General features: G+C 37.8%; 4 protein-coding genes across 4 annotated transcripts; 1 reads left to right on the plus strand and 3 right to left on the minus strand.

Annotated features, from left to right (window-relative positions):
- Positions 1–9,645: 9,645 nt before the first annotated feature.
- On the minus strand, positions 9,646–16,985 carry LOC135671341 (protein ACTIVITY OF BC1 COMPLEX KINASE 3, chloroplastic-like). The gene is made up of 8 exons (XM_065179387.1): positions 16,504–16,985; positions 16,208–16,435; positions 15,781–16,116; positions 15,137–15,692; positions 14,744–14,930; positions 14,262–14,628; positions 10,701–10,847; positions 9,646–9,918 (listed from the first exon to the last, which is right to left on the minus strand). The coding sequence occupies exons 1-7, from the start codon at positions 16,843–16,845 to the stop codon at positions 10,722–10,724; spliced, it is 2,142 nt and encodes a 713-aa protein (XP_065035459.1). The 5' UTR covers positions 16,846–16,985; the 3' UTR covers positions 9,646–9,918; positions 10,701–10,721.
- An 8,083-nt stretch (positions 16,986–25,068) lies between these two features.
- LOC135671369 (developmentally-regulated G-protein 2) lies at positions 25,069–42,819 on the plus strand. The gene is made up of 12 exons (XM_065179443.1): positions 25,069–25,205; positions 26,734–26,825; positions 27,016–27,083; positions 32,388–32,464; positions 35,138–35,318; positions 36,129–36,185; positions 38,354–38,428; positions 39,516–39,635; positions 41,581–41,751; positions 41,926–42,039; positions 42,137–42,307; positions 42,482–42,819. Exons 2-12 carry the CDS (start codon positions 26,756–26,758, stop codon positions 42,575–42,577), a joined length of 1,200 nt encoding a protein of 399 aa, XP_065035515.1. The 5' UTR covers positions 25,069–25,205; positions 26,734–26,755; the 3' UTR covers positions 42,578–42,819.
- A 6,174-nt stretch (positions 42,820–48,993) lies between these two features.
- On the minus strand, positions 48,994–52,107 carry LOC103999750 (receptor-like protein kinase FERONIA). Its single transcript, XM_065179559.1, has 2 exons — positions 52,016–52,107; positions 48,994–51,930 (listed from the first exon to the last, which is right to left on the minus strand). The coding sequence occupies exon 2, from the start codon at positions 51,815–51,817 to the stop codon at positions 49,256–49,258; it is 2,562 nt and encodes an 853-aa protein (XP_065035631.1). The 5' UTR covers positions 51,818–51,930; positions 52,016–52,107; the 3' UTR covers positions 48,994–49,255.
- Positions 52,108–57,023: 4,916 nt separating this feature from the next.
- On the minus strand, positions 57,024–58,792 carry LOC135671517 (receptor-like protein kinase FERONIA). Its single transcript, XM_065179712.1, has one exon. The coding sequence runs from the start codon at positions 58,525–58,527 to the stop codon at positions 57,100–57,102; it is 1,428 nt and encodes a 475-aa protein (XP_065035784.1). The 5' UTR covers positions 58,528–58,792; the 3' UTR covers positions 57,024–57,099.
- Between the last annotated feature and the right edge of the window lie 2,156 nt (positions 58,793–60,948).

Consider the following 60,948-nt stretch of genomic DNA (forward strand, 5'->3'; position numbering starts at 1 on the left):
AACAACTTTCCTTTATTCTCTTCTTACTACTCATTTCATAGAGACTACACGACATAAGTTTGTAGACCATATATTTGTATCATTGGTACATATTTTTTAAGCTCATTGGGTAACATTTTACTGATTGCATGACCCTAACTATGTTGCCTCACAAAGAACATGAATGTCCTAAGCGCATATCACAATTTTTGTATTGTGATTGTTAGGGTTCACGTGTCTCGGATTACTCTTTTAAGATATCATCTATACATGTATTGAATATTTCATGAGTATCTTGTTGTTAGAATAAGAAACAAATTCATTACCTAGTTATCTAAAAAAAACTACACTTGTATGAATTTAACCAACAGGTGGTCCCTTAGGTGGTAGCTTAGCAATTGATACTTCACCATCTAGTACCCCATCAATAGTGAGATTTAGATTAGTTAAAGCTTCTTCAAGGAAAAAGGACAAGAGTTTATTGAAAGATACTTTGTCATTTTGAGAAGTAGGGACTCTCATGAAATTTTTTAAAATAGAAACACTTTAAAAAAATTTCTTAAAACTAGGGATTTTTTCTAAAAATTTACCCTATGTTTTTTTTTTATTATCGGGGTGACTTAATGTCTTTATCCTTGGATACCCAAGATTTCAAACCTCAAATTGACTTGTTATATATATTTTTCGATACCAACTTAGGTATATATATATATATATATATATATATATATATATATATATATATATATATATATATATATATATATATATATATATATATATATATATATATGACACAAAACATTAGTGTGGTGGTTAATATTTTTTATTTGTAAAAAAATTAATAATTTGATTGTTAAATGGGTCTGATTGGCGTTCCTATATCAAGAAAATTTTAAATTTTATATAGGGAAATACACATATAGGGTCTATATAAGAAAATTGATTTTTTTTTTCTTTTTGTATATGCACCCATCTAAATGTTAATATCCACGTGAACATATACTTTAAGTTTATATTTGTAAGGATTCTCTGAAAAATGTCATACTTATGCATAAATTTCTTTTCATGATGACATTAATCCAAGTTTAGTATGATTGTGCTTTAATCGAGCAGAAATCACAAAAGTCCTCCAAAAATCTAAGATTATTGACCAGAAAATGGCATAGGGTTTAAATTTTCCTTTCGTCAAATAAGGTGGGTGAGTAATGTGTATCTCCTACTTATTGCAACTCTTTTCTCAGGGGAATGAGAAGTGGGAATGTTTAAGACTACTACGTCTTCCTGTGTATGGCACATTGGACATAGTGACTTGGGGTCAAGCTGATAATTCCGATGCTTTTTTCTTTTCTATTCTTTTTCTCCTACAGCATATCCATATGTCCAAAAAGAATTGCAAACACAAGACCATAGTCCATAACCATAGAATCTAAAAGAAAAAAAAAAATTAACATCAAAACTTTAAATAATAAAAATAAATAACATGTTTTAGAAAGAAAATTGCACATAAGAAAGTTAATGTCCATATCATTTTTGAAAAAAATGCTTTTAGAAGACAAAATAAATTCTGAAACATAGACCTTCTGAACACCTTCCAAAAGCACATTATTTCAAAGAACACAGGTACATATTAGTTGCTTATCCCATGGAATTTAAGTATTTGTTCTTTTCTGAATAATAATTTCTATCCATCTTTATCATTTTTTATATTTTTTATTATGTTAAAAATATTAGGATCAGGAGCACTAAGAGGGGAGGGGGGTGAATTAGTGCAACGGAAAACTTTCGACGATTAAAACTGCGTTCGTACGATAAAAGCGATTTCGATAGAAAAGCCGATTCGTAAATCACTTTAACTTGTGATCAAGCGAGATGCAGTTAAAGCGAATCTACGAAGGCAGTTTGCAGTTATGATAGAAATCAGAATGTAAGCGCAAACAGAAATATGATGTTCGTACGATAAAACTGATTTACGTCTAAACGCCGATTCAGAAAATACTGAACTTTGAAACACAATCGTAAATGCACAGAAGGCAGTAAGCTATTGAGGAGGTTTGCAGTAAAGATAATATGCTCAAAGTAAATACAAACCAGAGAAGACGAGAGTTTATAGTGGTTCGGTCAATCATGACCTACATCCACTCCTCCGATTCCTCTTCCGTCGAGGCCACCAGCATCCACTAACGATCTTCCTTTACTAGGGGAAGATCAATCTCCTTCTTACACCCCTCTTCTCCTTTTACCGGGTTCAGGAGACAACCCTTACAAGCACTCACTCTCCTCTCTTAAATAGAATTCTAACACTTAAGCTAGAGGAGGGATTTCTCAACTGATTTCTACAACTTTTCTTTCCTTTTTTGCTCTCTGTGCTTGTGTGTTTTACCCAGGGATTGAAGGGATATTTATAGGCTCCAAACCAGTTTGAATTTGGAGCTCAAAACTGTCATCTCCCGGATTTCCGGGGTCTGGCGGTTGCATCGCTTGGCAGAGCTCGAAGATTGAGCCTCTGGGCGGTGCCACCTCCTGTCAGGGGCGGTTGCACCTCCTGCCAGACCTCGGAGACCGAGCTCAAGCGGTTGCACCTCTGTCAGAGGCGGTTGCACCGCCCAGTCTCGCTCGGAGACTGAGCCCAGGCGGTGCCATCGCCGGGCGGTTGCACCGCCCAGCTTTCCTACGAGACCCTCTCCTGAGCGGCGCCACCTCCTAATATGGCAGTGCCACCGCCTACACTATTTCAGCTCACTGGTTGGGCTCCAAACTTGGCCCAAACCAGTCCGAACTCGGGCCCAATTGGCCCCTACGTGGGTTATAGGATTAACACCTAATCCTAACCCTAATTAACGTGCTAACAACGAATTTAAAGACATTTCCTAAGCTATTACAAAGTCCGCAAGTCAAGACTTCTTCCGGCGAGCTTCCGGCGAACTTCCGGCGAGCTTCTAGCGAACTTCCAACGGCCTTCCGATAAACTCTCGGAAACCATTCTGCGGACTTTCGGCAAGCTCCTAGACTTCACGATTTGATCTTGGCGAGTTCCGACGAGCTTCTTTTGGTAAGCTCCTGGACTTCTCGGATTTGTTCCCGTAGAACCTCCGACGATCGTCCGGACTTCCGTCGAGCTCTCGAACTCCCAACGTGATCATAGTCTTGACTCCGGCGTAACTCCTGCTGCGTGTCTTTCTTTCATCGTAGTTAATCCTGCACACTTAAAACAAAACTTTGATCGAGACAATTAATCCTAAGCAATTAACTAAGTTGTCCGGCATGTCATTGGTCCCTCGACGCTTCGTCTGATTCTTCGGCGCATCGTCCTCTCCTACGGCCTATTGCCCAATCGGCCAGTTGACTCTGCAACTCCGATATCCTTGGCGCAATATCCGCTCTTCTTGGCCCGATGCCCAAGTCTACAGCCCGAAGCCTTCTGTCGATACGTCGACCGATCTATCGGCCCGACGTCCAATCTTCTGACATGTTCCTCCGGCACAACTTGATTTTTCCTGCTTTAATTGTCTCATCCTGATCGAAGCATCCTGCGTCACTCAAAACACAAATTAAAACATAAACACAATTATCAATTGGTTTCATCATCAAAATACGAGATTCAACAATCTCCCCCTTTTTTATGATGATAACCAATTGATGACGGAGTTAAACTTAACTCCCGGAGTTTAAACAAACTCCCCCTTTCAATATGCCATATTGATAGAACCTTGAATTCAAACTGAATTCAAGTCATTGCAATATTCATCATGAATACTTGCAACACGTCATCATGAACTTATGCATAGACTTATGCATAACATCATACTTCTCCCCCGTTGTCATCAACAAAAAAGAAAAGTACCACAATCAAGTGTTTGTTATATAGGTTCAACTCATTGCATGAAAAACATAGTATCATCATGCAATTTTGCTATCATTATAGATATGCAAGGTAGTAAGATAACAAGTTCCACAACATCAAGCTAGCAAATTTTATAATATTTTAGAACATGCAAGCTAGCAGTTTTGAGATGTTCAAGAAAGCAACTCTTGCTTCTTGAAATATACAAATTTGTCAAGTTTTACTAGATATGCAAGTTAGCATTTTTGCCTCTTTGAGATAGGCAAGATAGCACATTTGCTTCTTTTGAGATGGCAACTATTTGCTTTTCTTTAGACTACAAGCTAGCAATTTTTACGATATGCAAGTTTCACAATATACAAGCTAGCAAAAATTTTGAAAGCAAATGCAAGATAACTTTCTTGTGTAAGCTCATGATTCTTGCTTCCTATTGCAATGTGCAAGTTGCAAGTTTTGCTTCTTGAGATAGGCAATATAGCACTTTTGCAATTTTTGTTTCTTAAGATAGGCAAGCTTGTGATGTTCAAGATAACAAGCTCTTTCTTCTCTTTTGAGAAGTGTCATTTTTGCTTTCTTTGCAAAGTGCAAGCTAGCAAAATGCCAAACTAGTAAGAGATAATGTTTTACATGAGGCAAGCAAACAATTTGGCAAATTTTACATTTGCATCTTCTCTTTTGAGAAGTGCAATTTTTGCTTTCATCTTGAATTGTGCAAGCTAGTTATTTTGCCTCTTTTCATGATATCCACGTTAGAAATTCTTGCTCCCCCTTTGTCATTATCAAAAAGAAGGGAAGACCCTTATATCAATTTTCATATTATGACAAAGGTAAGTATCATTCTTATTTGTGTATCATTATATATTCAAATTAAAACATACACAATTTCAAAAACCTTATTTTTCATGCATGATACCGAAAAATAAATCAATCATCATTAATAGGCATATCATACATGATACTCAAACATTAAAATTTTTAAGCATTTATCAACATGTTGATCATGATACCAAACATTCAATATTTAAAGCATTCATGATACACATCATATGTAATACATCATGTGTATCATTATCATAAGTATTGCATACATCATTTTAACTTCATGAATATTTCATCATTGCATGCATCATACCAAAACATTTCAAGCCATGCAAGCCATAAATACAAAGAAATCATGTCATGAAGGATAAAATCATTTGAATACCAAAAGACATGATTCATATAGTAAATATCTTCTTTAAATAAAATATCAAGAACAATCATAGGAGTACAAAGAAGATATCTTGTTTTAAAAGAAAATTAAGTAATAACTCCAAGAACTCACAAGGAAAAATCATGATTCATTTAGAAAATCTCTTCTCAAGAGAATATCAAGTAAAATAGTAAAAGATCGATTAATGAGAAATTTTATTTATAATAAAATCTCATGTATCGAATGTCGAGAAATCAAAATGATGATTTATATAAAAAATATCACAAGTTATATTCAAGAGAAAAATCATCATTCATTTTCAACTCATTCAATTTATCACATCAATATTTCTTAGATATGCATGATACCAAAACATGGTTTTAAATCTTCAACATATAACATGCATAAATTCAAAAATTGAAAGGAGAAGGGAAGAATTCAAAGGTACGAAGATTTCAACCATCTCATAAACAAATGTAAGACCAAGTCATGAATCCAAAATTCCATGAATCAAAATGATCATCAAAGGTAATCTCATGTTATTCCAAGAAATCAATATCATGATTTTGATAAAACTCATTTCAAATTTAAATCATCAAAATCACTTTTATGGTTCACAAAATTCATAACATAGGTAGATTCATGATTTCATTGATAATATATTTTCTCCTTTTTTTAAGTATTTGATTTCATGTTAGCATGTTTTTTCATTTATGTTAAATGAAAACATGCATCAACATTTAGGATTGAAAAATGAATTTCGTCATAAAACCATCAAGATCAATAGATTCTCAAAAATGAATTGTTATGGTCAAGAAAATCCGAAAATGAAATTTAACACTTTCATGCATTCGGACATGGTTTTGCCATATGTTTTTCAAATACACTCATGAAAATAACATATGCTTATCATCATGTATAACTTAAAATCTCATGCATAAAATTGTCAATCATTGTATCAAAAACATTTAATATTTTCATTACATCATTATGCATTACTTCAAATCAAACATGATTTCATTCAACAATGTTAATCAAACATGATACACATTATTACTTCTTAACCATGATTTCATATTTTTAATCAAAATCATTTTGTTTGTTTATCATAAAATATATAATATTATCATTTTCGAAATTACTAGCATGATCATAATTTTTGTATTTTTATTTTTAAACATGTAATTTTTAAGAAAATTAATTCTAAATTAAAAAAGAAAATACATCATGAAAGCATCAAGTAATTTCAAAATAAATGAGGGGGATTTCGATTACCTTTTCATTGAAAGCGATTAAGGCGTAGTTTGCCACCTCGCCTTTCTTGATTTTCTCCTCGTCTTCGGAGGAGCTCGATTCATCCCACTTTGTGTTCTTCTTCTTTGGCCTCTTCCTCCGTTCAAGTTCATTGTTTATTTTAGATTTTTGTTTAATAAACTTATTAAGATTTAGTGTTTGAAGTTCAAGTTCATCATTGTCTTCATCACTTGAGTCATCGCTCAAGTGGTATTCATTTGTCCGGGATTCTAAATCCTTCCTGTTCTTTGGAAGGTTGTTTTGTTCATCATGTTCATCATGTGCATTGTGCACCATTTCATATGTCATCAACGAACCAATTAGTTCTTCAAGTGGTAAGTTGTTTAGGTTTTTAGCTTATTGTATTGCAGTTACTTTTGAATCCCACTTCTTAGAAAGAGAACACAAAATCTTGTTTACGAGTTCAAAATCCGAAAAACATTTGCCAAGAGCTCTTAAACTATTGACGACATCCGTAAAATGGGTGTATATGTCGCCTATAGTCTCGCTTGGTTGCATTCGAAAAAGCTCAAAATCATGCAATAAAATATTAACTCTCGAGTCTTTGACCCTACTAGTTCCCTCGTGCGTGATTTCAAGTGTTCATCAAATATCAAAAGTCGTTTCACACATCGAAACGCGATTAAATTCATTTTTGTCAAGTGCACAAAACAAGGCATTCATAGCCTTTGCGTTTAAAGAAAAATACTTCTTCTCCAAATCCAACCATTCGTTCATCGGTTTAGAGGGAAGTTGAAAACCGTTTTCAACGATATTCCATAAATCCAAATTCATAGAAATCAAGAAAACTCTCATTCGAGTTTTCCAATAAGTGTAGTCCAATCCGTTAAACAACGGTGGACGAATAACCGAAAAACCCTCTTTAAAGCCATGAAGAGCCATTTCTCTCGGGTGTAAATCCGAAATGAGAAATACCGGGCTCTGATACCAATTGTTAGGATTAGGAGCACTAAGAGGGGGGGGGGGGGGGTGAATTAGTGCAGCGGAAAACTTTCGACGATTAAAACTGCGTTCGTACGACAAAAGCAATTTCGATAGAAAAGCCGATTCGTAAATCACTTTAACTTGTGATCAAGCGAGATGCAGTTAAAGCGAATCTATGAAGGCAGTTTGCAGTTATGATGGAAATCAGAATGTAAGCTCAAACTGAAATATGATATTCGTACGATAAAACTGATTTACGTCTAAACGTCGATTCAGAAAATACTGAACTTTGAAACACGATCGTAAATGCGCAGAAGGCAGTAAGCTATTGAGGAGGTTTGCAGTAAAGATAATATGCTCAAAGTAAATGCAAACCAGAGAAGACGAGAGTTTATAGTGGTTCGGTCAATCGTGACCTACATCCACTCCTCTGATTCCTCTTCCGTCGAGGCCACCGGCATCCACTAACGATCTTCCTTTACTAGGTGAAGATCAATCTCCTTACACCCCTCTTCTCCTTTTACCGGGTTTAGGAGACAACCCTTACAAGCACTCACTCTCCTCTCTTAAACAGAATTCTAACACTTAAGCTAGAGGAGGGATTTCTCAACTGATTTCTACAACTTTTCTTTCCTTTTTTGCTCTCTTGTGTGTTTTACCTAGGGATTGGAGGGGTATTTATAGGCTCCAAACCAGTTTGAATTTGGAGCTCAAAACTATCATCTCCCGGAATTCCGGGGTCTGGCGGTTGCACCGCCTGGCAAAGCTCGAAGACTAAGCCTCTGGGCGGTGCCACCTCCTGTCAAGGGCGATTGCACCTCCTGCCAGAGCTTGGAGACCGAGCTCAAGCGGTTGCACCTCTGTCAGAGGCGGTTGCACCGCCCAGTCTCGCTCGGAGACTGAGCCCAAGCGGTGCCACCGCTTGCCTAAGGCGGTTGCACCGTCCAACTTTCCTGGGAGACCGTCTCCTGGGCGGTGCCACCTCCTAATATGGCGGTGCCACCTCCTAATATGGCGGTGCCACCGCCTACACTATTTCAGCTCATTGGTTGGGCTCCAAACTTGGCCCAAACCAATCCGAACTTGAGCCCAATTGGCCCCTACGTGGGTTATAGGATTACCTAATCCTAACCCTAATTGACGTGCTAACTACGAATTTAAAGACATTTCCTAAGCTATTACAAAGTCCGCAAATCAAGACTTCTTCCAGCGAACTTCCTGCGAGCTTCCGGCGGTCTTCCGATAAACTCTCGGAAACCATTCTGCGGACTTCCGGCAAGCTCCTAGACTTCACGATTTGATCTTGGCAAGTTCCGACGAGCTTCTTTTTGTAAGCTCCTAGACTTCTCGGATTTGTTCCCGCAGAACCTCCGACGACCGTCTGGACTGAGCTCTCGAACTCCCAACGTGATCATAGTCTTAACTCCGGCACAACTTCTGCTGCATTTCTTTCTTTCATCGTAGTTAATCCTACACACTTAAAACAAAACTTCGATCGAAACAATTAATCCTAAGCAATTAACTAAGTTGTCCGGCATGTCATTGGTCCCTCGATGCTTCGTCCGATTCTTCGGCGCATCGTCCTCTCCTGCGGCCTATTACCCAATCGACCAGTTGACTCTGCAACTCCGATATCCTTGGTGCAATACCCGCTCTTCTTGGCCCGATGCCCAAGTCTACGGCTCGAAGCCTTCTGTCGATACGTCGACCGATCCATCGGCCCGACGTTCAATCTTCTGACATGTTCCTCCGGCACAACTTGATTTTTCCTACTTTAATTGTCTCATCCTGATCGAAGCATCCTGCGTCACTCAAAACGCAAATTAAGACATAAACACAATTATCAATTGGTTTAATCATCAAAATACGAGATTCAACAAAAAAAATTATGTCGCTTACTCCTAAATTTTTTATATTTTTTAAACATGAAACCTATCATTTCTATAATAATGTACTAACCAATCAAGTGTCTCAACAAACACTTTATGCATTTGCTATTGTAAAGTCTAGCAATAACATGTTGCTAAAATCCCTCCATCTATATCCCTATTGTTATCATCCCAAAAATGACTTGGTGTAACATCACAAACCCTAGTCAACAAACTAACTTGAGTTTAAAATTTTAAAATTTAAAATATCTAAACTACATTTGATATTCTTATCATTGTATAAAAAATTAAAATGGTTTTATTTTCCATTAAAATATCAAAACCTTATCAAATGATGAAGACTAATTACAAGGATATATATATATATATATATATATATATATATATATATATATATATATATATATATATATATAAACAAACTTTGCCCCTAACGATGTTAATATAGCATATATGTCCCTCTAATATTAAGATTCACTTACTTTGTAGGGACATGCATGCAATTTCGTCCAAATAATATCTGAATTCATTGTCAAAGGCTTGTCGGTGGCACAAATCCATGGTCAAAGTACACGAGTGGTCATCTAAATTCAGCATAGGCACGTGGGTCCAAGGGGTTCTGACCAACAATAGTAAATAAATGTGTCGGATCTCAAAAAGTCAAATTTCATTCTAGTTTTGACGTACCCAATTTCTCTTCATGCTCACCGACACTTTTGTCCTTCCCCATGCATGCATGGAGCCCCCACGTAAATGTGACCATGTGAATCGTCTCCCTGTCACCCAACAACTTGCCTTGGTTACAAGACTTAGGTAGAACCTCACTAGATCCACAATTGTACGACTAAAAGATATTATACAGATAAAAAGAATTATACTATACAGCCGAGTATTGGAATCATATGATCTGGCTATAACTCTAAATTATACAGCAACCTATATGCATTGAAAATTGTGCATCCAAAAGGAAAGACAACATATAGTCAAATAAAAGAATTATACAACAACTTATCCTGAATTATAGAACCAGTATAGAAAGTGAAGTAAACGAACTCTATACATTCCAACAGTAATGGAAGCATTCTTCTAAATCGCATCTGGAGATGCCTAGGTGGGGAAAACAGGATTGTGGGTGACATTAAGATTACTTGCAGATCGAACAATGACAGCTGATGCATCTAACAATGGTTTTTTGTAACTTTGCAAAGGTAAGCGTTCGAGTAGTGTTATACAACATTCAGCCGAAGATGAGTTAAGTAGGAGTTGACCCCAACTGGGACCAGTCAATACAACCCAACCCAACCCAACAAGATTGCCCTAGAAATGTGGCCCAACCTGTCATGTTCTTTGGAATAGCTTTCAACTATCAGTGAAGAAGAGTATTTTTCACGAAGAGGATTGCAGTATTAATGACTAAAACATTAAGAACATAGAAGACTATGCAGGAGTATGATGATCAGAAATGGACTTTCATCCATTAACTGGAACGTATACACTAAAGAAGAGCATATAATCGAATCACATTTGCTGTGCCAAAAAAGCATGAGAGGACATGTACCACTGCTTAAGCTGGTAACTTCTATCGAGGAACAGAAGTGGTGGTAGGATATCTGAGGACTTGTTGTAGCAGTCGAGCTGCCAGGCGTTGTGTAATTCCTCCAAACACACGACCACCAAGGTTGCGAGCTTCTGGTTCTTCCAGAACCTGTGCAGTGACATGCTTAAGGACCATATGTAAATACTTGCAATGAATCTCTCAAAAGAGGAAATGGAATGCAAGTTTTTTACATGGATAGAGTTGATATGCATCAGGAGAACAAAACATTGAACAGCGATGCTGTTGTTTTCTTTTTCCTTTTTTATCTGTGGTATAATGGATTAAATAAAGAGCATGCTTTGTCTCATTCTGACAATGGACCAAACTGTGGTTCCATCTAACGATCTAAAAAGCAAACTTGTTGATGATGGTCCAACAAAATCATTTACCAGAATCTCAAACACATGAGAAATAGAACAACAAATAAAAGAGACTAACCAAAATGATGAGAGCCATCTAGCTTTATAGAATTTCAGAAGAATTATAAAAAATTTAGCAAAAAATCATCAATTAATTAACCTAAAAATTCTAAAAGTTGTGTGAAAAAATAGTAATCTTTTTTGTCTTTCTAGGTGCTAACCTTGAGGCTCTACTTTCGTATTAAATGCACATTTTTTCTTCTCAGCCCTAATAAGTTGTTTTAAAGCTATTTAAGTTTCCTAGAAGTCACATTGTAAACCTACCCTACACCCCATTGGGCCTCAACTAGCAACAAGAGTTTCAATCAACGACACGGATTCTTACACCTCCAACATCAATCCCTTGCATGTGGAGTTGGACTTTAGAACGACTGTCCCTTCGGAATTGGTGAACCAATTAGCTCTCGATGCTTGGTAATTTTTGAAAACTTCACTAATACTTTTGTCAAAAAAAAATCGTATATTTTGTTATATTATGGTTTTCATCGCTTCTTCCCTTGTTTTCTCCTTTTTTTTTTTTCTATTTATCACTATCTCTCTCTCCCCTTAAACTACAACTAAGGCACCATTCAAATTTTAAACCCTTGAAAGTTGTCTTGGGAAAAAAAAAAAGTGAGAGAACCACTTGAATCATTGTATTTCTATCTTGTGCAGTGTAACAATTAACAACCTCATTACCAAAAAGTAATTTGTCAGTAGCATTAGAATCATGACCAAGCAATGTGAAAACCAACCCAAAAATGATGATTCCCAAAACTAAAAGAGTGAGGTAGATACCCATAGGGCTAAACTAGTAGATCATCACATAATGTTGAACTAGTTATCTGATCAAATGACCTAAGTTCTAATAGCGCTCTCCAATGCCTTGAAAAACGACATATAAATAAGGAGGCTGATGAGTCAATTAGGCAACATGACCATTCTCCATAATCTATAGCTTCTAATCAAGGAATTTGACCTACTCCTTAAGCTCTACTTCAAACAAATCCTAGATCCACATATAGGACACTTGTTCATAATCATGCTTCAACAATTCCTAATGACCAAGTTTTTAACCTTAATGATGAATTCTTACAACCTACTAGAAACCCACAAATCCAAGTAATGGGTCAACGAGTTCGGTTTGGTGACAATTTGAGGGAAATGATTAGAAGTGTCAATGAGTTCGGTTTGAATAAGTTGTTTTAAAGCTATTTAAGTCTCCTAGAAGTCATATTTTGAATTTTTAAAAGGCATACAAGTTCCCTAGTATATTACTTTTTAGAATCATTGTCTTCATTAATTATACTAAGACTCCTAGATCCCTATAAATAATAGAGCTTGTCAATGGATGAGATATTTCAGATTTAAATGAAAAGATATTGCATCCAACCTCTTTCTCTCCTCTCTAATCACTAATCTAACCCCTCTCTTTCTCTGCTCTCTAATCTCTAATCACATTCCTCTCTTTCTTTACTCTTTAATCTTTAATCTCACTCCTCTTTTACTCTCTCTCTCTCTCTATTTCTCTACCTTGTTTTACATCACCAAACCTTAATATACAAGCTGTACCCTGTTCTATCGGACATGCCATTTATGAATCTCATGTTTTAGAAAGCAATGGCTGAGACTCCATCAAATTATGTAATGTCTTAATCGTTGGTTTTATGATTGAAAATACAGCAGATGATGCCTAATCATTGGTTTTATGATTGAAAATACAGCATATGATGCCTACACGAAGACCGGCATTTGGAACAATAAAAATCTAGATATTCATATATGAGAACCTTTTTAAAAGGCTAAAGAAGCCATGAAAGGACTTCAACAAAAAAGATCAGATCAAACTCAAGCAGTATAATCATAACATCCAATTGTCCAACTTACGTTAGTGGATGTCTAACTAGGATAAGGACAAAACACGAATGTCTACCATATGAACCCTCATCAAGGCAATTCATTTGTTGGCTTATCAGACAAATGGGTCATCAATAACTAAGATATTAGAAAAAAAGAAATATCAATAAAAAAGTATCCCATTTCTAAATCCAATATCCTCAGACTAGATGAAGGAACCTCAGACCAGATGCAGAAGTACATCAACAAGTACAGAACTTATTGATGGTTAGGAAAGGAAGGCTTTTGATTTTTATGGCACATGCTATAATTGTAAGATCATAGAATTAGTACTCACTTTTATTAATAGGGTTTTGGTTATGGTTTTATTGCCTCGATTAAATGCCTTTATTGGTTATGGTTGGACTACAAAGACATATTATCTAAACAGAGTTTATTGAAATCCATTGTGATTGTCATAAAGAATATTTTTAATTCCTTAAATTCAGAAAATACTTCGGATAATTCCTTTAATAGTGATCTGGAAAATACTTCATAGTTCAAGTCACTAGCTGTGACATGCCCCTATATTTGATCAGAAGCCAACTAAATTTGTACTAGCAGCATGAATCATGCCAATGCCATACCAAACAAACATGTCAATGACACAAACTCAAAAGGACAAAAAAAACGAAAGATGTTGGTGGGTAGGGTGAGGAGAAACAAACAATGACTCACATATGGACTTGAAGATGCCTATAAAACATTAAAAAAGCTTGATCAAAGCTGCACTGATGTGAAGCTCCATTGAAGTGGGAAGTTGTTGCTAAGAGTGTATCGGTATAATATGTAACTTTGGTAGGTATGATAGAGCTACTCATAATAGAGCTACTCATTTCCTAAAAGCTTACAATATACTTATCAATATAAACTTATAGACTAGATTTTTTTCGCAATCAGCTTGTACACTAGTGATTGGGTAGCATACTTAAGGAGAGTGGTTTAGATTCAGTGGATTCTAAGGATAAAAAACCTTTTGGCAATCACCACACAAAATTGAGATGCCATATTTGATCACTTTGATAACTGACCATGGTTTGAAGGTTAGATTTATAAAAAGAAAATGGAGAGGCAAATTTGCAAATATCAAAAATTTGTGGGTTGTCTCCAATCTAACATAATAGTGTACGAAGCAAAGTCCACAATTTTAACTGCAAATCTAGACCACCATGTAATTTTGATTAGTGCATACCTGATAATGGAATAATGATAGTGTAATTGGCAGTACCTGCAAAATTGGTTGCAAAAGGCTTGGATCAAAGTCATCTGACGATCTCAATAGGCTCCATATTCTTAATACTCTATCTCGAAGCTCTAGCATCCGTGCTTGTTCGCCATCACTAAGCTTAAAAGGTCCACTTGTATTGCCATTATTGATCAGGCCCTTCATGAAGTCAGGTATGGATTTATATGCATCAATCATCGTACCCAAGACAATAGCTTCAGTGACACAAACAGCCTCTTTCACAAGAAGAACTCGTAACTCTTCACCATCAGGACCCAGTAATAGCTTCAAAACAGGTTGCAAAGCTTCTTTAGTAGTAAAATCTTTATCCTTTCGTCCTTGAACAAGAAGGTTCTCAAGCCTATTCCACCTGCATGCTAGGTAGAGGTACCACACAAGTTAATCCTGACTAGGTGACAATTCCAAGTAGGTCCAATGACCAATCATAATATATTGCACCAAATTGAATCAATTCAGTTGCTTGCCTGAATCTGCCATCTTTGAACAATAGATCAATGAGAGCATCTCTAAGATATGGATTTGGATCAGTAAGAAGTCTTTTAGCAAAATATGGATATGAGGCAGCAAGCACCTTAAAGTTTGGATCAGCATAAAGGGCTAGACCTTCTAGCACTGTGAGTGACCTCAATATTAGCGCATAATACGCTGGAACTGCGAGCAAGTAAAGCACACTATAAGTTAACAAACTTGCTAGATGTCAATGTGTTGTATATCTAACGTAATTTTAAATATATGGCTAGCAGAGATATTGCAATTCTAAATCAGCATAAATGCACAAGTCTGCTCTCTGGAGTTTTTCAAACATAGATGAGCAATATCATGAGTGAAGTCCAATGCTAGGTACAAATAAAACTCACCGTTAAAGGGATATTGGTATAAAACATTTCCTAGACCATCCACAATGGTCTTAAAGTTGAGCTCACTTACGGTTGAATTGAGTGCATCATCAAAGAAATTCCTAAGAGCTGGGACAATTGGAGATACATCTACATCACATGTTAGAAAATTCAATGCATAGTAATCACGTGCCATGGCATCATAATCCCGATTAACCATGTGAACTACATGACCAATAATAGCAGATCTTGCTTCCTCTGGTGTTTCGCTCATCATACCAAAATCAATAAAAGCAAGTTTTCCCTCTGGTGTTGCTAGGAGATTACCAGGATGAGGGTCAGCATGAAAGAACCCATATTCAAGCAATTGCCTTAAGCTACATTGGACACCAACATTAACCAAGTCCAACATCTTCAAACCTTGCTTCTCGATGGCTTCTTGCTCACTAAGCTTAACCCCATTCACCCAATCCATCGTCAGCACCTTTGCACTAGTGTAATCCCAATATATATCTGGCACAAGGACTTCTTTCTTGTCAGCATATAACTTCTTAAATCTCCGTGCATTCTGGCCTTCCTGTATAAAACACTACTGTAAAACATTGAGGCATATAGAGTTTCTTATCGACTGGATACATATTGTAATGGACTCATGAGTTATGTACCTGAACATAATTAAGCTCCTGGTAAACCCTTTTGGCAAACTCATCAATTAGAGCAACGACATTGGTGGAGATGAAATCAACGTGCTTATTTATCAGAAAACCTATACCTCTCAGAAGATAAAAATCCAACCCAATTGCTTCTTCAATCCCTGGCCTTTGCACCTTAATGGCGACAACCTGGCCTGAGCACTTAAGCTGAGCCTTGTAGACCTGGCCTAGACTCGCAGCCGCAATCGGCTCTGCCGATATGGCCGAGTAAAGGGAATCGAGAGGCATACCTAGCTCCCTCTCGATGCAAGCAAATGCTTCCTCATTCGGAAACGTCGGGAGCGCATCCTGCTCCAACAAGAAGAACGAACCAGCCGAGAAATTGATTAACGATTACTATCAAGAACAAAGGGGCAATCGGTTAGACCGAGCAGGAGACCTGTAATTCGGCGAGCTCCTCCAGATATTCGGGTGGGCAGATGTCCGGTCGGGTGGACAGGCCCTGCCCAATCTTCACGAATGTCGGTCCCAATCGCGTCAGGGTTTTCGTCAGTTCCACCGCCCTCTGCCGCTTCCGCTGGTCGAGCTGCCCTCGCCGCTGGTCCACGGATAGCTTCAACGCGAAGGTGCCCAACGCCGTGATGATCTCCATCATCCTCAACAGCACCTACCACCAACATTACCAACATCAAGAAGCCGGGGGCAGAGGGAAGAAACCCTCGAATTGAGACTTACCTTGAGGGGCCGAGAGGCATATTTGGCTGCGAGGACCTGGGGGCTATAGACGGTGGCATTGGCGGCGCGTGCCAAGGCTCGCACCTCAGCTTGCATGTCAACGGTGCGATCTGTGGAAATGATGGAGAGAGGAGCGGCGGGCGCCTGCGTCTCCACCGGGAGCTCCATGGCGTAATGCCCTCTTCCTGCGCTGCCCCCGCCCTTAGTCTTGGCCGCGGGGCCGGGCCGGGCCTCGATGAGTGCTGAGCGGAGTCTCTGCCGAGAGGCCCGTTGCGGCGCCGGCAGCGGCCTGAGCCGACGTGCCGGGGACGGGGGTGAGGGGAGGGACAGGGCGACGGCCATTTCGGTGGGCAACGGCCCGAGAGCGGAGGAAGGAGGCAACACCGCGACGTGCTCGATGATATGTCCTATTGTTTTAAATGAAGAGATGAAGAGATTGCCGTCTCACCCCGCCGACTGGTCGACCGGCGAAGTGGGAGGGATGGCGTTCTCTGGGCCCCCTCCTCCTTCCGTGGCCGCTGCACGTGAAGTGCACGTGGACCTGGACTCAAGATAGAAGCGATAAGAACCACAATTATTGTAAATACTTTTGCATAATTATAAAGCAATAAAGACACCGCACGAATATTTGGGCACTTAACTTTAAATAATACTATTTTTTAAATATGGGTCAATGCATAGTTATAATATTTTTATAATATATTATAATATTTTTAATAATACTAAAAAAATATTATAATATAATGAAAAAAAATATTATGTTATAATATTTGTATACTATATTTATAATATTTTTAGTCATATTAAAAATAAAATATTATAACATATTTTTGAAAATACTATAACATAGTGTATAAACACTAAACACAAAATGTTTATAAAATTTATTAAAAACACTATATTTTAATATTTTTATATGATGTTATAATGCTTTTTTTTTATATTGCTGAAAATCCTAAGATAGTATAAAAACATTGTAATTTTATAAACATTTTGTGTATATTGAAATTTTTATAAAATTTCAAAATGTTTATAAAAACACAAAATGTTTATAATTTTTTTATAAAATTTTATAAAAACACAAAATGTTTATAAAATTTATTGAAACACTATATTTTAATATTTTTATATGATGTTATAATGCTTTTTTTATATTGCTGAAAAATCCTACGATAGTATATTGAAATTTTTAAAAATATAATATATTTCTAGAGAAAAACTAAAAAGATTTATTATTTTCATAAATTCATCCAATTTTCTTCCTTTGGTTTTTTTATGAGTTTTTTTTTAATTTTTAATCACTTAATTTCTCTTTTCCTTATAACTTTGAATCCAATTTTCATACAAAAGCAAGGAACTTGTTTGCGTTTGTCTTCCATCTGTTTGATCGATTGTAATGACTCATACGATTGAAAACCTATTGAATAGAATGAGATAAATTTGTCGAAATATGAGTATCATAATATATGATGATTCACGCAAAACTTGCGTTTAATCAAAATGACATCTTTGTTACATTCATCATCGTATGAGTGCAACTTAGAATAATTAACGAGTCTCTACAAGCTTTATCCATCAGTCATATGAAAGGAAGCTCGTAGATAATTTTCTAAAACGGATTGTCACAAAATAAAAACTAAAATCAGAGATCCTTCGAGACAAATCACCTTTAAATACTTGGTATAAGTATTAATATTATTTTTTTATTTTTAGAAATATTTGATCTATATTTAAAATTTACTTAAATAATTACTTTTTAATTCAAATCGATCACAAATCCATGTAAAAAATTACTCGTACTGTGCAATAAGTGTTTCGTATTCCGCGATGCGTTTGGTTTAGAGCCTATGAGATTTATTAAACTCTTAATCTTTTACTTTGATGTTATATTTTTAGAGCAAATTTTTTAAAACACTTCTATCTTATAGAGTGCCAAAATACTATTTTACCTCTATATCATCAACCTCTATTATGACTATCGTTGTCTTGTTTTACCATACTAACATAAGTAAACGGTGATAGGATATAAAGTTAAACGGTGATAGGATATAAAGTGAAATAAACTTTTATATATGAATAAATATTAGCGGGCTATAACACAAAGCAAAATTAAATGGAATCACAATCACATAACACCAAGATATACGTGAAAAACTCTTTCAATATGAAGGGTAAAAATCATGGGGCAAACTAGAGATAATCCACTATAAGAATAATGAATATAGAAATCTCAATATCTTGCTCAAAACCCTAACAACAATCACAAGAGAATAATTTGGATGGGATACAAGGATCACGTCACTATGCACAATATTTAAATCCTCCATAATTCTCCCCAAGTAATCATAGTAAAAATCTATTATAGATCTGAGCTAACTTGAGATGAAAACACTGTTAAATGATTGAGAACAGTCTCTCTGTGTTGTCCTTGTCTTCTTCCCTTTTTTTCTCTTCTTTTTCTGCCTAGTTCTCCTCCTTTTTCTGTCTCTTTTTATAGCCACCACATCCCCCTAATATAAATTAGGGTTAGATTAAGAGGGGGTGAGCTGTGGACTGATAAAACCCACCTTGGGCTGAATATGGGTTGTCAGCCCAACAACCTCTCCCTTCAGCAATAAGGGAGGCTGTCCCATGACTCCTCAATGTGAAGCCATACTGACCAGCTGTCAGAATATTTTCTATCTTTCTTTTGGTAAGATCTTTGTTAACTCAATGTGAAGCCATACTGACCAGCTGTCAGCATATTTTCTTTCTTTTGGTAAGATCTTTGTCAACATGTCTGCTCCGTTGTCATTTGTTTGAATTTTCTGAAGCTGCAACTGCTTCTCGTCAAATACATTTCGAATCCAATGGTATCTGACATCTATATGCTTTGACTTGGAATGAAACATTGGGTTCTTACACAAATGGATGTCACTCTGGTTGTCACAATACACCACATAATTTTTCTGTTTCAGCCCTAATTCTTGTAAGAATTCTTTCATCCATAATATTTCTTTGCAAACATATGTAGTAACAATATATTCTGCCTCTGTGGTGGAGAGAGTAATGCATCTTTACAATCTGGATTGTGATGATACAGCTCCCCCTACAAAAGTAAGAACATAACCTGATGTGGACTTCCTCGTATATATATCTCTTGCTATATCTACATCTGTGTAACCTGTCAACACAGATAATCCACCTCCAAAGCTTAAACAAATCTTAGAGCTCCCTCTGAGATATCTAAAAATCCACATCATTGTTGTCCAGTGCTCTTTGCCTAGATTTGCAAGAAATCTGCTAGTAACACTAACTGTATATGCGATGTCCGGCCTTGTACATACCATTGGATACATTAAACTTCCGATTGCTGAAGCATAAGGAACCTTTTGTAGTTTCTCCTTTTCCTCATCACTTGATGGACTCTGTTCTGAGCACAACTTGAAGTGACTTGCAAGTGGAGAACCAACTGGTTTTGCATTGCTTATACTGAATCTTTCCAATACCTTCTCGATATATTTCTCCTATGACAACCAAATCTTCTTATTTTTCCTATCATGAAAAATCTGCATAGCTAGTATTTGCTTTGCTGGCCCCATGTCCTTCATTGCAAAAGACTTACTCAGTTCTTTCTTTAACCTGTCAATTATAGACATATCTTTCCCAAGAATAAGCATGTCATCAACATAAAGTAAGAGAATAATAAAATTCTCATCAAACCATTTGATGTACACACAATAATCTGAAGTCACTTTTATATCCATTTTTTGTCATAAATGAATCAAACTTTTTGTATCACTGTCTTGGAGCTTGCTTTAGCCCATACAAACTCTTATTTAACTTATAGACAAAGTTCTATTTATCTTTAACTTTGAAGCCTTCTAGTTGCTCTATATAAATTTCATCCTCCAAATCACCATGAAGAAAAGTTATCTTTATATCTAACAACTCAACCTCCAAGTCCTGGCTAGCAGCAATACTAAAAGCAACACGAATAGAAGACATTTTAACAATAGGAGAAAATATCTCTTCAAAGTCAATACCTTTCTTTCAACTAAATCTGTTTACAACCAATCTAGCTTTGTACTTTGGTTGAAAACAATATTCTTGAGTCTTCAACCTAAAAACACACTTATTCTTCAAGACCTTCATTTCATTTGGTAGTAGTACCAAATCATAAGTGTGGTTTTTCTGAAGAGCATCCATCTCTTCCTGCATGGCAACTAACCACTTCTCTTTCTGCTCACTTTCAATTGCTTCCTGGTAACTCTCTAATTCACCTGCATCAGTAAGCATCACATACTCATATGTAGACTATCTTTTGGAAGGTTAATGTTATCTAAAAGATCTTCTCAACTGAGGTTCTACGGGAAGTTGCTCTCCAACTTCTTCTTGCTCAACATGTCCTGCAGGTAGATCAACATCATGCTCTACACCATTTTCCTGCACATCTTGTTGAATCTTGTATTTTGATAATGAAACCAATTGATATATGTTTATGTTTTAATCTGTGTTTTGAGTGACGTAGGATGCTTCGATCGAGATGAGATAATTAAAGTAGGAAAAATCATATTGGGCCGGAGGAACATGTCAGAAGATTGGACGTCGGGCCGGTGGATCAGTCGACATATCGACACAAGGCTTCGGGCCAAGAAGAGCAGACATTGCGCCAAGGATATTGAAGTTGTGGAGTCAACTGGCTGATTGGGCAATGAGCCGCAGGAGAGGACGATGCACGAAGAATCAGACGAAACGTTGAGGGACCAATAACATGCATGACAACTTGATTAATGCTTAGTATTAATTGTCTAGATCGAAGTATATTTTATATATGCAGGATTAACTGTGATAAAAGTAAGACATGAAGCAAAATGAATTCCCGAAGTCAAGATCAAGATCATGTTGGGAGTTCGAGAGTTCATCGGAAGTCCAAACGTTTGTCGGAAGTTCTGGAGGAACTAGTCGAGAAGTCTCGGAGCTTGCTAGAGAAGCTCATTGGAACTCGCCAAGAAGATCGTCATGAAGTCCAGGAGCTTGCCGGGAGTCTGTCGGAACATTGCCGAGAGATCGTTGGAAGTTCGCTAGAAGAATAGACATAGGGACTTGTTTAGCTTAGCAAATGTCTTAGGATTTCGTAGTTAGCATGTAATTGGGCTTGAATTTGGGCTAACCCAATTAGGGGCCAGTAGGCCCATATAAGAACTATGTTGGACCCAACAAGATGCCCAAATAGTGACCCAAGAAGTCTCATCATTGTGGCACAGTCTTCGAGACTATGTCAAGTGGTGGTACCGCTAGTTTAGGCGGTTGTACTACCCTTGGTAGGGTGCCAACCAGTGGTACCACCAGACCTGGGCGGTGGTACCGCCCGTGCCCGGGGAACCCGGGATGAGAAAGTTTTAGGCTCCAAGTTTGAATCAACTTGAAGCCTATAAATACCCCTCTCATCCCTGGTTAAAACATACAAGCACAGAGAGATTAAAAGAGAGAAAACGTTGTTGCAATCTTTAGAAATTCCCTCCTCCATCTCTTAAACTTAGAATTCTGTTTAGAGAGGAGTGTGAGTGCTTGTAAGGGTTATCTCCTAAACCCAGTAAAAGGAGAAGACGAGTGTAAAAGGTGATTGGCCTTCGCCTATTGAAGGAAGGCCTCTAGTGGACGCCGGTGACCTCGTCGAAGGAGGAAGCCGAAAGTGGATGTAGGTCATGTTGACTGAACCATTCTAAAACTCTGGTATGCATTTCCTTTGTGCAATTTATCTTTACTACAAACCTCTTTAATAGCTTACTGCCTTCAATACATTTGCGAACACGTGTTTTAAGTTAAGCATTTCCGAGTTCGGATTTTATCGTATGAAAGGTTTTTTTTTTTTCGAAAAATGACGTTTTTATCCGTTGTACTAATTCACCCCCCCTCTTAGTGCCGACCCTGATCCTAACACATCTACCCCATCACCCTAATATACTAGAGGAGTAATTGAGTCACAATCTGCTAATCCTTCTGCATAAGTCTTGGCCGATGTCTTCTTCTTCAAATCTTCAAAGGTTTGATCCTCAAAGAAGACTATATCTCTACTTCTGAACACCTTATGCTTTTCTAGATCCCAACGCCTGTAACCAAACTGATCATGTGAGTAACCATAAAAAATATATTCTTTAGTCTTACCATCCAGCTTGGACCTCTCATTGTCTGGAACATGTGCAAATGCACGACAACCAAACACTCTCAAATGCCTGTAGGAAACATTTTTCCCTGACCATACATACTCTATAACATTACCATTTAGGGCTGTGAATGGTGACAAGTTGATCATATTAATTGCAGTCCTTAAAGCCTCATCCCAAAACCTTTTGGGTAGCTTAGCCCGTGAAAGCATATATCTGATCTTTTCTATGATGGTGTTGTTCATCCTCTCTGTAATTTGCATTATGGTGAGGTGTACCAGGAACTATCATCTCATGTTGGATCTCATGTGACCTGCAATAATCATTAAATAATCCTATGTACTCACCACCGTTATATGATCTTATGCATTTCAATTGCCTTTCTGTCTCCCTTTCAACCCTAGCATCAAACTCTTTGAAAACATTAATCACCTGATCTTTGGTCTTCAAAGCATAGGCCCAAACTTTCCTGAAAAAATCATCTATAAAAGTGATAAAATAAAGTGCACCACTTATACCAGGAATATCAACAAATCCATAAGGAGTTTTTATCCTCAAAGGACCATATAATCTGTATAAACATGGTCTGAGGCATGCATTTTTTTAGACAAAGCAGGACTAGCAAATGAAACTCTTGTTGTTTACTAGCCAAATAATCAATACAAGGGTTCAAATGTGTACCTTTGAGGTCTGGCAATACCTCTATCTTGGAAAGAGCTTGCAACCCCTTCTCTCTCATGTGTCCCAATTGCCAATGCCACAACTCCATGCTAAAGTCTTTCTTTGTAGCATTTAACTGCTCACCATAAGCTTTAGCCTGCAACCTGTATAAGTGTGACATTTCTTTCCACTAGCTATAATAAGAGAACCCTTACCGAGCTTCCATTGCCCTTTGTGAAATCTACTATTATAGTTTTCATTATCTAGTCTTCCAATTGAAATTAAATTCAATCTCAAGTCAACCACATGCCTTATATCTTTAAGCACAAACTTGTGGTTGGTCTTTAAATAGATATCACCCATGATGTCTGCCGTGTCATAGTTGCCATCTTGACAACACTAAAATTTTCAGACCTATAGGTAGCAAAAAATTTCCTCTGTGGTGTAGCATGATAAGAAGCACCTGTGTCAATCACTCACTCAAGATCCTAACACACACAAGAAAAAATATCATCAGAAAGAAAGAGACAAAATCAAATAATCACCACTTTGACTCATTCAATAAACTTCTTGTTATTTGACTCATAGTGACAACACTATCTAGCGCAGAATTACTGAGGGAAACCACTAGTGTCTCCCAACTTTCTAGTAATGAATTGGGAAGTAACAATGCCTGCAACTCATCATCAAGAGATATTTTCATAGAGGATAACCGGTTAGTAATACTCTACATTTCATTCAAATGCTTAGCAATAGAAGCACCCTCTCTATATTTTAGGTTCACATGTTTTCTGATAAAAAAAGCTTTGTTACCAACTGTTTTTCTTTCATAGAGACCTTCCAATTTTTTCCAAAGAGAATATGCAGAACTTTTAGTAGAAACATGGTGAAAGATACTATTATCAAGCTACTATCGAATAAACCCAACTATTTTTTGATCTAACGTCTTCCACTTATCATATGTCATAGTTGTGGGTTTTGTATTATCCTCTACAAAGGTTCATACAAATCTTTGTAATACAAAAGATCTTCCATTCTTGGTTTCGATATCATCTAATTATTTCTATTTAAACTAATCATGCGAGAAATATTACTGACCTCTATGGTCAAATATAAAAATTAAATCATCACAATCCTGCTTTCATACTAGTTTATGGGGTATAAAGTGAAATAAACTTTTGTATATGAATAAATACTAGCAGACTATAACACGCAGCGGAATTAAATGGAATCACAATCAAATATAATACCAAGATATATGTGGAAAATATCTTCAATGTGAAGGGTAAAAATCACGAGATAAACTAGAGATAATATACTATAAGAATAATGAATATATAAATTTCAATCTCCTGCCAAAACCCTAGCAACAATTACAAGAGAATAATTGGGATACAAGGATCACGTCACTGTGTACAATATCTAAATCCTCCGTAATTCTCCCTGAATAATCCATAATTCTTTTCTGTGTTATTCTCGGACTGTCCAAAATTATCTCGTTATTTACTTTTCACTTAACTATAAATTACCGCGTTATCTTGGTTATTAAAGTTCTTCTGGTTTGTCTCTGATTGCCGTATGATATGGGAAACCTTACACGAACCGGAGACAAACCACCCACAGACACTTCTTACTTGTTTTCGTACTACTATTCGTTTGTTGCAGTGGATCCCACAGTTATAATCTATTGTCGTAAGGGTAGATTATGCAGGTGACACGGAATCGGGCGGAAAGCACTGCGGACTTAGGGGTACCATTGGATCCGTGAACTCCCTTTAAACCCTCCCCTTCCACGATCCCCACCCGCGAACTCGTCATTGGTGGGCGGCACTGCGGTTAATCGTTCATCCCTCGTTTCTTCGATCACCACCGCCGCTGATCTCTTCTTCTCCTAGGGTTCGTTTTCTTCCTTTTGTCATCTTCTTTCCGCCGTTGATCTTTTCTCTGTGTGCTATCTTGTAATCCCTTTCTCGATTCGAATCTAGTTTTTCTGCTAGATTTTCTCCTCAAAATTATTGTGTTTTAGTTCACCTCATAACACGGACTAAAGATATCCAGAACTCGTCGATCTTTGGATTGTGATATGTGACAACAAACAATGATTAGTGGGGAAGGCTCGTCGCATTGGCGATGCTTCCTTTGATCTTGCGGATCCATGAATAAACGGTCGGTCGAGTCGAGGGCTTCCTTTCGGCGATCGTTGAAGATTATGTTTTCTGTTATATATAGACGTTTCATGAATTTAGGAGTGTCGATTTAACACAGAGATGCTTCCTAAACGATGGTACGAGTATAATAGGAACTAGGAGCTACCTTAATGAAGTGGCGTGCAGTTTCATAGAAATCTGTTTTTCTTGATTTGGTTAACATCTAGCATATAACACTAATTGATATAGAAATATGTCACAGAACTAATAAAGACATTGCATTTAGGGCTGATAGTATTCTCTAGTACTTTAGCATATATGATGGGAACAGTAAGTACATATAATTACAGGAAGGAAGCAAGAGGTGAAGGCATGTGATGTGTTCCTGTTGCGACAAGGTGGTCTATGTTTTTATATGATTTTAGTAGTAGGGTCGGGCCAACTTCTGATGATGGTTGTAGTGAGGAATCGGATGACCAGTTTGTCTGATGTTCCATTGTTAGTTGCTGCCTTGTTATATATGATTACAATTGGATTAATATGCTCCAGATGCCAGAATTCTTTAGTTTAAGTGGGATTTGCTTTTTAATTTTGCATCCAAAGTAGTAGTTTCTCATATCATGCTGCATATTCAATTTTTTTTCAACACCTGATAGTTCTTTGTTATAGTAAATGCTTATGCTTTAACATAGCAATATCCTTGACTCCTGTTATGTCTGCATAATAATCCACAATGTTATCTGCCCTTGCTAATAAAAGCTTTTATATCAGTGTCATTATCTGCATTTGTTACAGAGGTAAGTAAAGATGAAAGTAAAATTTTTGATGCAAATGGTATTTGTTCTATTATACAAGTTGTATGCCTTTTCTCAATTTATTTGATTCTTGTAACTTTATAACTAGTCTGAACCTTTCCTTTTCTTTTGCATTTTTTGCAATTTGATTTACTTTTCTCCATCACACATGACTTACATGTGATTATTTGACATTTATTAGCACATAAATCACAAATTATGAGACTTTCATTTTCTAAATATACCGTGACTTCTGTAGTAAATATCCAATGATTCTCTCCGGTGGTCTTTTTAGAAGTGCTTTTGGATAACTTGATTTTTGTATCTGAACCAGTACTTACTTTTGGTTTCTGAAGATCAGCTTATTTGTTTACACTCATATCATTTTCTCTCTAATGATTATCTTGCTTTGCATCGCCATGCTATTGCCAAATTGTTATGTGACATTTGGTGATGTATCTGTGGCATTTCCTTTTTTGGCAGGTTTGTTTTATATCTAATAAACATGGGTATCCTTGAGAGAATCAAGGAGATCGAGGCTGAGATGGCCAGGACTCAAAAGAATAAGGCTACAGGTTCTTTTCTTTCTTGTTGCATGTAAATACCCATAGATTTTTCCACCATACATATTCAACTTGTACTAAAGTAAACACGAATGCTATCAGTTTCACTATTTGTTTAAATCATGATAGTTCTTTGTTGTAGTAAATATGAATGCTATAAGTTTTGCATGTACTTGTTAATCTCTTTTTCTTTCTCATATAGAGTACCACCTTGGGCAGCTAAAGGCAAAGCTAGCAAAATTAAGAACCCAACTTTTAGAGCCTCCCAAGGTTTGTATGTTTTCTCATCCCTCCTATCTACATGTAATTTGTATATGCATGTAAAATTTGAGCATTGTTGATTCATGATTTCTCTGCATAGGCTAGTGCAATGTTCACTTAGGTGAATTTGACATACAATGGACCTTATGTTCACTTAGCCGACCATATGTTCAGTTTGGTTTTGTAAGCCAAGCCTAACTTTTGGGAAAAATAGTCAAAGCTCACAAAGGGATCTTGTTGGGTCAACTTTAGGCCTAGGCTAATTTGATTGAGTTGCTGTTATATATATATATATATATATATATATATATATATGTATATATATATATATAAATATATATGTATATATATATATATATGTATATATGTATATGTATATATATATATATACATATACATATATACATATATATATATACATATACATATATATATATATACATATATATATATATATACATATATATATATTGGAGGGTCCATGTAGCTAAAGTAAGATAACTACCACTGGATGGAGTTTTATGTTTTAGTTATGTCAGTGGTTTAAATAGGTGCCCCGGTGCTTGCCTTGGCGCTTGGGTGAGGCAAGGCGAGGCTTGAGTGCCTTAAAGATTGACCAATCGGCGCGCTTCAATGAAGTGCCGTCTGGGTGCTCGCTTGAACCTGGGCACCGGGCGCCTCTAGCGAGCGCCTGGTTGAAACGAAGCAACTGAACTAGACTATCATTGGTTCCATTGAACAGTGGCTTAGTTGGTTCAATTGAAACAACTAAGCTATATGTTACTAAACTAAACACCCTCCCTCGACGTGACCCCGAGCCATAAACCCTAGCGCGGCCGTTGCCTTCGTCATTGACACTTCCTCTACCACTACCTCTACTGCTGATGCATAGGATCGATGCTTCCTTCGTCGTTGTTGCTTCCGTATGTAGCTCCTTCCACTGTCGAGGGAGAGGACCGTAGCTTCCTTTGCCTCTGACGAACACGTCTGAAGCTTCCTTCGCCCATGACGTTGTTGTCTGTAGCTTTCGCCATCGTCGATGCCGTCGTCTAAAGCTTTCGCCATCACTATTGTCGTCCGAAGGTTCCTCCGCCGTTGTTGTTGTCGTCTGCAACTTTTGCCACTGCTATCGTTGTTGTATGAAAGTTCCTCTGTCACTGTCGCCCTCTCCTTCCCCACTTTCCCACCATCGGTCACTTTTTTCTCTCCTCTAACTACTGTTAATAGTAGATTAAATACTGTTAACAACAGATTATTAATCAAGGATTGAAATATCGTATTGTACCGGAGTTTCGATATTCGTTCGGTATGGTACAGTACTGTATACCGAGCGGTATATCGTTCGGTATATATAAATATAAATATATATATATATATATTTATATATATATATATTTATTTATTTATAAAAGCGACGTCGCCCCGCATGGGAGGAGGGAAAGGCGACGTCGCCGAGGCGATACGATGTCGCCTTTTATAAATAAATAAATAAATAAATATATATATACTGTTCGGTAACATCGGTCTGTTGATGGATTGGTACGTATCGCCCGGTACGGGCGGTATTATTCGAAATTGAAGACCTTGTTATTACCTACAATTATCATATAATAGTCCCCATTTAGATTTTAGCACTGTTAATATATAATTATTTAAAATTATTATTAAGGTTTCATGATTAATGACAAGTGTACAAAGCAATTCAAAAGATTCATAAAAAAATTTAAGGATTCTGTATGGAAATATAATTATCTAAAGGATTCTAAAGATTCTAATGCAGTTACTTGCATCTTCTGCGATAAGATTACTAGGGGTGATATTTTTCATGCAAACAAGCAGGGAACTACAAGAATGTATCAGCATGTAAGAAGTATTCACTTGATGTAAAAAAAGAGTTGGCTTATATGATTGAAAAAAATGCAAAGGAATGCATCTTATGAGATTTTACTCGTGGATACTTCTAAGCATATTAGTGATGATGAAGAAGATTATTCAAAAAGTGTCAATGTAAGTGAGAAAAAAGTATATGACAGAAAAGGAAAAGAAACCATAGTTATTAAGAAGGGTAAAAAGAGACTAATGGACTTATATATGTATCAAGGATCACAGAAGCAACAAGGTTAAGTAGGAGCAAAATTAAGACAAACAAATATAAGTGATGCTTGTGATAAGGAAATAAAGGAAAGAACGATTTAACACATTGCTCACTTCTTCTATTAGACTAGCCTTTCTCTTAATACTTATCGTTTGGATAGTTTTAAAGAGACGCTTGAAGCAATTGGAAGATATGGAAAGGGATTAAAACCTCTAAGTTATTATGAGTTGCCAGTTCCATTATTGAAAAAAAAGTTAGATTATATAAATGATTTATTAAAGGGTCACAAAAAACCATGGGTAAAGCAATCATGCTTGGGTCAATAGGAGAAATAGGAGTATAATTAATTTTATGGTCATCTTTTATTTGTGAAGTCCATAAATGCATCATCTTTTATGAAATTTAGATAAAAGATATAAGTTGCTTGACAAGTTTGTGGAAGAAATTGGTGAACAAAACATCATCCAAGTTATAACCGACAATAGAAACAATTATGTGTTAGCTAGTTAGATTTATCTTTTTAATTTTTTTATCTTTTAATTACTCTATGTCTCCAATTTAAATAGAAGAATTTTATGACTCCTAAGTCTTATCAATTTTGTTATCTTTTGTTTTAGGTAAATTACTTGAAGCAAAAAGATCATATATATTGGACTCCCTGTGTGGCACATTACATTGATTTAATGTTAGAGGATGTTGGAAATATTTTTGACTTCAAGAAGGCTTTAGAAATGACAATCTTTATTGTTGGATTTCTTTATAATTATATTGGGGCTTTGAATATGATAAGAAAATTCATAGGCAACAAAGAATTGGTGAGATATGGTGTCACCCAATTTGTTACTTCTTTTTTGATATTACAAAGCGTGTAACGTAAAAAATATAACATGAGAAACATGTTGACCTTGGAGAAATGAGTGATAAGCAAATGAGCAAAAGAAGCGAAATGCAAGAGGGCCGATGATATTATCTTAATGCTATCATTTTGAAATTTTATAGTTTATACATTAAAGGTAATCGATCCTCTTGTTCGAGTCCTTTGGTTGACAGATAATAAAAAGAAGCCTACAATGAGATACATTTATGAGGTTATGGATAGAACAAAAGAGACAACTTAAAAGTCTTTTGATGGAATTAAAGAAAAGTATAAGAACATATTTGCAATCATTGATGAAAGATGAAATTGTCAACTTCATTGTCTATTACATGCAGCAGAATATTATTTTAACCCAGAATTCTTTTATAAGAATACTTCCATTGAGTTTGATGCAGAAGTTGTAAATTGGTTATATAAGCGTATTGTTAAATTAGTTTTAAGCCTTGAGGTGTAGGATAAGATCATACGTGAATTATCTTTATATAAGAATACTGATGATCTTTTTGAAATTTCAATGGTAGTTCGATCTAGGACAACTACATCCCTAAGTATTTATAAATTTATGTAATTAATTTCATTTATAGTATGTTATTGTTAATAATAAAGTAAAATTTGCAACTAAATGATGGAGTCTATTTGGAAATTCTATCTTGAACTTGTACTAATTAGTTATCGAAATTCTTAGTTTGACTTGTAGTGCTATGGGTTGTGAGCGAAATTCGAGTGCCTTTGAGCATGTAAAGATCATAAAATATTTTTATTTCAATTAATCTATTCTTTTTTAGATAGATGCATTAATATATTTTTAAATTATGTGATATGATAAATTTACACAAAGAGAAGAAATTAGTTAGAACATCAACGATTACATGATCTAGTTTATATAAAGTATAATCAAGCACTGAAGTTTCATTATGATTTGTGAAATAATATTGATCCAATTTTATTATAAGACATTTATGACTCAAATGAGTGGTTAGTGGGGTAAATGAGTGCGAACTTGTAAGATGCCGAAAATGAGCTTGTATTTGAAGATGACAGCTTGACATGGAGAGATGTGGCAAGAGTCTCAGTTGTTAGAGAATTACAGATATAGACATATGATGAAAGCAAAATGAGTGCAAAAGCCTCAAATTCATCGCTTGCCATTCTTGAAGAGGAAGATGAAGAGGAAGAAACATATTTTGATAAAGATGGACGAGAGGAAAAGAAAAATGATGAAATGTTTAAAAATGATGATGTTGGTTATGATGATGATTGAATTTGATGTAAACTTTATTGTTTTGAGTCTTTTGACATTTTTGTTTTTAGAAGATGGATAATGCGACTTGGTACTTTAGGTCTTTTTAATTTAATGTCATATTTTTATTTATATAATCATATTTATCAATTATATTATTTTTTATATTTTAATTTTTCAGAGAACCTCGCTTCGCTTGGGTGAGCGCCTAGTGCCTCGGGCATTTTGGGACCTTGGTGCCTTTAGGTGCATAGCGTTTTTTAAATCACCGAGTTATATAAATGACATGGATGATATTATTAGGATGTCATGAGAGAGGACTTGGTTTCTTTTTGTAACATGTGATAGGTGGCTGCCTGATGGTCTATAACCCTTGGGACTTGTGCAAAAAATACCTTGACTTATATCTGCACAATGGTGGTTCTTTTAGCTGTGCGTAACTTAGTAATAAGTTATTTTTCCTTTTGCGAGAAGAAGTTGCGCGAAATCAGTCCTGAACTTTCCCATTCTGCACGAACTCTTTCAGTAGAAAATTACAAATTACTGAAGAAGCCTATATAACCGATAATCCCATTCTAAAGAGAGCTCATTGTTGTAGTACCTAGCAATAGTTGTGCGCTTGCTTGTTTTTCCTCTTTGTTGGCAAATAGGGAAAGTGATTTTTTGTTAAATCATAATGTCACTATTTTTTGAAGCAACTAACTTGACAAACTCCGCCTGTGCATGCTTATTGTTAAATATTTTCGACTGTGGACCCAAACCTTAAAAAAGGAGGGACATGTTAATCTGTTGATGACCAATAATTTTCTTTATTCTTATAAACATGGTGGGAATAAGATCCATGAAATTGACCCCAAACAAGTTGGGACAATACAACTTGTTCAATCAGTTAATATCTCTTACATATCTCTTATTCTGTTAGGATCTATTTGTGATAAATGCTTTGGGAATGTTGTAATGTAGTGAAACTGCGCTTTAGGAAGGTGGCCACAAGCTTGCTTCTGGTTTTGCTATATGTGGTTCATGATATTGTAGTCTAAATGTTTTTTCTTCTTATTGTCATTTTATGGATTTTTATAGCCTCAACTGTATTACAAATAGGGTTCTAGTGGAGCTGGAGAGGGTTTTGAAGTTACAAAGTTTGGTCATGGTCGTGTTGCACTGATCGGTTTCCCGAGGTTTTTTCTATCTCCTGTAACTTCTATTTTTCTTTTGATTTTCTTATTGTGAGAAACAATTTTAACTGAACCATGCATGTAAAACTCATTGTTGTTGCTTTGCCTAAGTACCTGAGTGACAACAATATCGGACTAGTTTGCTGTGTCGAGTTATATTTGGATATGCCAATACATACATTGAAAATATGGACTTTTGCTCTCAGAATATGCATGGAAGAAACAATACATATTAACAAAGGTGTATCCAAAAGTGCATACAGACTATAATCATCATATAATTAGTGGATACACCTCCCTAGACCAACCTCGGTGACAATGTTAGAGAGAAGGATGATATCGAGGTGATAACTACTAATGACAAAAAGAGGATATGATGGAAGCGAAGAAGAAGCTATTAGCAAAAAGCCCAAGGTAAACAAAATAAGGGCTAATGAATTCATATATATTATTAAATTATATAAATTAACAAATACCTTGAGATTTAGTAGCCTTTGATCAAATTTTCATAGAAATTCTAAAATGGCCCTTGGTATTCTTATATAAAGGTAGTTCATTTGTTTCTTGCAATGTACTATAATAACCCAAATATAACTTCTATAGAGTTCTTATAAAAGAATTTTGGGTTCAAATTGTGCCTCGCTATATGTAATGGATGATGAAGCTGATATTTTATGATTGTAAATTGTAAAGATGTCCTTATGCTTTCTCTTTCCTACCAAAAGATTTTTAGATTTTTTTCTTTGGCTCTATCAATAGCCTAATACCGTACGCTTGAACGTACCGCTTTGTATACTCGTACCGTACTGTACCGAGCTGAACTCGATACTCTAGTATGGTATGAAATTATGAATCTTGATACAGAATGTATTTTAAGTTTCTTGCAGATGATTCATCTAAGCTACTACCTACAGTTGTCATAATTCAGGTCCCTAAAACTATAGTAATAATCCAAAATACTAGGAGTGACAAATTCAATAGTTAACACATTCAGTTATTAACAAGTGTTAACTTTTATTAACAATAATTAATGAACAAGAGCACCAAAGGAGGTTAGTGGGGTCCTAAGTCCTAACAACAATAGAAGAGGGAGAATGAGGGGGTAGGGTGGTGGCTGTCAGAAGATTTTGAGTCGAGAGAAGAGGGAGAGCAAGAGTCGGAGGTGTCTCGCGAAAGTTGGGAGAAAAAAGAAGAGCGGTGGGAGTGGGGGCCGCACCATCAGGAGAGAGGGAGAGAGAGAGAGAGAGAGAGAGAGAGAGAGAGAGAGAGAGAGACAGAGAGAGAGAGAGGAAAGTGTCAGAGGGATATAGAGAAGCCAGCCAGCACCACTACTGCAAGGGAGAGCGAGCAAGAAGAGGGGGAGATACTGCTGTCTGTGAGAAGGGAGACATTTTTGAAGAGGGGGGTTGTCTTGTGCACGAATGTTGTTCATAGGTCGGTGGGATGCTTAGGTTTCCTGCAAAGAAGGGTCGCACATCAAGGGGTTGTTGGGGTGGTGGTGAGGTTTAGGGTTTGATTTGATCAGACCAAGTGGCTTGAACCAAGATATAGATTATCCATTGCTAAGACCTAGGTGCTTCGCCTGGTTTATCTTGAGGTGCTTGGGTCTTTAATGCTTAGGTGAGCAGCCATTAACTTCACTTCTTTGTCACCACTATTGTTGCCTCCTCCGTTGCCTCTGGTGTCCTCATCATCCTCCGGCACTGCCAACTCCTCCCCTCTTCTTCTCCGTTGCTTCCTCCCCACCTCTTCTCTCTGCCGCTGCCTCCCACTTGTATCGTCGTACAAAATGTACTCAAGGAAAAGTGATTTTTTAGTTGCACTTGTGGCCATGTTAAAAATCTTGATCTTCCTGGTAATTTCAGTCATAACTTGTTGGGAAGAAACTTTAATTCATGGTATAAATGTTAGTATACATACCGATCTGTTTGCAGATGCAAACCGATAAATTCCCTCTAATCTCATTAAATAACATTGTTTTTATACTTTGGCTTGGGCCCAAACACCCTAAAGTCATTCTTGATGGTTTTGGTTTGTAATAAATGTCACGACTTGTAGCTCGTGAGGCCTCCTCTATTATATCTCTATCAAAGACAGTGAAGGAAGAAGAGGACAATAGAAGAAGAGAAGAGATGAGGGGGCAAGGTCTTAGTGGTGCATCTTTTAAAAACCCTAGATAGCACCGCCAACTGGAGACAAGAGAAAGTGCTCTCTTCCTCTAAGATTTTATCCTGTTTTGCTTGTATTTTTATTATTTTGGTTTTTTCCCTTGATTGTTACCAGATGCTATGCTGTCTAGTATGGTTGGTGCTGATTTTATAAGTGACCTATAGATTCCAGGATTGAGATATAAATTCTTGATTGTTATTATATTCAATGCAAGGTTCGCCGTACCGTACCGTACCGGCGTTTCGACCCGCGCTCGGTACGGTACGGTACGGGTGTACCGACCGGTATACCGAGGTGTACCGAGCGGTACACCCGGGTGTGCCGAGCACTGTAGCAGTACTACACTGCTACAGTACCGGAACGGTAAGAGGCGGTCCGCGTACCGAAAGTCTGTCGGACCGGTACGTACCGCCCGTACCGGGCGGTACTGTTCGGTACGGCAAACCATGATTCAATGTGTTTAGGTCTTTTACTACAAGTAGCTTATTTATTATTTCTATGTGGCAGTGTGGGGAAGTCTACACTTCTAACTTTGTTGACTGGAACACATTCAGAAGCTGCATCCTATGAGTTCACAACCCTTACTTGCATACCAGGAATTATCAACTATAATGATGCCAAAATCCAACTTCTAGATCTTCCAGGAATCATTGAAGGTGCTTCAGAAGGAAAGGGGCGTGGTAGGCAGGTGTAGTTACTCACTATAGATTAAATTGCCACTTATTGTTATGTTATCTGTCAAACTGAACTTATTCCTGCATTTGTATGGTTTCCGTACTTATGAACCCAGGAGAATTTTTTTTCCTTTATAGACTGTTTCATCAGGATAAGATTATTTGCACTTGTATCAAAGTTGCATTTTGTTACATGATGGACTATGGGGAATGATAGGCTACATTTCATACTGTTATGCAGCTTGTTTGTTCTCTGACTTATTACCGTGTCCTTTTTGTTGGCATGGAATTAATTTTTGAATATGAATCGTATAGTGTTGTTGAATCTTTTAGACCTAAAATTTGCTGTAAACCTACAAAAGGAGATGTCCTAAAGCGTATTCTTATTATAATCAAGAATTGTTGTCATAAAAGCGAAGACCATTTTGTCAGGGTATGATACAATATGATGCTGGTCACAATGCCCCTATGATCAGTAGCATGTGCTAAGAATTGGTCTGGCCACTTCCTACACAGTCAACTTGACATGTGCCAATAATACCTTTTGACTCGTGTTGTTCTGTGCTGCTCAGCACAACAATGCTTGATTAGAATTGCTTGGACCACTATATATATGAGATTGATAATTAAAACAAATTCTGTTTATTTGGGTCATTGATTTTTTTACATCTTTTGGAGCAAACTAACCATCATTGGAGCTAAAGGCTGTTGATTTGAAGTTTTGACCTCTGTTTGCACCTTTTGTAGATTTCTTGAGCTGCAAAATGACATGCCATGTGTAGTTGGGTAAAATGAAATTTGACTTTGGTTTTCTTTGTTTCCAGGTTATTGCTGTTGCCAAGTCATCAGACATTGTGTTGATGGTTCTTGATGCCTCAAAAGTAAGTCGGTTTATGTTTTCTTTAGAGCCTCTTTTGTTGGAGGAACTGCCCTTTTATTAATGTTGAATAAAGCATTTCATTGCATGCTTTCATTTGCCTAGTCCTGTTAATAAGTTATTCAGATCTCTTTCGTCCTATTTCCTTGTATTTCATCATATGATAAATAGACATTTCAAATGAGTTAAGCATTGTTGGGTTTGTCTGCCATCAATATATTGAACAAAGTCTTGACTTAGAGATCACTAACTTTCCAACATGTTGGCTTATTCTTCTGGCAGTTGTTGAAGCATCACTCACTTAAATTCTTAGATAGGGTTTCCTGTACCAATGGCTACTTCATTGAGGAGGCTTTACTGCTAGTAATGAGACACATGTCTTCATTGTTAGATGAATCATCTCAACCTGGGTTGGACTGCTGATATCAAATCACCTACTCAATATCGTAATATTTGATGCCTTCAGTCTCTTCCGTAGCTCTCTTTTAATAATTCTGTAGGCTTCATTCTGGTCTTTAGTTCCTAGCTAATGTCATTCTGTTATAGTAGTTTCTTCTACAATATGGTACAAATTTCATGCCATCATATATATATATATATATATATATATATATATATATATATATATATATATATATATATAGATATATACCTACGGCTTTGTATAACTCATCTATACTCTATATGCTACATTCTGATCTGTAGTTCCTAGCACATGCAATCTTTCTACACTGCTGGTTTCATCCTACGATAAATTATCAAGCTCGAGGACATGATCCATTTGTAGAATAGCAGCAGTTAATGAATTACATACTGAGAACTAGGCATATGAGAGAGATGTAGTCTGGAGGTCTAGCATATGTGACAGTGACACAACATAGTGTTTGAGGTGTGCCAATATGTGCAGACTTACCCCTGTGAGGCAGGCTGCCATTTTTTGAGTCAAGATGTTGACACCTATATTCACAAGTTGGCAAACCTATAATGTGCCACCCAAGCTTGAGTGAGAGGAATTAGAAAGAAAGAGAGGAGATCAGAGGCAAAGATTAAAAGCTTGGTTAAGTACTGATATTGACAAGCGGTTGGTTTAGTATGGTACTGTTTGGCGCGATGACTAGGTATGGTACTGATTCATTATCACTCAGACCAGCATGAGAGAGAGAGAAGAGGGGAGGAACAGGAGAAGGCAGAAATACAGACAAGGCAGCAACACAAATGAGGAGGCAGCAGTTTAGGAGGATGCAAAAGCAGCAGCAATGTGAAGGAGGCATTGGTGGAGGGGGCATAAGACGCGGAGGCAGAGTAAGAGGAGGAGTTGAAGAGGAAAAGACGAAGGCTGTCAATAGTTGTCACAGAGTATAATAACATAAAAAAATAAAAAAAGAATTCTGATGCCAATTGGCTGTCGGACCATCATGGACCTATCACAGGGAAAGAAAATTATAGAAAATGTTTTACTTCTCCAAGGTAATATGAAATGAACTTCTGGTAAATGACTTACATTCTACCTTTATAATTGAGAGCAAAACTCATTTAGTAATAGGAAATGAACCAAACCAAGAATTACTATGGCAATCAGCACAGTTTGAACTTTGAAATATATCAAATGCCAAAAGGACATCAATAGTTGAGATACTAACCTATGTCGGAGGTGTTGATACATGGCATGACATTTTTTGGCTTGTGTTGGCCGACACGACACTTTATTGTATTGTGCTTGATAAGTATTGACGCAGTCTACACGAAATAGCAACCCTTATTGTTGGCGATTATGATGCACACTCACACTTTAAAATGCTTGTCATGTCCATATCATGTTTGTGTGAAGTGTGAACATCAATACAGTCAGACATTTAAATTTGTGTCATCTGTACATGCTTTTTTCGGTGTATATTTAAGGCTTATGAAATGTTGAGTATTGGTGATTTGAATGCAATTTGGACTTTTGACCTGCCCTTTAAAATTTTTAAAAAATACATTTGAAGTATTCTTGTGAAACTTTGCAGTTTAGATGAATAGTTATCTTACAAATTTCATGTCATGGTCATAGATTATTGAACTTGCACAAAATATGAAATTTCAAAATTTATACTCTCATTTCATCATGTTTTCTTGTATTTGTTGCCATCCATCCTATCCTCTAAATGTGTGCATCATTTAAGATGATCTCAGAGTGAGGGGCATCGTCAAATATTAACAAAAGAACTGGAAGCTGTTGGTTTGCGTTTGAACAAGAGACCACCTCAGGTATGTTCTTTGTTTGAGTTTCCTAAGTACTTTGTGTCTTGGCATTTTGATACCTGCATATTTTAAATGTACGCTACTTGTTGGACCTAAAAAGTCTTTTTTTGTGTTGCTCAAGATGCTCTGAGAATTATTTTGCATTACCACCTATTCCTGCTCTGAGAATGATCATGCTTTTACTTTGCATCTGGATCTTGTAGCCTTAAGTTTCTTTTTATTTCTGTTTCAGAAAAAGCACTACAGAGCATAGATTTATCCAGTTTGTTCTAATAATATTTTAGTTGAATTATATTATCTATTTGTCTTTTTAATTTTCTATTGGTTGAATGCCCATTTATAACTTCATCTCTTGCCTTGTTAGACTGTTTGGCTCTTGGGTCATCTTTGACTTTCCATCACCATAGTTGAGTCTTTGATGAAAGAAGACTGCAATTCAAATCAGCCTATGTGCAATATGTTGAGTGAATAGTTATAATCAGCCATGAAGACAGTTGTGTATAGTAATTCTCATTCTTTAACTTTGTTGATCATTTTCATTTCTCATCCGTTAATTGGTAGGCTACTATTCTCCATTGAATATGGATCTGAACCCTGGATTTTCCCATTTGATTTTTTGGTTAACACAGAAGTGACTTCATTAGCACGGAAGAACATTTGGCAATGAGAATTCTGGGCTGTGGTGGTCCAAAAAAGAAACCGTCTCTTGCTACCGCAATTAACAACTCTATTATAAAATACCATAATTGGAATAGCAGTATAATCTTATATCTGATATGCTGCTGGAACTTTAGGGACTTTAATTGATTTAGAGGTTCCTAATATGTAAAATATCCTTGTAATTGTCTCACCATCTGCTAAGTGTGCACATTATCTAATATTTAACAAGCATAATCAGATTGCCTCCATTCATTGATGTACTTAATTGAAACTTTTCTCTTTGTTCCTGTAGAAATGAAAATAGCTTTTAGCATTTTAATTAATATTTTTATTCTTTACACATGCATGGCCCTTTACATGGAGCTCTTGAAATTTTACTCTCTTAGGAATAAATGAGTGTCTGGTGTTAAATTACATTTTCTAATGGTTGTAGATATATTTTAAAAAGAAAAAGACTGGAGGCATTTCCTTCAATAGTACGTGTGCTTTGACTCATATTGATGAGAAGCTATGCTATCAAATCCTACACGAGTACAAGATACACAATGCAGAGGTATGATCTTCAAATTACTCTTTGTTTCTTAGTTTCCGAGCACTTATGTACTGGAATTTTTCTTGGAACTTTCAATTGACCTTCTGGAAATATATCTATATATATGGAATTTACACCAAAATTTCATACTGTAGTTGTTTTACCTTTAGAAATATGAAAGTCATAGTTTTGTTTCATTTTTCCGTTTGTCAAATGATCCACGACATTGAGCAATCTTTTCATTAGTTTGCAAGCTTAAATTTACAGATTTCTCAACAATCTGAATTGGCCCCAGTGCAAAGTTGTGAACAAATATATTTCAATTTATATATGCTTTTACTGCAGATAATTCTTGTATTCATCAATTTTGCAAAGCTTTATCTAATGAAGGATTGCTATAACACCTCAAAATGTATTATTTGAGGGATACATGTAGCATCTCTGTGAACTGTTTCATTCAATGACATCAAGAGGCACTTAGGTGAGGCAGTAAAAATTCCAAGCACCTCAATGGACCTTTGGCAAGGTTCTGGATGTTCCAGGTGCTCATCTGGGTTAGCCCCTAATCTAGTCCAAATCCAAATCTTGCAGCCCTTGCCAGATCAGAATCCAATTCCCTTCCCCCCTCTCGCAAACTCGATTCAGAACTGCACCGAACTGTCTAACATTTGAATGACTCTAAACTTATCTGTTTTATATGTCCAGTATCTTCAGTGTTATTTCTGAACGTAATTTCTTTTGGAAGCGAAGATCTTCATATTTTTATCCGAGGCAGAAATAATGATGTAATGACTATCATGGGTCCTGCCTTCTTTTCATCAACAATATTTTGAAATGATTGATTAGAGTGTTTCTGAAGGTATTAGTGTAATTTTCTTGTTGAGGTAGGAAGCTCTGCAGCTTCTTAACTTGACTCTTTTTAAGCAATGTGTATTTGTTTAGATATTTTCTCCAATTTTTCATAGGAAAAAAGGGATATTCAGATTCATATATCTTTTGATCAAACGAGTTATCGTCTCCACTGCTGCTTGGTAGTTCAGCACTGCATCTTCCCAAGCTCCTATGCTGGGTTATGTTCCTGTTCATTTCATCTTGTCCAGCCATTTCTCCTTGAAGTAGGCATAATAAGATTATTCTAATTTTCACACATAATATGCCATCGAATTTAGCTTAACAAACACCACATGCATAATTCCTGATTTGTTGGACCCCTTAAGTGAAATGGACAAACTCCATGGGTATTGTGGAGCTGTTTGATATTTGTTAGCTTTCTGAAGTCACAAACTCAGGTTAGAGTTTGGCTGTTATAAAACAACTTCTTTTTCACCTCTTCTCTTGGTGTTATCTTTATGCTATGAGCTTCCAACATCCAGACAGGGCCTTGCATTTCAACTTAAATTTTAACTGTACGATTCATTTGGAAACCTAGCTCCCATGGATAACTCACAGCCTGTCCATTTTGTCAAGAAGAGGATCCTAATTATGTTCATTCACTCTTATCTGCGGACATGAGCTTCAGATCTTCTGTTCGGTTTTCTTTATTGGTCAGGTCAGTTATCAGATATCATGTGCAACTGCTTTAGGCCATGGTGAAGAACTGTAAAACAGGAACAATAATGCCAAAACTGAGCCATAACCGAGTAGTTTAGACCACCGTATATGAAGGCTATGATTTCTTCCTTGTGGTTAGCAAGGAGATGAATGTATGTTCGAGGGGTCAATTGAGCAGCTGCTACAGCTTGTTGTACTGAGTGCCTTTCATTGATACAAACATCACTTTGTAAGCATTGCTGATTATTCCATATGGTTCTCTTTTGTTTATGGATCTAATTAGACCCAACTTTTTCTTTCTTGTTGAGTTTTCTAATATCGATTTGTGTCCCCGAGCATTATTATGAAATGTTAGTTTATAGCTATTTCTACATGATATATTAATATGCCAACTTCATGGTGTATTTGTTTTTAGGTGCTATTCCGTGAGGATGCTACTGTCGATGATCTTATTGATGTTATCGAGGGGAATCGGAAATACATGAAGTGTGTATATGTCTACAACAAGATTGATGTCATTGGTATTGATGATGTGGACAGACTAGCCCGCCAACCGAATTCAGTAGTCATAAGCTGTAACTTAAAGGCAAGTTCAAATTCAGATTTGATGTGTCATCCTCTATTTATACTTGTAGTTGGCACATTAACACCAGCAACATAGATATTTTCAACATAATTTTACACTCTTAATTGATTACCATGAGAACTCCATTTCTTTTCGCTAAAACGTTGGTCCTCTTCTCGTATTTCCATTATACAGCTGAACTTGGACAGATTGCTGGCAAGGATGTGGGAAGAAATGGGTCTCGTAAGAGTTTATTCAAAGCCTCAGGGACAACAGCCTGATTTTACAGATCCTTTTGTCCTTTCTACTGTAAGTTGCATTTTGTTTTTAATGCTTTGGAACTACAATGGAACACTTGTTCGTTGAAGTGCCACTGATTCATGATCTAATTATGTGGCTCTCTCAGGATAGAGGTGGATGCACTGTGGAAGACTTCTGTAATCATATACATCGTAGCATAATTAAAGATTTAAAATATGTTCTTGTTTGGGGAACTAGTGCACGGCACTACCCACAACATTGTGGTCTGTCACACAATCTCCATGACGAGGACGTTGTCCAGATAGTGAAGAAGAAGGTATACCTGCTCTCTGTTTGTGTTCTATCTGGATAATTTATCCTCAGTTGTTTGTTTACCATGCTCTTGTTGGCTTGACACGAAAAACACATTCTTCCTTGTTAAGACGAACACTTTATGGTATTTTAGAAGTTTTGGCATTCTTGTCTGACTTTGCTTTTTCTCGACTCTCAGGAAAAGGAGGAAGGGGGGAGAGGTCGGTTTAAATCACATACAACTGGTCCTGCTCGCATATCCGATAGAGAGAAGAAGGCTCCATTGAAGACATGATCATGTTTGTCGCATCTGTCTGGTGATTTGTGTGTCATATCTAAATTTCTGGATACCGAGGAGAGAGTCCATGAGTAGAAGATTTGCTCTTCGGACGAAATCATCCTTGAGAAGCTGGATTCTGAAGCATCCACAGTTAGATCATCTCTCAACTAGTTGAATCATCATGAACCTTAATTGTCAACTTTATTTTAAGTTTTGACACACATCATATAATAATTTATTTACGAGTTTGTGAATCATTTTGGATGAAGTTCATGAAAGTTTTAGCACATTTCAAAATAATGCAGGATAAACTCTCATTGATTTCCCACTTAAATCTTAAAGTTAGGTTTACTTATTTTACAAAGCCTTATAATATTGGATAATTTATTGAGAAAACCCCCCTCATTGGAAAAATATCAGATGGTTTTGCTTGTTTCATTAATGGTCAAATGTGATCTTGGTCGAGTGGTTAAGTTGATGTAAACTAAATCTAATGATTTTTTCTCATTAAATTGAACAAAGTATGGTTTGGGTTAATGAATAGATTGGAGTCAAAATTCTTATCTAGCTTTTCTCCTCTTCCGTCACCGTCTTTCCCTACTCTTTCACTACTTCTTTTCCCTCTTCATCTGCCTTTACTTCATCTTTCATCTGCATGTCTCCTCATCCCTTCCTCATCTACATGTGTTCTCCTCCTCCCTCCTCTCTCCTCCTTTTATCATCTTATTAGAGCTGACATCAGGATAGTAATTTTGACAACCCAACAAGATAATAAAATGAAAAGAATAAAAGTGAGACAAGAACACCAGAACATCAGATATACGTGGTTCGGTCAATTGACCTATATCCACGGACGAAGGTCAATTGACCTATATCCACGGACGAAGGAGGAGCAAATCACTACTGCAAAAGAGGGACAATTACAAATGCCTTAGGAAGATGTTCCTAGGCCATAAAACACCCGAAAATACTAAACAAGAAATCTCCAAACTATAAGCCCAAACTATTTAACTAAGTATGGACTTAAACCCAAAGTAAACACTTGGGTTTTCTTGTGGTGCCTCTTGTGGTGCCACTTGTGGTGCATCTGACTTTAAAGCCCAGACCCTTATTTATAGTTCCAATAGGAGATAACAAGCCTGATTTTCCCGATGTGAGACTATGAGACTTGCCAAACTAACAAATCTCCACCTTGGCATGTCCCAACAAAACTTGCTCCACCTTATTCATAACAGCCCCAACGGGCAATCACCAACAATGAACACCAACCAAGTCCAAGCACTGCTTGAACTTGTAAACCGGAAGAGGCTTCGTAAACATATCAGTTGGATTGTCCTTCGTATGAATTTTCTGAACAAGGACTTTTCCCTCAGCAATGATATCCCGAATAAAATGAAACTTCACATCGATGTGTTTTGTCCTCTCATGATACATCTGGTCTTTAATCAAATGAATAGCACTTTGACTATCACAGTAAATTGTAGTAACACTTTGATGCAGACATAATTCGCTGAACAATCCTCTTAGCCATAAAACTTCTTTGATCGCCTCTATCACTACCATATATTCTGCCTCTGCAGTAGATAAAGCTATGATAGGTTGTAAGAAAGCTTTCCAACTAACTGTACAACCGCCAACGCAAAATACATAGCCTGTCAAAGATCTTCGTTTATCAAGATCCACAGCATAATCAGAGTCGACGTAACCAACCAAAGTGTCACGATTTTTCCCAAATTCCAAACAAGCATCTGAAATCCCTTGTAAGTATTTGAGAATCCACTTCACAACCTGCCAATGTGTTTTACCCGGGCGAGACATATATCTATTAACCACACTGACTGCTTGTGAAATATCTGGACGAGTACAAACCATTGCATACATAATACTGCCGATGGCACTAGAATATGAAATTTTTATCATATATTCTTCCTCTTTAACTGACTGTGGTGACTGAGCAACACATAGCCGAAAATGGCTAGCAAGAGGAGTACTCACTGGCTTAGCATTTTTCATGCCAAACCTCTCCAAAACTTTCTTGAGATAATTTTTCTGAGTCAGAAATAATTTTCCAACTCCTCGATCTCTTTTGATCTCTATGCCAAGAATTTTTTTAGTTGCTCCCAAATCTTTCATTTCAAATTCACTACTCAGTTGCATTTTCAAAGTGTGAATTTCTGACAAATTCTTAGCTTCAATAAGCATGTCATCAATATAAAGCAACAAATATACAAAAGAGCCGTCAGTTAACTTCCGGAAGTAGACACAACTATCATACATGCTCTTCGTGTAACCATGACTCAACATAAAAGAATCAAACCTCTTATACCACTGTCTTGAAGACTGCTTCAATCCATAGGTGTATAAGGAGGGGTCCATTGGGATAGAATCTCATGGTCTTTGAGTTATTGGGTGAACTCTATACTTAAGTATTCACCTCATTGATTTGATCGAAAAGTCTTGATACTCTTTCTAGTCTGGTTTTTTACCTCATTATTATATTTTTCTGATTTTCTCAAAAGCCTCGAGCTTGTACTTCATCAAGTATATATGTCCATACCTAGAGAAATCATCAATGAAAACAATGAAGTATGAGTAACCACATATAACTTGAGTTGATATAGGACCACATACATCATTATGTATGAGTTTCAATAACTTAGTGGCTCTCTTTCTAGTTCCGTTAAATGGAGAGTTGATCAACTTTTCATGAAAGCAAAACTCAAAAGTTGCATATGACTCATAGTCAAATGAATCTAGGTATCCATCATTCAATAACTTTTTTATTCTTTCTTCGTAGATGTGACCTAGCCTACAATGCTACAGGTATATACTGTTCACCTCATCTCATTTCCTTTTGAATGCATTTACATTCATGATATGTGGAGCAATGTCTAGCATAAATAAACCATTATGCAATGTTCCTCTGGTGATGATCTTATCATCCAATATTATTGAATAATAATTGTTCTCAGAAACTAATTTATATATACTAATTGTCAAACATGAAATAGAAATAATATTTTTGATAATAGAATGAACTAAATAACATGCATCCAATGTAATAGTAACTTAATCAAGCAGATATAGGGTGACCTCGCTAACAGCCACTATAGTAACTTTTGCTCCATTGTCTATTTTGAGGTCCATCTTGCCTCTTGCTAATCTTCTAGGATTTGCCAAAACTTGCAATGAATTATAGATATGATAAGTATCATAAAAATATGATAAATGAAGATTGATCATAAATGTACCTAAAGCTTCTCCAAGCTTCTATTTCGCCTTCTTTACAATGTACTCTTTGCGGTTCCTCTTCCAATGCCCATCTTTGCCACAATGGAAGCACTAACCTTTGTCCTTTACCGGGTCCTTCTTTACAACCTTTATTTTGCCCGATTTGCCCTTGCCATTCTTAAGGGATTTCTCTACCTTCCTTTTCTTTTTGGTCTCATCAGTATAGAGAACTAGTTTCTCTTTCTTGATGGTGCTCTCGGGCTCCTTCAACATATTGAGGAGCTCAAGGAGAGTCACCTCAAGCTTGTTCAAGTAAAAATTCATAATGAATTAAGAAAAGTAGTTTGGTAGGGACTAAAGCACAAGATCCACACACAAGACCATTTCTAGACCCGTGAACTTCTTTATCCACTCAATTATCTTAAGGACATGGTTCTGAACTAATGTCATCCTCAATCATCCTAGCGCGGAAGAGACTCTAGAATATCTCAAATCGTTGAGTTCTTCCCTGTTCCTCAAACATCAAGAAATTTGTGGAGATATAGGAGAATGGATCTGATATTCATTTTTTTATATTGCCACTATAACTTAGGAGTCATGGAGCCCAACATGTAACACTGAGCAAGGGTAGAATTATCTAAGTACTTCATGTAGCGAGCGATCTTATCCTCACTTGCTCCTTCCTCAAGAATGGGTATCATTATGTCAAGGACATACACAATTTTCTCCACCATGAGAATGATTCTTAGGTTGCGGAGCTAATCCGTGTAGTTTGGACCAGTGAGGTGGTTGACATCAAGTACGCCACGTAAGGGATTTTAAAGTAATATTTTTCTGACAAACAAAAGATGTAGCAGAAATAAATTACACGTAGATTTTGTATAAAAAGTAAACAATCAAGATATACTTCTATCTTAATCAACTCATACTATTTTCTAGTGAAACACACAACTCCCTTTAGTATATGAATCGGAAACCCCCGATGGGTGGGGACCAATCGATATCTTTGTGTAACCTCAAGAGACTCGACCAATCACACTAAGCCCGAAAAGGTAGGCAACTCTTGCCGATCACAACTCCTAATGATTCTCATTCTATTCGGCCTCTGAATCATCATGGTCTCGAAGGACTCGACCAACCATGATGTTTGGTTAAGTCATCACTATCATTACAAGATGAGTCTGATTTGATTATATGCCCTCGAGGGACTCAACCAAGCATACCATGTCCTTTGGTCACTGGCGACATCTCTCTATCGTAGGCAAAATCTTGAATCGTAATATAGGTGAGCCTCGAGGGACTCGACTAACTCAATTTACATTGGAATTCGATTTCTCCCTATAGTGATGGAAGGCCACGTGGGTCAATCTAATTGCCTCATGCTTACTGACTTAATATTATCATGAGAGGGGATTTTGATTCAGTTTCCTAATATGACGTGTCACACACACACACACATTATAAGCAATCACATATCACATATAAGCAATTATACCGGATGATCACGGACCGTAACCTAATATGATCAGGCTCGAGCCAATAGGCCCAATCACTTGCATCACGATTTGTGTGCATCGGTGCATCTCTATGCCCTATGATTGTGCATATCGTCCTCATCGGTTCTATCGATATCTTGGTGCATCTCCATGCACCGCGATCGTCCGTCTCGGCCTCGTGGGTCCTGTTGTCAGCTCCACGCTCCCCCTGCGTCTCCTCGTGTAATTATAATATAATCACAGGCATGCAGACCCGATAATAAATGAGAAAAAAAAAGGGAGGCTCATAGGCCCCAATAATAACAATACTCATATCACATACACACATACATCACATCATATGATCCATCTCGGCCTCTTAGGGAACCCTACACTTGGGTGTCCCATGCGGCCAAGAAACCCTAATTGCTAGGGTTACTTGCAGCCAGGAATCCCTGGCCATAGGATAGCCTTGGGCATCCAGAAAACACTAGCCCCCAAGGTCCCCTTTGCAGCTAGGAAACACTGGCTGTAAGGTGTCCATGGGTGGCCAGGAAACCCTGACCGCCTACTTGCTCCATGTGGCTAGGAGTCCCTTGTTGTAGGGTCACCTAGGCGGTTAGGAAACCCTAACCGTTAGGGTTCCCTATGTAGCTAAGACTCCTAGCTGCATGGGAGACCTCTGCCATGGCCAAGAGCTTGTTGCTCTCAGCTAGACAGCCTTTGGCCAGGCCAAGAGCAACTAGTTATGCTTTCGACCAAGGTTGCTTGTAGCCTTCGACCAATCTATAGGGTAGCAATAGTTGCTACCCTTTCTCCCTCTTTTGCGTCAACAATTTTGACATCAAAAGGCTTTTATGAAACAACTCTCAACAGTGAGAAATAGTGATATCCAAATCTAAAAACTACAATAAAAAAAATCACAGCAACAATGTATAAAACTATTCTACACGATTCTGATAGCACTGTTGAGAAATTTGATCAGAGCATCACATGCATAGTGAAAGAACATAAAACAAAAATCTAGATTTTCCAAAAAAAGATATCTTATTGTCGTGCAATGATTAGTATGCAAAAATCGTAAAACCAAAAACCACACGTATCTTGTGAGATGTGTTACCTAGGGAGATTGTATATCCCTAAAAAATCTCATATTAATAGGAGGGAATGAAAGAGGTCAACTATCCTCTCTAGTAATGATCCACATGGTATATAGGGCGACGACGCTCTTCAAATCGCAATACAATCTTCCTCTCCACGTGTACCATAAGATTGTACCATGATTAAGAAGGGACCGACCCTTCTTATTATTCACAAGTCCCAAACTAGAACCGTCGACTGAAGGGGAGAGGAGAATAGGAGGGGCAATCAAAAGGAGACTAGCCTATGCCACTTTTGATCTCTCCTATTTATAGAGGTTCCTACAATTTAATCATAATGGATTTTGTCCTATTGAGTATTAGATCTTTATCCAATTACTTAAACATCTTAGATTAGTGGATCTGTGTCCAATAATCTCTTAGTGGGTCTCACTCAAAATCTCCAATAATTCAAAAATTTATTGGATATGTAATAAGATCACACCTTTTAAAATATGTTTAGTTTTCAAAAGTTTGCAGCAGCACATCACAAGTAAAATTACCAAACGAATGAAATAAGAGTAAAAAAAAATCTAACACGGAATGTAATTCTATTGTCAGCAGAGACGTATCCAACACTCCAAGCTAAAGAAGCAGCAGTTGTTGCAGCTCCATAGGGTTTACATGACAAATCTCTATTGCGAATTGCAATAAACATGACAATTCTAACATTAGTTCAAGTATAAAATACATTATCGATATGTAATAAATTTTATATATTGATAATTATTGCAGTATTAATATCATGAATATTATATATTAAAATATCTTATGAGATATCCGTAGATGCACTTAACGTCTTATTTGAGTTTTTAATCTCTGAGAAGGTGACGCTAAGAGCCAGTCACTCAGAGCCAGTGACTCCGATCATCGGAGTTTTTATTTTCTGTCCCGACAAACAACACAGTCTCATCGGAGATCCCTCCATCGATGCTGTCACTTTCCTCTGCTCTTTCCTGTAGTTGGAGGGCAAGCTCAAGGTTCCGAACCACATCAACCATGGAGGGTCGTTCCTTCCCGGTATCAGCCAAACATTTCACTGCAGTCTGTACAAACCACTTGAAACTCAGTGGAGCAATCTTATCCTTCAAGTAGGGATCAATGATCATGTCGAGCATGCCATTCTTTTGGCAGTGCAGTACCCACTCCGACAAGCTCACCTTTTCATCTGAAAGCATGGGGTTAAGAGCTGGCCGAGCACACAGGACCTCAAACAGCACGACCCCAAAAGAGAAGACATCAGATTTCTCTGTGAGCTGCATCATTCGAAAGTACTCTGGATCGAAGTAACCAAAGCTTCCCTTCACCATCGTGGTGACATGGGACTTGTCGGCGGGCGGACCAATCTTCGAGAGCCCGAAATCTGAAACTTTTGCAACCCTTTTGTCATCTAACAGTATGTTTGTTGCCTTCACATCTCGATGTATGATGGTACGCTTGGCACCTGTGTGAAGGTAATGCAGACCAAGTGCAGCCCCGATGCAGATCTCAAGCCGCTGTTTCCATGGAAGAGGCGGCTTCTGTGTCTTGCAAAGATGCTCGCGGAGGGTCCCCTGGGCCATGTAATCGTAGACTAGGATCATCTCACAGTTCTCCTCACAGTAACCGATCAAAGAGACAAGGTGGTTGTGTCGGAGCTTGGAAAGCATCTCAATCTCAGTCCGGAATTGATGGACACCTTGCTCGGACATCGGGTTAGCACGCTTGATGGCTACCTTTGTGATCCCACCATCTATCTCCCCACGGTAGACCTTTCCGAACCCACCAATTCCAAGAAGAAGGGACTCATCGAAGTCATTTGTGGCAGCTTTTATCTCTGCAATGGAGAAGTAGCGGCAGCGGTTGGACTGAGCCGACGCAGCGGAACATGTGTTGCCATAGAGGGAGAGATGCGACAAACCATAAGGCCCATTGCTTGTAGCTGCACCCTTCCCTTCCTTCATCATCTTCTTCTTCTGGCATTTGCACATTCCAATCAGGCAAAAACCAGCGAGTAAAACAGCAAAACCTCCGACCACGCCACCAACAATAACAGGAACTTCACTCTTATGTTTCGCACTCCCCTTCCTGAGATCTCCAGGATCAACGTAGAGCGGCGAGCGTGCTCCTGGATTAAGACCAGCCAGGCTGTTATTACTGTTCTGCAGCTTGAACACCTCAAGCCCATTCAAGATGGCATCATAATACTCTGGGTTGGCGAGTGTATATGGATGAAGCTCAACCCACAGATCCATCTGCCCTCTTCCCATTGTCATCACCACATAGTCCCTGTACACAGGGATACCGATCCCGCCACTCCAACCAATGACATCAGCTTCTTTTGTTGCAGTCTGGTTATTAAGGTAGATGTCAAAGACTCTCTGGTTTATCTTCACCATCGGATACTGGATTTCACAGAAATGTAGCCGGACAAGGTAATAGAAGCCAGCATCCACTGGGAGAATCCAGGTTAAATTGTAGTTCAAGTTCACCCGTGCATTTGGACCCATTGATCTTGCGGTGGAGTAGACATCCGGTGGTGCAATGTAACTTGGAACACTGGTCGGGTATGTGATGGTAACATTCGGATCATTGGAGTAGGACACACCAAATGCAGCCCCATAAATGTAAGGCGAGTCGTCGTCCCAAGAGCGGAACAAGCCGGAGTCTTCGATGGGGGGAATTGCTTGCCCTCCCACATTGAGCCGGTAAACCGTCTCCAGAGCTTGGTCGGGATCGATAGTGTAAACAATATGACCATCATCTCCATCGACAAGCAAAGGTGTTGCTGAGCTAAACAAGTCAGGGATTGATAGAATCTCGATACCGTTAATGAAAGCATAGGAGTTGGGATGGGTGGTCGATGGGGTGAAAGTGAGGTTTAGGCCGCCGGTGGAGACGTTTACGCAGTATTCACGGATTAGATAGGCGAAATTTAGGGCATCGGCAGTTAGGTAGGCGCTGAAGTTGTTAAGAAGGGTGTAAGGGCCAGATGTAACGGAGAAGAAGGCATCGGAAGCGGCATGGTTGGAGTAATCGGAAGGGTAGAAATGGAGGCGGATAAATTTCCGGCCGGCGCTGAGAGGGAAGCGGTAGGTGAAGGGAGAAGTGAAGACCCGAGCGGTCGAGTACGGGACCGCGGAGACCGATGGATCTTGCTGTAGAGCGTCGAAGCCGCCGCTACCGTTCAAGGAGGGGGCGTACCTGGTTCCGGTGTCGCCAGTCCAGGTTCGTCCGTCGAAGCTAGATGCCTGGCCGGAGGCGCCGCAGTTGAGGAGGATGTCGTCTCTTGGCACGTAATAGGTGGAGTTGTCTACAGCAACGACGACCAAAGTAGTCGCCAGTAGCAAGAAGGCGAAGGAGGCACAGAGAAGGGAACGGAGCTGCATCAGAGACCATGACTGATCCAGGAAAAGGAACCCTAAATCCATCAAAAATCGGATCTTTAACGAAGAAATCGATTGGCCTCACTCTACTCTCCGGAATTCAGCAGGGAAAATTAGCATTCAACATCTAAATCTTCAACTCCCGCGCTCACGTTCAGCTAAAAGCAGAGGAAAACCAGCTAATATTGCATCAAAATCAACCTTGGAAACAAGGGAGAAATCAGGCGGTAGAGAGAGAGTTACCACGAAGAACTGCGAGAGAGTTGAATTGGTAGTCGCGGAGGGGAGGCGTTCATAATATGAGTCGGCGCCACAATCGTCGCAAGCAATAGATTGCAAGAGTCGAGATGTTTAATTGAATAGGATGAAGTCTGCGTCAACACTCTCACACACGGAGTCAACATAAAGACTGACATCCACTCGAATTTGGACTCAGTCAAGTAAATATGTGGAAGATATTTGGACTAATGAATTATAATGATGGGATCTTTTTCTCATGTCACCTCAATACTTATTGAAGTTCAATTGTATATATAATTATAGAAATTTTCCTATTAGATATATTTTTATATTGGATATATTTTTAGCAAAAAAATAAAATTATCTCTTAGCATCCCTATTTCCAAAAATTTTCAAACGATATCTTTTGCTTGCCACCTTTGCCCTTTTATCCATGGACGCTCATTTCACTCGTTTTTCTTATTGAAATCAATATTTTTAGATTATCGATTCACTCAGGATTTATTATTAGTTTACTATGATATGATTCACTATAGATTTAATAGGGATGAGGATGATAGAAGATTATGACTGAGGATCAATGATAGAAGTTAATCTGGTTGAATTTATTGTAGTCCTAATATGTCACGATCCTTAATTAATTATGATTTGAGGATCAATTAATATGATTCATGTGCTTGGAGGATAGTCAATCCCTCCTCAAATGTGTATAAATATACAATATTTCATAAGAATGAAATCATCTTTTTTATAACTCCTCTCGAGCAAGGCTTCCTTTTCCTTGCTGCTCGATAATAGTTATTCCTTTTCTCCGTTGATGTTCCCAGCAATAGTGATTCCTCTCCCTCGCAACTCTATTCTACTTGTCATTCTCTAACTCTATTCTACTTATCATTCTCCAGTTATCTCTTATTTACAACAATGTAAACCGCACGGTGCATGTGTCTCCTTACTCCTACACCGACATCTCCTCCTCCCACTACAAGCGACTCTCCCACTTTGATGCTTCCTCTTCCTTGCAACCCGATAATAGCAAATCCTTTTCTCTGTTAATGTGCACAGTAATAGTGATTTCTTTTCCTCGCAACTTTGTTCTACTCGTCATTCTCCACTCATCTCTTTCTCACCACAATGTAAGCTGCATCTACATGTATCTCCTTACTCTCACGCTAGTGTTTCCTCTTTCTCCCACTACAGGTGACTCTCCCACTATAGATGGCCCTCCTTCGATGACTCTCCATCCATAATCTTTTCTTTCTTGGAATTAAACTTATTCAAGTATCATAAAGAGATTAATATCATCAGAAAGATTATTACATCAAGAGAGAGATTCATTGCATCATAGATTAAATGTCTATAGAAGGAAAAACCAAATTGACTATTGATTTTTGAAGGGGTTTCTTGAAAGTGAATAATTTATTTTGAATATAATTAATATAATATATCTTTGGGGACTATATAAATCTCATATATTGGATCATGAAACATATAAAGTTTCTGAAATTATAAAGAGTTTTGAGAGAAATATAGAAGATTTAACCTTGTCTTACTCTTTCTTTATTTAATAAATCTATCCCTTCTTCTAATGTAAAAGAAGGAAGAACGCTTTGATATCAAATGATAAGTCCCTGAGGTCTTATTGTAAAAGAAAGAAGGAAAATGGGATGATTACTTCGAGGGGATCGACCTCCTAAGGTTTATCTACATACTAGAATAATATTTCATTGATTGATTGATTTATTGATTTAAAAAAGAAAGAGTTGTACGTATGTGTTGAGAAATCTTGGGGGTGATATCAGATGCGCAGTGGAAGAACAAGAAAACAAAATCCCCGATTCCCAAAGAGAAGTTTGTCGTCGTGCGAAGATTAGTGGGCAAAATCCGCGAAACTGAAAAACTGCGTATATAATAGATTGTGTTACCTAGGGAGATCGTATATCCCTGTTTCCTTGCAGATCTTTAGGAGAGGGTGCAGGAGGTCAAGCATCCTCCTCTTTAGCGGTGATCCACACAGTAGGGTTGCGACGATGCTCCTCAAAACTCAAAGCCTGCTCTAAGGTGGAGAGGGGAAAGAGAATAGGAGAGGCAAGCAAAGGCTCTAGCCTATGAGGCTTTGAATCCCTCCTATTTATAAAGGTCCCCTGTCAAACCCTAATGGATCCTCCCCTAGTGGGTATTGGATCTGCATCCAATAACCCAAGCCTTTTAGATTATGGATCTCTATCCAATAATCTCTCATGGGCTCTTATTGGATCTCGTCCATGGGATCCAATAATTCAATGGCTTATTGGATATCCAATAAGACAAGGGCTCCGTCGGATATCTCAAATCTGAACCTCTACTCATCGCAATGCCTACCATATATGTGTGATCCTCTAGGCCTAATATCGAGTTGGCCGTGAGTCATACCTGTCAAAACTCCTTCTAACTCAGTGAATTATGATCTCTGTAATAATTCACTCGACTCATCAACTACGGACGTACTAGGCCACTATGTCGTAGTCCCCAAACAATACAGGGGAATACAATCCATTGGACCTGTCTATCCTCAATTACCGTGTACCTATAGTCTCTCATCCATCTAATATCCCAGAGACCGTATATTGAGCATGGTGCTATCAGACTCATACGGTTTCTACCCGAGTCTCGCTCTAATCGGATTCTCCCGGAGAACTCTTTCTCTCTTAACTCGAATGACCCTGGCCAGGGATTTGTTTGAGTAAGAACACATGAGATATTCCTCTTATGACGCCGAGAGTGGATGATCCTCTATCGACACTCAATAGCCCTCGTAAGGTCGACTACCACTCCCAATGATCAGCTATACTAGATTTGGGACAGCCAAACCTATAAGTCTGGTATCAAAGAGTGGAGCACTCATACATGACATCCTTGGTGTCTCAAGTCTAAGGACCAGATATACCACTAGGACTACGGAATCGCTGTCTAACAATAAGGCATCATCAACCATCTAGCATTCCGTAAGCGAATCAATCAGTGAACTCATTCTCCAATGAGCACCTGTACTGTATCCCTAGTGTCCCTACACGAGCAGCTACGAGACCAACTGCATCAATCATATGGACGGGTATACAGTATACCAGTCTGTCCGGTTATCACGATGTCCCTCTCGAGTAATCTATGACCGGGATTATTTAGGATATGTGTTTAAAGGTGAATCGATCTTATTTTCGTGATCTCATCACGATCCAATTCCCATTGCACAAATCCAAGGACATCACAATATATATGTGCATATATGCAATAGTTATAAAGTGATATATGCCAAAATATAATAAGCAAAAAGATTCTGTATCAAGTCACACATGCCATCACTCACGTGATTGGCTTGTTGGACACCTATAACTAGCAATCTCTCACTTGACCTAAAGCCAATCACCTATGTGTCTGATCCCCATCAGACCCCTGTGATGCTCAAAGATAATCTGAGACAACGACTTTGTCAATGGATCTGCAATATTATCTTCAGATAGAACTCTTTCCACTGCTACATCTCCTCGGGTTACGATCTCTCTAATAAGGTGGAACCTCCTCAGAACATGCTTAGATTTCTGATGAGACCTAGGTTCCTTCGCTTGAGCAATCGCCCCATTGTTGTCGCAATATAAGGAGATCGACTCCTTGCTACCCAACACGACTCCTAAATCTGTGATGAACTTCTTCAACCAGACTCCCTCCTTTGCTGCATCTGATGCAGCAATGTACTCCGCCTCTGTGGTCGAGTCAGCAGTAGTATCTTGCTTGGAACTCTTCTAGCACACTGCTCCTCCATTCAAGGTGTACACGTACCCCGAATTCGACTTGCTATCATCGACATCAGACTGAAAACTTGAGTCTATGTAGCCTTCAACCTTAAGGCTACTACCCACATATACTAGTAAAAGATCCTTAGTCCTTCTCAAGTACTTAAGGATACACTTTACTGCTTTCCAGTGCTCTAAGCCTGGATCTGCTTGATACTTGCTCGTGACACTCAGAGCATGCGCTATATCAGGCCTAGTACATAGCATGACATACATGATAGACCCTGTTGCTCTATCAACCACAGAAGCAGAATACATAGTAATTACTAAAGCCTACAAGGAAGCTTTATAGATGAAAAAGTTTCTATATGAATTAGGCTTGAAACATGAAGGATATACTATTTACTGTGACAATCAGAGCGTCATTCACCTCTCTAAGAATTCAACATACTATTCTAGATCCAAGCATATTGATGTGAGATATCACTAGATTCGTGATGTACTTGAGATGAAAGAATTACACTTGGAAAAAGTGCATACCAATGAGAATTGATCAGATATATTGATAAAGTCTTTGCCTAAGGAGAAGCTTGAAGCATGTAGGCGAAGAGCGGGCTTAGTACAGCCCATCATATGAGCTGGAGGGAGAGAATTGTTGGGTCCAGCCCATATGTGGACTTAGACTAATGATTTAGGCTATAGACTCAAATCAATGATTAAAAGGAAAAGAAAAAAAGAAAAAAAGGTATGCATAGTTGGGGCAACCAACGAGCGATTTGTGCGTGCAGCGTGCAAGACGGTGATGGTATACAAAGAGAGAGAGAAAGAGAAGAGAGAAGAAATAGGATTTTGAGTTATCAGTTTTGATCCAAATTATATATGAAGAATCATTGCAGCAAGCTCTACAATCCTAATGGTGCTGATATGAAGTTTATCCTCTCTGAGGTATTTTTCTGTTATACTTTGTGAAACCTAAAATTCTCTTATGATGAGATCCATCCATACGATGAAGATATGCTATTCTTAAGCCAAGATATATGGTCTTGATGTTATTGTGATCCTCTTATGGTTTTAGAGAAGACTTATTATAAACCTGTTATCATTATTATTGATAGTGGAAGTTTGAGATGGACTACGATTCCGTTGTTTTTCCCGTATTAAATTTTTCATGTTAAAAATTTGATCTTATTGTGTGATTGATTTATTACTCTACTGTTTATGCTTGTATGGTTCATATTTGCTTTCGATAACAAATTGATATTTTGATTAGAAACCCATTTAACATGTTTTTCTCAACACCTTCGTTCGTCATGCACATTCCAATCAGGCAAAAACCAGCGAGCAAAACAGCAAAACAGCAAAACCTCCGACCACGCCACCGACGTCACTCTTATGTTTCGCACTCCCCTTCCTGAGATCTCTAGGATCATCGTAGAGCTGCGAGCGTGCTCCTGGATTAAGACCAGCCAGGCTGTTATTACTGTTCTGCAGCTTGAACACCTCAAGCCCATTCAAGATGGCATCATAGTACTCTGGTTTGCAGAGTGTATCTGGATGAAGCGCAACCCACAGATCCATCTGCCCTCTTCCCATTGTCCTCACCACATAGTCCTTGAACACAGGGATACCGATCCCGCCACTCCAACCAATGACATCAGCTTCTTCTGTTGCAGTCTGGTTATTAAGGTAGATGTCAAAGACTCTCTGGTTTTTCTTCACTATCGGATACTGGATTTCACAGAAATGTAGCCGGACAAGGTAATAGAAGCCAGCATCCACAGGGAGAATCCAGGTTAAATTGTAGTTCAAGTTCACCTGTGCATTTGGACCCATTGATCTTGCTGTGGAGTAGACATCCGGTGGTGCAATGTAATTTGGAACACTGGTCGGGTATGTGATGGTAACATTCGGATCATTGGAGTAGGACACACCAAATGCAGCCCCATAAATGTAAGGCGAGTCGTCGTCCCAAGAGCGGAACAAGCCGGAGTCTTCGATGGGGAGAATTGTTTGCCCACCCACATTGAGCCGGTAAACTGTCTCCAGAGCTTGGTCGGGATCGATAGTGTAAACAATATGACCATCATCTCCATCGACAAGCAATGGTGTTGCTGAGCTAAACAAGTCAGGGATTGATAGAATCTCGATACCGTTAATGAAAGCATAGGAGTTGGGATGGGTGGTCGATGGGGTGAAAGTGAGGTTTAGGCCGCCGGTGGAGACGTTTACGGAGTATTCACGGATTAGATAGGCGGAATTTAGGGCATCGGCAGTTAGGTAGGCGCTGAAGTTGTGAAGAAGGGTGTAACGGCCAGATGTGACGGAGAAGAAGGCATCGGAAGCGGCATGGTTGGAGTAATCGGAAGGGTAGAAATGGAGGCGGATAAATATCCGGCAGGCGCTGAGAGGGAAGCGGTAGGTGAAGGGAGAAGTGAAGACCCGAGCGGTGGAGTACGGGACCGTGGAGACCGATGGATCTTTCCGTAGAGCATCGAAGCCGTCGCCGTTCAAGGAGGGGGCGTACCTGGTTCCGGTGTCGCCGGTCCAGGATCGTCCGTCGAAGCTAGATGCCTGGCCGGAGGCGCCGCAGTTGAGGAGGATGTCGTCTCTTGGCATGTAATAGGGGGAGTTGTCGACAGCAACGACGACCAAAGTAGTCGTCAGCAGCAAGAAGGCTAAGGAGGCACAGAGAAGGGAACGGAGCTGCATCAGAGACCATGACTGATCCAGGAAAAGGAACCCTAAATCCATCAAAAATCGGATCTTTAACGAAGAAATCGATTGGCCTCACTCTACTCTCCGGAATTCAGCAGGGAAAATTAGCATTCAACATCTAAATCTTCAAGTCCCGCGCTCACGTTCAGCTAAAAGCAGAGGAAAACCAGCTAATATTGCATCAAAATCAACCTTGGAAACAAGGGAGAAATCAGGCGGTAGAGAGAGTTAACACGATGAACTGCGAGAGAGTTGAATTGGGAGTCGCGGAGGGGAGGCGTTCATTATATGACTCGGCGCCACAATCGTCGCAAGCAATAGATTGCAAGAGTCCGAGATGTTTAAGTGAATAGGATGATGAAGTCTTCGTCAACAACGACTTACACACGGAGTCAACATAAAGACTGGCATCCACTCGAGTTTGTTATTCATATGCAATTTGTCGACCAAAGACTTGACTCAGTCAAGTAAATATGTGGAGGATGTTTGGACTAATGAATTATAATGGTAGGATCTTTTTCTCATGTCACCTCAATACTTATAGAGGTTAAGTTGTATATATAATTATAAAAATTTTCTTGTTGGATATATTTTTATATAGGATAAAGTTTTAGAAAAAAAAATAAAATTCTCTCTTAGCATCCCCATTTCCAAAAAAAATTATTTGCCACCTTTGCCCTTTTATTCGTGGATGTTATTTTTTCTCGTTCAAGTCAATATCTTTTGGATTGTCGATTCACTAAGGGTTCATTATTAGTTTACTATGATATGATTCACTATAGATTTAATAGAAGTAAATCTGGTTGAGTTTATTGTATTCCGAATATGTCATGATCCTCAATTAACCATGATTTGAGGATCAATTAATATGATTCATGTACATGATCGGAGGACAATCAATCCCTCTACAAGTGTGTATAAGTATACAATACTTCATATGAATGCAATCTATCTTTTTCATAACTTCTCTTCTCGGAGCAAGGCTTCCTCTTCCTTGTTGCTCGATAATAGTTATTCCTTTTCTCCATTGATGTTTCCAGCAATAGTGATTCCTCTTCCTTGCAACTCTATTCTACTTGTCATTCTCCACTCATCTCTTTTTCACAACAACCTAAACCGTACTTTGCATGTCTCCTTACTCCTACAATGGCATCTCCTCCTTCTCCCACTACAAGTGACTCTCCCACTTAGATGCTTCCTCTTCCTTGCTACCTGATAATAGCGAATCCTTTTATCTGTTGATGTGCCTAGCAATAGTGATTCCTCTTCCTCGCAACTTTGTTCTACTTGCCATTCTCCATTCATCTTTTTCTCACCACAACACAAGCTGCATGCTACATGTATCTCCTTACTCCCACACTGGTGTTTCCTCCTCCCACTACAGGTGACTCTCCCACTATAGATGGCCCTCCATCGGTGACTCTCCATCGACCACCTTCTCGCACCACAAGCGGTGCTCCCTCCTCTCCAACTTTTGGCCAACAGTGTGTTCCTCACTATTGGCCATTAGCGACATAATATATCACAACATCGGGGCATATCACAGGCCCCCATAGATCTACTCGTGTCTACTGCTTTGGCTCCAACAACACCTCTCAAGTGTTGAGGCACTGTTCATAGTAAATATCTGACCTTTTCTTGTAGTATAATCTGTCTTCCATCCAATGTTGACGATTTTTTTTCAATGCTGCATCGACATTAAACAATGTTGATCTAATTTGATATGATCTCTTCTCCCTCAACAACATGATATTGCATCCAACCACATCATTTGAGAAATTTAAAACTTCATAACTATAATACTCATGTTCATATATTAATAACATAAAAAAATTATTTTTAAATAATATTTTGAGCTTTCACATATTGCTTTAGAAGTTTTAGATTATATATATGACTTATTTTTTATAATGATGATGCATATTTATTATGCAAATATCCTAGTACTTTGATAATAACAACATTTATTTTGTCAATTGCATGATAGATATTGAGGTGGTTCTTGCATTAGTTGAGAATATATATTATTGAATATAAAATTTAACAATTATTAGTGATTAAAATCTAAAAATTCTTTCATTTATGAAGGAGATATGTTTATAAGCAATTCATGGTTGTTGCATGATTTATCTATCGAAAAATCTTATTATCGATAAAATGTTACAAAGTTATTTTGGGCTGTTGCTAGAGCTCCAATTTTATATTAGTTTAATGAATCCATTGCAAAAGTTAAGAAAAAAAATCTAATGAAAGAAAAAATAAATATAATATTATCATACCCCATAAATTAACACATTCAAGATACGTGAAAGTATCTTAAATCAAGAAAATTTATAATTCATCAATAATCTAATCTAGGATCCAAACTAACATTTGGGGATATTAAAAATAATTCTAACATTATTCATATATATAAAACCTATGCAGTTTATAATCATACACCATATCACTTGAAAT

The sequence above is a fragment of the Musa acuminata genome, unplaced genomic scaffold, assembly GCF_036884655.1.
Source record: "Musa acuminata AAA Group cultivar baxijiao unplaced genomic scaffold, Cavendish_Baxijiao_AAA HiC_scaffold_1139, whole genome shotgun sequence".
NCBI lineage: Eukaryota > Viridiplantae > Streptophyta > Magnoliopsida > Zingiberales > Musaceae > Musa > Musa acuminata.

What these genes read in the sequence shown, in the direction of transcription:
- LOC135671341 (XM_065179387.1), bottom strand. Translation starts at nt 16,845, where the DNA reads ATGGCCGTCGCCCTGTCCCTCCCCTCACCCCCGTCCCCGGCACGTCGG. An exon ending in ATGCCTCTCGGCCCCTCAAG is followed by an intron (nt 16,436 to 16,503) that starts GTAAGTCTCAAT and finishes TGTTGGTGGTAG; the next exon opens with GTGCTGTTGAGGATGATGGA. An exon ending in TTCAAAGATGGCAGATTCAG is followed by an intron (nt 14,629 to 14,743) that starts GCAAGCAACTGA and finishes CCTAGCATGCAG; the next exon opens with GTGGAATAGGCTTGAGAACC.
- LOC135671517 (XM_065179712.1), bottom strand. Translation starts at nt 58,527, where the DNA reads ATGGATTTAGGGTTCCTTTTCCTGGATCAGTCATGGTCTCTGATGCAG.
- LOC135671369 (XM_065179443.1), top strand. Translation starts at nt 26,756, where the DNA reads ATGGGTATCCTTGAGAGAATCAAGGAGATCGAGGCTGAGATGGCCAGG. An exon ending in TCAAAAGAATAAGGCTACAG is followed by an intron (nt 26,826 to 27,015) that starts GTTCTTTTCTTT and finishes TTTCTCATATAG; the next exon opens with AGTACCACCTTGGGCAGCTA. An exon ending in ACAAGATACACAATGCAGAG is followed by an intron (nt 39,636 to 41,580) that starts GTATGATCTTCA and finishes ATTTGTTTTTAG; the next exon opens with GTGCTATTCCGTGAGGATGC.
- LOC103999750 (XM_065179559.1), bottom strand. Translation starts at nt 51,817, where the DNA reads ATGGATTTAGGGTTCCTTTTCCTGGATCAGTCATGGTCTCTGATGCAG.